A 72089-nucleotide genomic window follows, 5' to 3' on the forward strand; every position below is an offset into this window, starting at 1 on the left:
TGTTACAACAGGATGAAAAGGATTGTAGAATAAGGATATCGTATTGTTTCACATGCAGTGATGATCTATGTGTACCAAGATCCCACCAACATACTTATTGGAAGTCATTGCTTTATATTACCATTATATTTCTTGAAATTAAAGCTATGGATGACAAGTGGAAGTTTGTTATCCTACTGGGACAGATTTTCAACAAGATTTTATTCACAGTTGATGTGGATCAATTAATTTCCCTGACACAATTTCTTAGGGTGGAACCCATCCTGCCGTTTGATTCAAATTAATATGGTGAAATATGTGGACCAGACAAAAAGATTCACATCTCACCTCTCTCAGCTTCTCGGGCCAACAGGAAGAGCAAGTCCTCCTCACTTTAGTTTTATTAGCCGCATGAAATCACAAGGCATACAGTTGATTGGTTCACATTATACAGACACACCCACTCTACCCTCCTCCCCTGTGTGGCTTGCCCTTGGCATGAAACCCTCATTGGTCAGTCCATGTAAGGGATGGTTTCCTATTCCATGTTCGTCTTGGAAATCCATGTGTCATAAAAAGTTCATTGTCAGCTCAGCAAGTTTCCTCCAAGCGTAACACAGGGGGGGGGGGGAGGGGTGGTTTTCCTCTTACAACCAAGTCCATATTTGTTCTTTGGAATGAGGAATTTAGGAGGGGGGACACGGAGTGTGTGAGGGGGATGGAGCTGCTTTTTGATTTCAATAGCTCTCTCTGTATGTCCATCCAAGTTGAAATATACTTAAAAAAACATATCTGACAAATCTTATCAAGGAAAATAAGCAGTATTGATCATTCCCATACATACATATGCATAATGCGTATAAAACAAACAAACAAACAGTATAAGCAATATAGGAAAGAGAAACATTTCAGTGATTCTAATAATAAAAAGAATAGAATAAAATATTCATTTTATTTCCATGTCCATCTGTGTGATGGAAGTGAAAATAAAATGAATATTTTATTCTATTCTTTTTATTATTAGAATCACTAAAACGTTTCTCTTTCCTATATTCCTTATACTATGATGTCCTGTTTTTACTTACAGGAATATTGTCAAAAGTATTGTGACGCCTTCCTTTACATGCACATGAACTTTAATGGCATCCCAGTCTTAGTCTTTTGCGTTCAATAATGAGTTGACCCACCCCTTGCCGCTATAACAGCTTCAACTCTCTTCTGAGATGGCTATCCACAAGGTTTAGGAGTGTGTCTATGGGAATGTTTGACCATTCTTCCAAAAGCGCATTTGTGAGGTCAAGCACTGAAGTTGAACGAGAAGGCCTGGCTCATAGTCTCCACTCAAATTTATCTCAATGGTGTTCTGTTGGATTGAGGTCAGGACTCTGTGCAGGCCAGTCAAGTTCCTTTCTCTCCAAACTCTCTCATCCAGTTCTTTATGGACCTTGTTTTGTGCACTGGTCCAAATCATTGAGTGGATGAAGATTATGGTGTGGAGTTGTTGGCCCTTTAGTTCCAGTGAAGGGAACTCTTAAGGCATTAGCATACCAAGACATTTTGGACAATTTATGTTCCCAAATTTGTGGGAACATTTAATCTTAAACTGCATAGGGAGTTCTTTACTGTTAGGGCCATAAAGATATGGAACTCTCTCCCACAGGTAGTGAGAGTATGGATATCTTTAAAAGACTTTTAGATGTACATCTTAAAGGACACATCATACAGGGATATGGAAAAGTATTATAGACACTGATACACATGCACCCACACAGGTTGAACTAGATGGACTATTTGTTTAGCCTTACCTACTATGTAACTAAGAGGGTGGCCCCTTCCTGTTCCAACATGACTGCGCACCAGTGCACGAAGCAAGGTCCATAAAGACATGGATGAGCGAGTTTGGGGTGGAGAAACTTGAATGATGCAGAGTCCTAACCTCAACCTAATAGAACACCTTTGGGATGAATTTGAGTGGAGACTGTGAGCCAGGCCTTCTCATACAACATCAGGACCTGACCTCACAAATGCACTTCTGAAAGAATGGCCAAACATTTCCATAGCAGAGAAAAAGGCGCTTCTAAGTAGTAGTAGAAAAAGTGGGGGTAAGATGAACTTGGGACTTTAAATGGGACATGAGGGAAGGTTCACGCCCCCATCCCTAAGGCATATGTAAGAGGGAGGAAGGTTGGGACTTTGAATGAGGTGTGCAAGGTGGGACCAATCAATCTCACATAGTTCTAAACATTTTTATGTTTATTAAAACCAATAAATGATTTGGCATAAAAAACAGTGTTGCATACATTGTATATAAAAATTATATTTTAAGGTATGACAGCATATGTAACAGCATGGCATAGACAAATACAAGTTTAGATCATAATCCTCCATATACCAGGGTAAGCCATAACACAATGGAAAAGAGGGTAAAACCATCTAAAATTGATCAATGTATGTTGGATGCCTCAGGGTGGGCTTGACACGTTTCATGGACTTCTATCCACTCATCAGGAGCCAAGTGCATCCATGTTCTATAAGGAAACCCATATGGTCTGGTAAGTATACCCATATGGGGAAGAAGGGGAATGAATTGGGAGTGACTAGCCATGCCAAAGATATACTCACATATAACCACAAATGGAACCGTGTGAAACCACATGCCAGGGGTCAATCAATTGAGCCCGGGCGGGAACTGAATAGGGGAGCCAACCGTTAATCCAGGAAAAATGCACGCCATCCCCCATAGGAAACTGGGACTTCTATGGTATATAATGTAAAGAGTGGTATATGTCTATGACAATTTAAATCAGTAAAAAAAAGTAGTAGTAAAACACTTTAGTGACAAGGAATGGTTAATAACACTTACAATATGGAAGTGAAAAACAGGCATATCATAACGTCCACCGAGATGCCACCTGGGAGTAAAGACAGCTGCAGGTGGAAGTTCCAGCCAACCAACTGTGGTAAACACTGTCTTTCTGAACCAAGATGGAGGGTCATGTTGTCAGGATGAACATGGAATCCAGGCAACCAGAAGTGACGTCAGAGTGGGTGGTACATGTTTCGGAGCATGCTCAGTCAATCCTTCAGACCAATGTAGTAATGCATGCACACAGTAATGCTGCACACCTTGCATCCCATATCAGTGTCTACATTATGTCTAAATATTGGAATTTAATTTATCTATGTTCTACTTGTTGCAGTTCTGTCCCAGTCAGTGTTTATACCTTGTTAATCTTTACCTTTACTGCAACAAGTTTACTTTATTTCACTTCATTTTATTCCATTGCATACTGCATATATTCCATATCAATGCCAAAATTTCACAATTGCTGCCAGGGCGTGCAAACTTTTGAGCACAACTGTACATCTGTCTTAATTTTATCGTTTTTTTTTTTTTAGCTATTCTTCTATTAAGTTTTTTTTTACAATGTAACTCACAACTTTTTTTTAGAATGTAATGCATTTTTTACAATGTAGTGAAATAAAACCTGTGCTATAACAACAGTTAAAACAAATAATAAAATAAGAATATAAATTAAACAAACATTGCCTTGGTTAATTGATAGTCATTGGAAATTGGAAAGCTGTTGCCAAATCAGTTCAACATATTTAAAATCAATTCAGTGCTCAGGACACAAATAATTAATGCTGAAATCTGCGTAGCACAGGTTTAATATATTCAGGCTTGCTACTATCTCATTACTTCTACAGTGTATCATTTTTTTTCCTTTGCTTCAAATTGCATTAATATTCAGCTTTTAGTTGTCTCTCTTCATGCTACTTCTGCTGTAATTCCAGAGTAAGTAGTTCATCTTCACCCCTGCAAAGGCTTACCCTTTCATAAAATACTGCCTGCGATCATACTGTAGCCACGATCAGGGCCATCTTTAAGATTGGTAAAAAGGGGCACATGCCCTGTCATTTTTGAGGGGTCCAACATCCTAACAATCTCTCCCTGTCGCATAGTGCAGCTGCAGGGAAAGGAAAGCACTGACAAGTCTGTGCCTGACAACTAGGGTGACCACATTTCCAAACTACTATTCAGGGACACCCTCCCTTCCCAAAAATCAGCTTGTGCTGTAACGAATCACAGCACAATGATTGGACACAAGAGGCGGGATTTATAATTTCTCAAATCACAAGCAGGGGGCGGGATTGTGCTCCTCCAGGCAAGTACTGTCAGTGAGTAAAACGGTGATGTGGGGGCATCAGACTGGCCCATGGGGGGGGGGGGGTGTGGTTGTGTCAGTTTCATTTCGGGACACTGTATTGTCCTGAAATGAAGGTGCCCGGGACAGACCTGAAAAATGCGGGACTGTCCCGGGCAATTCGGGACAAGTGGTCACCCTACTGACAACAGAGCTGGCCCAGTGTAAAGACACAATGTTGGGGCCGAAGGAGTGATGAGGGAGGATCATTGGGCCAAATCCTCAGCCAGGCGGCGTAACTTAACTTTCAGCAGTTAAGTTACACTGACTTAAAGTTTCTACCTAAGTGCCTGATCCACAAAGCACTTACCTAGAAATTTCAGGCCGTGTAACTTAAGTGCCGCCGTCGCAAGGCGGTCCTCCTCTCCGGGAGGCGTTTAAAATTTAAATGAGGCACGCTCCCGCGCCGGCCGTACTGCGCATGCGTGTGACGTAATTTTCCCGACGTGCAGCGCGCGAACGTAATTGACGCCGGGCGGCTTTGTGGATTGCGACGGGACACTAAAGTTGCGACAGGTGAAAAAAATATACGCGCCGGGAAAACAAATAATTATAAAAAAAAATGACAGCGTCGCTCAGCATGCATTCCTGAGAGGGAGAACTCCATGCCAATTTTCAAAGAAAAAACCGGCATGGGTTCCCCCCCAGGAGCATACCAGGCCCTTAGGTCTGGTATGGGTTGTAAGGAGACCCCCCCACGCCGAAAAATCGACGTAGGGGGTCCCCCTACAATCCATACCAGACCCGTATCCAAAGCACGCTACCCGGCAGGTCAGGAATGGGAGTGGCAACGAGCGAGCGCCCCCCCCCTCCTGAGCCGTGCCAGGCCGCATGCCCTCAACATGGGGGGGTTGGGTGCTCTGGGGCAGGGGGGCGCACTGCGGGCCCCCCCACCCCAGAGCACCCTGTCCCCATGTTGATGAGGACAGGACCTCTTCCCGACAACCCTTGCCGTTGGTTGTCGGGGTCTGCGGGCGGGGGCTTATCGGAATCTGGGAGTCCCCTCAAATAAGGGGGCCCCCAGATACCGGCCCCCCACCCTAAGTGAATGGATATGGGGTACATCGTACCCCTACCCATTCACCTGTAGGCAAAAAGTAAAAGTTAGTAAACACACAACACAAGGGTTTTTAAAATAATTTATTATTCTGCTCCGGAGGCACCCCCCTGTCTTCTTTATTAGCTCTATTACCAGGGGGGGCTTCTTCTTCCACTCTCCGGGGGTCTTCTTCCACTCTCCGGGGGGGGTTTCTTCTTCCGCTCTCTGGGGGGGAGCTTCTCCGCTCTCCGGGGGTCTTCTTCTATCTTCTCCCCTCTTCCGCTGTTGACTCGGCGAACCCCGGTTCTTCTCCAGCTGTCCGGTGCCTTCTTCTTCAGCGCTGGCTGCCTGCTATCTTTGTGTGTTAGCTCAATTACGAGCAGGCAGCCATCGCGGTCTTCTGTGACATCAGGTTCTTCTCTTCTGTTCTTCTCCCCTCTTCCGATGTTGCCTCGTCGCCTCTTGTCACTGTAATGATGGAAGCGCGCCTTGCATCCCATTTATATAGGCATCACCGTCCCATCATGCTCCGGCAGGTACCCACGTGGTGGGTGCCTACCCACGTGCACCCACCACGTGGGTACCTGCCGGAGCATCACCGTCCCATCATGCTCCGGCAGGTACCCACGTGGTGGGTGCCTACCCACGTGCACCCACCACGTGGGTACCTGCCGGAGCATGATGGGACGGTGATGCCTATATAAATGGGATGCAAGGCGCGCTTCCATCATTACAGTGACAAGAGGCGACGAGGCAACATCGGAAGAGGGGAGAAGAACAGAAGAGAAGAACCTGACGTCACAGAAGACCGCGATGGCTGCCTGCTCGTAATTGAGCTAACACACAAAGATAGCAGGCAGCCAGCGCTGAAGAAGAAGGCACCGGACAGCTGGAGAAGAACCGGGGTTCGCCGAGTCAACAGCGGAAGAGGGGAGAAGGTAGAAGAAGACCCCCGGAGAGCGGAGAAGCTCCCCCCCCGGAGAGCGGAAGAAGAAACCCCCCCCGGAGAGTGGAAGAAGACCCCCGGAGAGTGGAAGAAGAAGCCCCCCTGGTAATAGAGCTAATAAAGAAGACAGGGGGGTGCCTCCGGAGCAGAATAATAAATTATTTTAAAAACCCTTGTGTTGTGTGTTTACTAACTTTTACTTTTTGCCTACAGGTGAATGGGTAGGGGTACGATGTACCCCATATCCATTCACTTAGGGTGGGGGGCCGGTATCTGGGGGCCCCCTTATTTGAGGGGACTCCCAGATTCCGATAAGCCCCCGCCCGCAGACCCCGACAACCAACGGCAAGGGTTGTCGGGAAGAGGTCCTGTCCTCATCAACATGGGGACAGGGTGCTCTGGGGTGGGGGGGCCCGCAGTGCGCCCCCCTGCCCCAGAGCACCCAACCCCCCCATGTTGAGGGCATGCGGCCTGGCACGGCTCAGGAGGGGGGGGCGCTCGCTCGTCCCCACTCCCATTCCTGACCGGCCGGGTAGCGTGCTTTGGATACGGGTCTGGTATGGATTGTAGGGGGACCCCCTACGTCGATTTTTCGGTGGAGGGGGGGTCTCCTTACAACCCATAACAGACCTAAGGGCCTGGTATGCTCCTGGGGGGGAACCCATGCCGGTTTTGATTTTACAAATTGCCGTGGAGTTCTCCCTCGGGAATGCATACCAAATGCCGTCGCTTGAATGGGCTTTTACAAGGTGTTACTAACTTTACACTTTGTAAAAGCAGCCCTAGTTTTACACTTGGCAAACTAAAACTTACGGCGAAAAAACAAAGCACAAAAGCTTTGTGGATCGCCCTAAGTGCTAATTTGCATACCAGAAGAGGCATTTTGACTCGAAATGCTCCCAGTGGCGGATGCGGTACTGCATCCTAAGATCCGGCAGTGTAAGTCCCTTACAGATGTCGGATCTTCTGCCTAACTTTGGAAAACTGCTTCTGAGGATCAGTTCCAAAGTTAGAACCAGAGATACGACGGCTTACGCCGGAGTATCTCTTTTGTGGATTTGGCCCATAGAGAGGAGGCAATGACAGTCCTAAGTCAGCATGGATGACGAAAGCTGGTGGGTGGTGAGAGTTGTAATCTGAATGAAAACATGTGCTTGGCTGTTTCAGTCGCTAATCTAATATCCCCCTTCTCTTCCTCTCTGCTTGGTAACAACATTAGTAGCACTGCCTGTACAGAACACTGGTCGACATCTTGACCATTCGATTATTTCAATAAAACATCTGGATTTGAATTTTATGAGTGTGCAGTCACCCACCTTTTTCCTAAAGCCTTTTTGATTGAGAGACGGACCAACACCTTTTGCATGAATTTGGGGCTAGATGACAGACCCGGAGGAGGCGTTAGTTTTCTTTTTTCAGGCTTTTCCTCCTTTCACCTGTTCATCAGCCAGTGACACACTTCCTGTCAGGGTGTCAGCTTCTGGATGAACTTGTAAAGCAGAAACCTCTTTACAGCAGTATTAGCAGTCTGGGAGGAGGGTAGTATTAAACTAAACAGACTTAGATGGACTTGTCTAACATATTAAAATTACCGTATTTATCTTCCTATAGCGCGCACCGGCGTATAGTATGCACCCAAGGGAAATTCCTGGAAAAAAATTAATTACTTACAGTTTGTCGGTGTCTTGCCCGGCATCCATCGGCGGCCTTGTCCGGTCCGGCGTCCGTGTGAGGCCTCGGTGGTGTCCTCCCCGCTTCTCCCGCGCTGTCTCTGAGCTCTCCCGCGCTGTCTCTGAGCGCCGCCGCCGACATATACCGAGCGCAGTACACTCGGGTACACTCGGCTATGCTCAGCCACGCTCGGCTCCTCTCGCATAAAGGCTAGGAGGCGGCACAGGGCGTGACCGCGAGCGGGGGCCAAGCGCGGCCGCGCATAGCCGAGTGTACCCGAGTGTACTGCACTCGGTATATGTCAGTGGCAGCGCTCAGAGACAGCGGATCAGCGTATAATGCGCACCCACGATTTCCCCCTGATTTTAGGGGGAAAAAAGTGCGCGTTATACGCCGATAAATACGGTAACTCCTGCTAACTCCTGCTAACACTTTACAGGCAAACATTTTTTTTTTTTCTTTTGGGATAAAGATAATATCTGCTAATTTTGTGTTTGGTGAGCATTGATTCTGAGCATGCGTGTTTGTGCTTTCGACTTTTGACTTTTGTGTGTCGGATTTGTGTACTGACCATACGAAAATCAGAAGTGGAGCCGTTGTATGCCTAAAATTTGCTAACCTGTCATCCAAACATTGTTGACCGAAAGTTGGACAACAAAAGAAGCATACTAATGGTAAGATTTTAGGACAACAGACAATCCCCTGCCAACAATTGGATCATGTGTACCAGCTTTTAAGCCTGGTACACATGATCGGATTTTCATTGTCGGCCATCAAACATGAAACTATGTGTTTTTTCGGCTCAATAGCCCCACCCTTTGGGCAGCTTCTGCTAATGTTGTGTTAGGGTGAGCATTGCTTCTGAGCATGCGTGTTTGTACTTTGGAGTTTTGTCCGACGGACTTATGTACACATGATCAGATAATCCGACAACACACATTTGTTGGTGGACAATTTTAAAGCATGCTATCCCACATCCGCGGAAAATCCGACAACAATTGTCCGATGGCGCATACAAACGGTCGGATTTTCCGCCAACAGCCTGTCACCATACAATTCCCGTCAGATAATCTGATCGTGTGTACGAGGTTTAAGACTCTACTACTGCCAGTATGGAGAATGTACTCTGGTCACTGCCATATAGTGATCTTTACAATGTGTTCTACAATGATATCCATAAAGTGATGGATTTGATCCCCTTGTTTTTTTCCACATTGGGTGCAAATCTCAATATGTATTTATACACTTTTAGGTAGATTCACAAAGAGTTAGGCCAGCTTATCTACAGATAAGCCGACCTAACTCTGAATCTAAGCCGGCCTATGTTTAAGTGTATTCTCAAACAGAGATACACTTAAACATACCTAAGATAGGCTGGCTTGCGCCATTCTATCTTAGGTTGCAATGTTTCTTTTGGCCGCTAGATGGCGCTGCCATTGCGGCCGGCCTAGATTATGTAAATGAGGGGATAAGCCGATTCCCGACGATTTACGAGCGTACGCCGGGCCTACACCGTCGAGTTACGTCGTTTCCGTACGCGATAGGCCGCCTAAAGTTATTCCACCTATGAGGTGGAATAACAATGTTAAGTATGGCCTCCGTTCCCGCCGCGAGGTTCGAATTTTTTACGTCGTTTGCGCAAGTCGTCCGCGAATCGGGATTTACGTCGTTTACGTACGCGTCAAAATCAATAGGCCCGTACGGCCTACTTAGCCGCAATGCGCACTGGGAAATGTAGTCGCCCGGCGCATGCGCAGTGTAAAAAACGTCAAAAAACGTGAGGTCAAGCCTCATTTCAATACTACACGCCCCCCTCCCAGTCATTTGAATTAGGTGCGCTTACGCCCGCTCGTTTTAGGCTACGCCGCCGAAAATTTGAAGGTAAGTGGTTTGAGAATCACTTCTAACCTAAATAATTTTCGGCGATGTAGCCTAAAAAGAGTAGGCTAGGCCGTCCTAATTTTAGGCGCCCGTACGTGAATCTACCCATTCATGTACAGATGCAGTAAAAAAGATCCGAGCTCCCGAGGAAGCGTGTTTCCCAAGAAATGCATCAACCTATACATAAAGATCTCTGGGGATTCTACAGTTTGAGTTACTGTCATAGGAGGTGTGCATAGCCAATTGCATTAGGGTGTGCACCCCAAGCTGTGCATGTGTATATATACTGACAGCTTCAGTAAGGCAGAGATTGGTGTCAGTAGATATTATTTTTATTATTTTTTAACAATCTTTTTAGGATGCCTGTTTGGGGGCTTTGGTGAAATTCCAGCGGTCCAAACAGGGGGAATCTAGGCCACATGGGCTGATTAGGGTGTGCCCAGGGATTCTGTGCACACACCTATGGTTCTTATACTCTCTTTTCTAAGTGGTGTCAATATTTACACAATTTTAAAGTTTTTATATATATATTTTTAATATGTATCAATAAAGATGTATGATTTTTAAGTTTTTTCCTTTTTGTAAAACCATTGTAGATATATATAAAGTCCCTCTCAATATATGAATACCTTTTCTTTCATTCCATTAGGGATGATATATCATATCACATCACTCCCCTCATTTTTTTTTTAATTATTTGAATAGAATTAGATGAAAAGTCTGCCAATTCTATTGCACAATTTCTGAGGATCTTCCTTTTAATGTGTAAATGGACCGGCTACCTGTCTATGCGTGTACATTCAGGAATATATAAATAATTAGCATACTTGCAGTGGGAGAATAGAACTTGCTGTGAGCAACATGATTTTTGTAATCAAGCACAAACTACCATGCACCTCCACGCTACCTTTAGGAAAATGCCTTGAGTTGGCAAGTATGAGATTCCAAGAGCAGGCTATCATAAAACATGAATGTTTACTGACATGTCAAATTCTAAACTAGCCAAGAAAAGGGGCCTACCAACAAAGTTAGACCCCTTTCACACTAAGGCAGTTTTCAGGCATTTTAGCGCTATAAATAGCCTCTAAAAAGCACCTGAAAACTGCCTCCCACTCTTTGCATTGAGTGCTTTCACACTGGGGCATTGCACTTGCGGGACATTAGAAAGTGCCCCAAAGTGCCCTGAAAGCAGGATCTTTGGGGCAGGTTTGCAGCGCTGTAAAATGTGCTCCAAAAACGCCCTTGCCTATTGAAATTAATGGGCAGTGTTTCCGAAGCGCCTTAAAAGCGATTTGAAAGTGCCGTAAAACGGGTGTTTTTAGGATTTATTTTAAGGTGACCTTAAAAAAAATATGACCCACTAGCGCCCGAAAAGCATTGCAAAGCGCCACTAAAATGCTGCTAAAGCACTGCAAAAACGAGCGTCGCTTTAGCGCTGTTTTAGTGGTGCTGCAGTGTGAAAAGGGTCTAACAGCATGTGTTGACTGGATTTTGTTCACATAAAGCGTGTTTTGCATACCCATAAAAGTCTGTAGTATTTCAAACCCGCTTGAAGCAGTTCAAATTCAGGTTTAGAAAGAGATCAGCTGCAAGTCAAATGCACCTGGTAATAAATGCTGTATGATCTCAGAAGTGTCTCTAACTGATGTCCTTGACAGAAGCCCAAAGTCTGTTGAGACAGGTTCTAATGGAAACGATAGAAGCAGGAACTTTAATTTTAGCTCTTTTAATGCAGTGGGAAGCAAATATTTAACCTCTTGCAGATTGGCTACTGTACTTACCGGGGTATATCTGACCTGGCTGCTCCCTTACTGTTGCGGGAGAACGTACCATTACGTCCGCCAAGAACTGTGCTTCTCGGCATGCAGTCTGGAGATCACCCTGTGATCAGACAAAGCAGATTACAGACAAAACATATGGAGCTAAAGGGAATGGCTCTGTACCATATGATCACTGTGGCCAATCACAGCTAGCAGCTATATGTCACATACTGACTGGTGATCAGGAAGCAATTTGCTCTCACACACCAATGGGTGTGTGAGATGAAAGAAAGCCTCCTGACCACCAGGCACGACTAGTGCAATACAGTACACTGCCAACAATAATAAAATACACCTCTCTAAATGCCATTCACCCATCTAAATCAGAGACAGGGTGGGGCCGTCATATTATAAACTATATATTAACCCCTTGGCACGACCACATGCATATATGCAGTCTCACAAAAGTGGGTCTTTATCCCTGAGGCCGCATATACGCTTACCTGTCTTTATCTTGGGAGTGCGACACACAGTGTGCCCCCAGCACAGAGACTGGGCTCTCACCACAAACCCTGGGTCTAGTACTAATGATCGAGAGCCGAGACTTCCTGTTCCTGGTCACCTAAATGCAGTGATAGCCTCTGATTGGCCTGTGATACGTTCCTAAATGTACATAATATAACTGGATGCTAATATTGATAGATAAAGTTGATCCAGGGAATTTCCGACTGGCTCTTGGGGATTATTATTTGGGAAATTATTTCCTCAGCTGGAGCAAATTAAATTATGCTTTATTGGGGATTTCTCTGGATCAGCTGTGGGTAGAGGATCGTGTATAAGGAGTTTTTTTATTTGTGTGTGTGTGTGTGTTTTATTTCTCTGTTGGATGGACATGTTTTTTTTTTCTTTTCAACCAGATTAACTATGTAACTATGAATGATCTAGGATCCTGATATAGCATACATTATGGCATGCATGGAAGCCACCTATGTGCCAATATAGATTGGACATATATGCTGGAGGGGTGAAGTGTCCATATGCATGTTAATATATGACAGGACAGAGGAACTGGGACTCTGAAGGGATCAGAATTTTTGTATTTTCTATATACTTTGGTGAACTTGCCATCTTTTGCTGCATCCAATAAATGCTATACTCTCTGGAAAGAACCAAAGTTACTGATTGAAGATTGGCACCATATTACATTGTTTATTTACAACAATAACCATTTCATAACTGGAGTCTTTATACCCCAATCTGACAATCTGAGATATTTTTGAACATACTGTATATCATATATACCCAACTACAGTCTAACACACTATTGGCTGCCTTCGATCACTGCCAGGCTTGAAGGTGGCTAGTCATTCCAGTTTACTTACAATTTTGCTTCTGGACCTCCCACTGTACATATACTACGGTAGAGCGCCGCTACCGCAGCGACTGGACACAGCGGGAGCCAATCAGCGGGTCTGGCAGCAGCGATGACTGCCGCAACCAGACGATAGTTCACAGGAGACACGAAGCAGCGGTGTGCCTTTGTAAACATGGCACACCACTGATCTGTTAGTGAGGAAAAGAGAGATCTTCTGTTTGAGCAAAGCTGAAACGCGATCTCTGTTTTCCCCCCCCACAGTTAGAAAGCTCCTCCCTAGGACACACTTAACCCCTTGATCGCCCCTGGTGTTATCCCCTTAACCCCTTCCCTGCCAGTGTCATTTATACAGGGATCGGTGCATTATTGGTGTCACTGGTCCCCAAAAAGTCAAAAAGTGTCACTTGGAGTCAGATTTGTCCGCCACAATGACGCAGTCCCGTTAAAAATCAGCGATTGCCGCCATTACTAGTAAAAAAAAAAAGAAGGCCATACTTAACATAGGATACGCCGCATATAGCAGGGGTAACTATACGCCGGAAAAAGCCGAAGGCAAACGATGTAAAAAAAAAGCGCCGGGCGGTCGTTTGTTTCTGAATCGGCGTAACTCCTCATTTGCATATTCCTTGTGTATACAAACGGAAGCGCCACCTAGCGGCCAGCGTGAGATTGCAGCCTAAGATCCGACGGTGTAAGTCACTTACACCTGTCGGATCTTAGGGAGGTCTATGCGAAACCTGATTCTATGAATCAGGCTCATAGATCCGACCGACGGAACTCAGAGATACGACGGCGTATCAGGAGATACACCGTCGTATCTCTATCTGAATCTGGCCCATAGTATTTGCACTAAATACTAAATGCACTAAATACAGGTGTCACATGTAACATGGTGCAAAAGGTGAACTTAGCCTTTAATTCTATATATCATTAATACATCAATATATATATACATATACATATATATATATATATATATATATATATATATATATATATATATATATATATATTATTTTTTTTAAATGCAAACAATGCAAGTAGCTGAATTTGACCTGGTAACAGTCTATTGTTTCTTACAGTCCCTTTATAACAGGGCTGGCACATGAGACAAAGAAGCAGCACAGTTAGCTGATGAGTTCATGTGCTGTCAAGAAACATGCTGATGGTAGTAAAGAGCGGAGAGCTAAGCTTCTCCTTTCACTGTGCATTCACAGACTGTGGTGGGTCCAGGATTCCCTGAGCTCAGATGCAGTGGGTTGAATGATGCTGACTATAAGATTGAGGACTTCTACCAGAAGAAAAGGTACTGTGTGGGAAGTCTCTAGACTGAAGGTGAATATTGCAGCAAAAGCTGTTATTTTATGTCATTTTTATATTGTTATATTTGGCTGGAGTTCTTCTTAATTTTTTTTCCACCAGGCAAACATTTTGGTAGGGATTAGTAATAGCTTATACTTTACAGAAGATTGCAATAACTACTAAACAGTGGTTAGAGGGTTACATGGTTAGAGGGTTAGGGTGAGGGTTAGGAGTTAGGGGTTAGGGGGTTAGGGTTAGGTTAGGGTAGGGGTTAGGGTTAGGGTTAGGGGTTAGGGTATAGGGTTAGGGTTTCCCATTGAAGAATATGGCTAGGACTCAGGAATTGGAACAGGGACCTCCCCACAAAGGTCAAAGGTCAGAAGGCGGGTTCCCAGAGGTCAAAGGTCACACAGCGTGGCTGACCCACCCCCACCAAAGTGTACCGCCTACCCCAACTAAGTCGGGGAATGAACAAGTCAGGGAATTTGGTCCTTAAAAGTTGGGAAACTTTCACAATGAGTTGGCTAGTTACTCCAACCAGAGCATGATAACAGCTGAGGAACTGAGGGCAAGGGATGGTCCTCACCTCAGAAGAAAATTAGTGGAGGGTGGAATTCAATTATTGGAAATGAATAACATTAAATTATTAAATTGGAATTTAATGACATTAAATATAGGACAAACCACTGATCTAAATACTCTAAACTGTTTTTTTAAATAATCTATTCAGTTACCAATTAAATGTTTATCATAAGCCTACAATGTTACCATAGTCATACAAATAAACAACTTGGACCTTTAAAAAACTCAAAGTGTGTTACTGGAATGTTATATATATATATCTACACACAGAAAATATATAAATATATATAATAGGAAAGTAAACCACTTTCTCGGTCATAATAAACTCAAATTTACTGACAGGAGGAAGGAACTCTGGTTCACACAAAAAAAATAACCTATGTCGCTATGGTGCTTTTTATTGCTTATAAAAAAAAATGTGACTTCCTCTTGCACAGTTATCCAGTACATTAACTGCACTTAAGTAGTAAGCTGGAAGGATCCCGGTAACCCACATCTGCAATTTTATGCTGCCCACAGAACAGCAACAGAAAGTGCAGATGTGGCCGATCAAGGAATTGACTATCTGCATGTTGGTTTTGTGCATGGAGTTTACTTTTTCGTCTTGTGAGTATACCTTTGTTCTTTATTGTTATTAATATTGTTATCTCCACTCAAAATGAATAGTTAACTCTTAGGTTGGCTTGGTTGAATTGCTTACCAACTTCTTATATAACATGGAGAATCTAGAGGAAAATGTCTTTATAGTACTGTATCGAAGTGCTTCCACTCTTCGATAAGAAAGATATCACTTTCTTAAAGATTACTTACTTTTTTCTTGGTATATTCTATAATATTGAGAATTTGTGTTATACTTTTATTACCAAAATTAAGAATTTTGCGTCAGGCAATATAGCTTATTTTTTCTGAGAATTGTTAACCACTTCCATACCAAGCTTATTCTGGCGCTCCTCTCCTTCATGCAAAAATCATTTTTTTTCTAGAAAATTACTCAGAACCCCCAAACACTATATAGGTTTTTTTTTTAGCAGACACCCTAGGGAATAAAATGGTGATCATTGCAACTTTATATCTTGCATGGTATGTGCGCAATCATTTTTCAAATGCCTTTTTTTGGGAAAAAAAATAACTTTTTGTGAATTAAAAAACAAAACAGTAAAGTTAGTCCAATTTTTTTGTATAATGTGAAATATTATGTTACGCCGAGTAAATAGATACCTAACATGTCAAGCTTTAAAATTGCGCACACTCAAGAAATGGTGCCAAACTTCAGTACTTAAAAATCTCCGTAGGCAACGCTTACATTTTGCATGTGTGTTCGCTTCTGAGTGCGAGCTAACGGGCACAGGGGCGTTTTAAATAATCTTTATTTATTTATTTAACTTATTTTTTTTTTTTTTTTCACTTTTTTTTTTTTTTTTCACTTTTATTGCTATTACAAGGAATGTAAACATCCCTTGTAATAGGAATATATTGTGACAGGTACTCTTTATGGAGAGATGTGGGGTCAATAAGACCCCACATCTCTCCTTTAGGCAGGAAAGCATGAGATCGTGAAAAAAAATTCACCGATCTCATGCCCCCAGCCGCGGCTTTGTTTACTTCCGGGTACCCGGGCGTGACGTCATAACATCGCACCCGGGACTCCGACGGCCATAGAGATGACTGGGGACCAGTCATCTCTATGCTTTCCAGCTGACGCCAGCGGATCGTTTCTCCGGGACCCCAATGGCACAGGAGAGCCCGGAGAAACACCGGATGGTGGCGGGAGGGGTGGACGCCCCCTCCCGTCACCTATAAGAACAATCACTCGGCGGAACTAACGCTATGATAATTTTTATGGTGCACAGAATCGCCGGCAGAAAACAGTGATATCTGAATGATGCCTGTAGCTGCATCATTCAGATATCCCCACTGAAAGTCCAGGACGTCATATGACGTCCATGGGCGGGAAGTGGTTAATATACCATATATTGAAAATAATTGTCTATGCCATGTTTTGGGGTTGATTTACTAATGGGAAAGAGACGGTGCAATTTGCAAAGTGCAGTTGCACTCTGCAAGAGCAGTTGCTCCAGAGCTTACTAAATGAGCAAAAGCTCTGGTGACTTCGATTATCCATTTATGTACAAGCAAAAATGCTGTTTTTCTTTTTTTTTTTTCTTGCACATGATTGTGTATTGTTTGTAAAGTGAAGCCTTACCTCATTTACTAGGCTCTGGAGCAATTGCACTTTTATAGTGCAACTGCACTTTGCAAAGTGCAAAGTCTATTTGCCTTAAGTAAATCAACCCCAATACATGACCCATTTTTGGTACGATATAAAGTTGCACTGAGTAAATAGACAACAAACATGTCAAACCTTCAAACTGCATGTGCTTGTGAAACTGCAATGAACTTCAGTACCCAACATTTTTCATAGGTAACCCTTTAAAGCTCCTACAGGTCATCCACAGCTTTTAATACTGGACCTCAACCTGGCAAAAATCAGCTTGTGTTGTAACGAATCACAGCACAGTGATTGGACACAAGAGGCGGGATTTATAATTTCTCCAGGCACAAGCAGGGGGCGGGATTGTGCTCCTCCAGGCATTCCCGGCCAGGACAAGTACTGTCAGTGAGTAAAGCGGTGATGTTGCGGACTTTTTTGGGGGCATCAGATTGGCCCAGGGGGGTGGCTGTGTCAGTTTTATTCTGGGACACTGTATTGTCCTGGAATGAATGTGCCCGGGACAGATCTACAAAATGCAGGGCTGTCCCGGGCAATCCGGGACACGTGGTCACCCTAGTGTAGCACAATCAACATTTTTGCACATAGGCGACCCGGACAAGTGTGTTTACGTTCATGTGAGCATGTACATAGGGGCTAGCTCAACATTCTGGCATTGTTTTAAGTGCTTGTATGTAACTTTGATTTCTCTTTTTTTACTTAACCACTTAAGGACCGAGTCTGTTTTTCAGACTTGGTGTTTACAAGTTTAAAACAGTTTTTTTTGCTAGAAAATTACTTTGAACCCCCAAACATATATATTTTTTCTAACACCCTAGAGAATAAAATGGCGGTCTCTGCAATACTTTTTTTCACACCGTATTTGCGCAGCAGTCTTACAAGCACACTTTTTTTAATTAAAAAATAGGACAACAGTAAAGTTAGCCCATTTTTTTTTAAATTGTGAAAGATAATGTTACGCTGAGTAAAATGATACAAAACATGTCACGCTTCAAAATTGCGCCCGCTCGTGGAATGGTGATAATGGTGTTTTACCCTTAAAAATCTCCATAGGCGACGTTTACAAAATTCTATAGGTTGCCTCTTTTGAGTTACAGAGGAGGTCTAGGGCTAGAATTATTGCTTTCACTCTAATGCCGCATACACACGTTTTTCGGGATGTAAAAAATAACGTGTGTGGGCTCCAGAGCATTTTTCACAACGTAAAAAATAGGCATTAAAAATGTAGGACATGCTCTAAATTTTCACATCGTTTTTAACGTTGTAAAAAATGGTCATGTGTAGGCTTTAACGACGTGAAAAAAACGTGCATGCTCAGAAGAAAGTTATGAGACGGGAGCACTCGTTCTGGTAAAACTAGCGTTCTTAATGGAGATAGCACATTCATCACGCTGTAACAGACTGAAAAACGCAAATCGTCTCTCACAAAAGTTTTACTAACACAAAATCAGCAAAAGCAGCCCCAAGGGTGGCGCCATCCGAATGGAACTTCCCCTTTATACGTGTTGTACATCGCCGCGCTTTGCTAGAGCATTTTTTTTCACGATCGTGTGTAGGCAAGGCCAGCTTAACAATAATGGGGTTGAAAAAAAGTTTTTTCTAGACCATTAAAAACGGTCGTGTGTACGTAGCATTACAATTGTGGCGATACCTCACTTGTGCGGTTTGAACACCGTTTTCATATGCCGGCGCTACTCACGTATGCGTTCGCTTCTGTGCGTGAGCACGTCGGGACGGGGCGCTTAATTTTTTTATTTTTTTGTTTTCTTATTTATTTTAATTGATTTTATTTATTTTTACACTGTTTAAAAAAAAAAAATGTTATCACTTTTATTCCTATTACTATTAATGTAAACATCCCTAGTAATAAAAAAAAACATGACAGGTCCTCTTAAATATAAGATCTGGGGTCAAAAAGACCTCAGATCTCATATTTAGACTAAAATGCTAAAAAATAAATAAAAATAAATTGTCATTTGAATAAATGACAAAAAAAATGTGCCTTTAAGACATATGCTGCTGACGGCTCCGGTAAGCGGCGGAGGACGCGGGAGGGCGGTGGAAGGGGGGGCCCTCTCGGCTGCTGCCGTTACCGAGATACTAATCTTTAAAGTGATGACGTATATATACGTGAGCCGGTCCTTAAGTGGTTAAGTCCCTTATGTGATGGCATTTTGTTAAGACAGGTTCTCTTTAATGAAATATCAGGGGTCTATTCAACCACTGATGTCTTACCTCCCTTCTATTAAAGCCAATGGAGTGCAGGTCATGCTGGTCAGGAAAAGTGACAGCCAAACCCAGAAGTAACATAATGCATTTTACTTCTATGTTAATTCTAGCTAGGAAAGATCAGCTAATGGATGTTCCCTGGCTTCTCTCCCCTCTATAAAACAAAAAGTAGTGCAGGGCAAAATTAAACTAAAATATTAAATATAAATAGTCCTTGAACAGTTAATCAAAAAAAAATGTTAGATAGAAAAACATCCAGGAATGGCAGATGTACATAGATTAAAAACACAAAAAACAGGTGAAACAGTAAACTGAACAATGCAGCTGTGATCCAGATCCCTCCACCACAGACACACTAGCCTCTCACCTCCTTACAACAGGTCACTGAGCCTTAAAACCAACTCCTGGTGCCTCGGTGTGTGGGCGGGTGGCTCGGCGGTGAATGAGAGTCAGAGAGTGGGTGGTCAGCTGGTTGTCTCTGTGGGTGAGCGGGCAGCTAGCCAATCAACAAGTCGGGGGAGCAGAGAGATGACATAAGGTTTGATTGTATTTAATCACACTGTGTTCATTGCATTCTATTTTACTAACATAAATCTCTAAATTGCATAACTGCATTTAATGCTAGTGCTTTGTTGCCTTCAGATAAGATATCCATATGACATTTCGGTTATGTATTTCCATGTGCTACTCTTGCCACAGTAAACACATTTAAACTGCTTTATCCATACTGTGTAAGTCACTTATTACTGGTGTCAACGGGTAAAAAATGACTGAACCCAGGGTGTCAGAGTTGCCTGCACAGCATCCATGTTTGTCTCTCCCCTCCCCCTCCCCGTCATCACTGAGATCACATTAGTAAGGGAGGGAACCTGAGGGAGAAGATATACAGTTGTACACTAGTCAGTACCAGTGTGCTAAGGTGTATTTGCTTTGGAAGTTAAATGCTGGCTGCTAGCAAGACTATGTTTAAAATTGAGTTGGATGCAGAAGAGCATCACATGTCTGTCATCAGTCCATGGGTGCAACTCTCTCCTGGTGGATCATTGGCATTGAACACTACGTTTGGGCCGGCACAATGCAGTTACTGTAAATACAGTACATTCATTTGTTCCCAAATTGTTTAGGGTGCTTGGCAGGGGTCAGAATGACTTAAAGCGGGAGTTCACCCGAAAAACATTTTTTAACATTAGATTGAGGCTTATTTTGGGCAGCAGAATCGGGTGTTTTTTTTAAAATCGAAGCTGTACTTACCGTTTTAGAGAGCGATCTTCTCCGCCGCTTCCGGGTATGGTCTTCGGGACTGGGCGTTCCTATTTGATTGACAGGCTTCCGACGGTCGCATACATCGCATCACGAGTAGCCGAAAGAAGCCGAACGTCGAAGCGGCTCTATACAGTGCCTGCGCACCGACGTTCGGCTACTTTCGGAAAATCGTGACGCGCTGTATGCGACCGTCGGAAGCCTGTCAATCAAATAGGAACGCAAAGTCCTGCAGCCCATACCCGGAAGCGGCGGAGAAGATCGATCTCTAAAACGATAAGTACTGCTTTGTTTTTAAAAAAAACACCAGATTCTGCTGCCCAAAATGAGCCTCAATCTAATGTTAACATTTGAGTTTTTGGGTGAACCTCCACTTTAATACCTTCCTGATGTAAATATTTATATTGTTAATTGTATTGTTTTATTTTTAAATGTAAAAAATTGTGCTACATACAATCATGGCCAAACCTCTGTGATTTCTGTATTGTCAGCGCCTGTTAATTAATATAGGTGAGATGAATTACAAATTACAGGAGCATCACAAACTTGGAATGCAATTATTTCTTACGAGTTTGAGAAGGTGACAATTTTGTTCAGTCCATTGTTTTAGTTTTGCGTGGATTGTGTCAGATCTGGCTTTTTGTTTCTACACTGTTTTGTGTCATACCAATACAAACAAAATAAATAAACATGAAAATGTCTAAACATTTGTAATTGCAACAATTTTCTGGGCAAAGCGGCAAATGCAGGGGTGCCAATATTTTTGGCCATAACTGTAGTTATATAGAATATAGGGTTAAAAGAAAAAAAAAGATACAGATCTATGCAGCTCCACCTAGGACCTAGGACCATACAATTCCATGACCTGCCTAAAAACTCATACTTGCACCATTCTTGCATTAAGGCTGGGTTCACTCTACAGCACGCTCCGGCTTACAGCAGAAGTCCGCTGCGTCTCCATTCACTGTTTCAGGACCGATTTCAGCCTGAATTTTGTGCTGAATTCAGACCTGAAACAGACAAAAAGATGCACAGGGCTCCTGTGCAACTCGCAACGGAGCTGATGCAAAGATGTGTGGACAGACTCCATAGAGAGTCGGTCACAATCTTCTGCTATGCAAATTGGATGCGGTGAAACTTGCATCCAATTTGCATAGGTGTGAATCCAGTCTTATATGATCACAGAACTGTTTCCTTTTATCAATGGCATGGTGTATTACTGTCTTTGAAATAAGTGTCTAATTGATCTTCTAGATGTACTTCTTGGTTCTGATGTCACACTGAAATGCTCATGCCTAAACGAAACAGGATCACAGTGTTCTGTTTCATACTCCATGAAAAACAGCAATGCTAAAGAATTCCGCTATGAAGATTCACTACTTCTATTAATTTCAAATTTCTGTGAAAAAAATCAAGGCAAATATTATTGCATTAAACAAGGCCTATATAACGGTAACTCTACAACATTTGAGTTAAAAGATGGTAAGTATAAAATTCCATATTAAATCAGATATTTTAATACCAACTTCATGCATCTTTTCACATAAGTGAGAACTATTCTTTGTTGCCCCACTGTCCCTGTAAAATTACAGATGGAAGATAAAGGGTTTTAGAGCAACTTAGAATAGTCCTTAATGTAAATTGTATGATAGATAAGACCTATTTTAAAATTAAGGCCCCTTTCACACGGGCGGACCATTCAGGTCCGCCTGTCAGTTTTTTAGGCGGGCCTAAACGGACGCTCTGTGCACCTCTATGGAGCCACGGGTGTCAGCGGTAACATGTCCGCTGACATCCGACGCGCTCCGATCCGCCAAAGTGTGGCGGATGGAAACCCTATTTTCCATCCATCTGGCGGATCAGATCGGATGATCATAGGGGAGAGCGGCGCTCTGACAGGTCAGTCCTTGCACAGTGTGCAGAGTCAGACCTGTAATCTGCCTGCTCAGCGTGGATCGATGGAGCGATCCCTGCTGAGCAAAGCGGAGCCCGTATACGGACACATTCGTGTGAAAGGACCCTAAAATAATTGTAAAGTCTTGTTTAAAAAAAAAAAAAAAAATAACAAACATGTTACACTTACCGTATTTATCGGCGTATACCGCGCACTTTTTTGCCCTGAAAATCAGGGCAAAATCGTGTGTGCGCGATATACGCCGATACCCGCTTTTCCGTGCCGAGTTTGAACACTGCGCCGGGATATACCGAGCGCAGTACACTCGTGTATAGTCGAGCAGGCTTGGCTCCTCTCACGCTCACGTCCTGGACGTACAGGACGTGAGCGCAAGAGTAGCCGAGCCTGCCCGACTATACACGAGTGTACTGCGCCTCCACTGTGTAGCTGGTTTTGCACAGAGCAGCCCGTATCCTCCTCTTCTCGGTTCCCTCTTTGCTGCTCCTGGCCACTCCCTCCTATCGAGTGTCCCCACTGTCAGCAGCTTCCCATTGGGGCACTGAAGCTGAGTCACAGCTCTGTGTATCCATTTGGACACGGAGCCCCGACCCAGCCCCACCCCCTCTCTCGCCTGATAAGCTGACTGACTTTGATTGACAGTCATGGGAGCCAATGGCGCCGCTGCTATGTCTCAGCCAATCAGAAGGAGTGTCCCGGGCGGCTTACCGTAGATATTCGTGGACATTGCTGAAGAGAGAAGGGGCTCAGGTAAGTATTAGGAGGTGCTGGGATGGTAGCTACACACAGAAGGCTTTTTTTATTTTATGGCATAGTATGCCTTAAGATAAAAAACTGGTGCCTTTACAACCACTTTAACCACTTCCATACAGGGCACTTACGCACCTTCCTGCCCAAGCCAATTTTCAGCTTTCAGCACTGTCGCATTTTTGAATGGCAATTGCGCGGTCATGCTACACTGTACCCAAACAAAATTGGCGTCCTTTTTTGCCCACAAATAGAGCTTTCTTTTGGTGGTATTTGATCACCTCTGCGTTTTTTTTTTTTTTTGCGCAACAACTAAAAAAAGACTGAAAATGTTGAAAAAAAATTAAGTTTTTATTTTTTTCTGTTAATTTTTTTGTAAATAAGTAAGTTTTCTCTTTCAATTACGGGCACTGACATGGCGGCACTGATGGGCACCGATGAGATGGCACTGATGGACATTGATGAGGTAGTACTGATGGGCACAGATGAGGTGGCATTGATTGGCGGCGCTGGTATGCGGCACTGATGGGCACACATAGGCGGCACTGATGGGCACTCATGGGTGGCACTGATGGGCACTCATGGGCGGCACTGATGGGCACTGATAGGTGGCACAGATGGGCACTCATGGGCGGCACTGAAGGATACTTATGAGTGGCACAGATGGGCACTGATAGGTGGGCACTGGGCATGGATGGGCACTGTGGGGTGGCACTGATGGACACTGTGGGGTGGCACTGATGGGCACTGTGGGGTGGCACTGATGGACACTGTGGGCGGCACTGATTTACCCATGTGTGCCAATCAGTGCCCATTTGTGGGCACTGATTGGCATCTTTTTTTTTTAATGCTTTTTTTTTTTTTGCCCAGACTTTTTTTTTTTTTTTTTACCCTTTTTTTTTTGCCCTTCCCTGGTCCAGGTTGGGCTTCCCTGGTGGTCCAGTGTGGCGATCCGAGGGGGTGCTGCGCTGATAAACAATCAGCGTGAACCCCCCCTGTCAGGAGAGCCGCCGATCGGCTCTCCTCTACTCGCGTCTGTCAAACGCGAGTGAGGAAGAGCCATCAACGGCTCTTCTGGTTTACATCGTGATCAGCTGTGGTTGGACACGGCTGATCACGTGGTAAAGAGTCTCCGTGAGAGACTCTTTACCGAGATCGGTGTTGCGGGGTGTCAGACTGACACCCTGCAACAACGATCGCCGCTATGCGCGCCCCCAGGGGCCGCGCAGCGGCTCAGAATCCTGAGGACGTCATATGTCAGGATTCTGCAACCACTTTGCCGCCGTCAATCTGTCATTGGCGGGTGGCAAGTGGTTAAAGGGTCAGTCCACCAGAAAGTAAAATTTTAGTTGAGTCTGACCTAACAGCAAACGATTAATATATTGCAGCTTACCAGTCCTTAATGAGGTGCGTATTTTTCTTTCATTTAAGGGTAGGTAAACTAATATTATTATTATTATTTTATTTTATTTTTTTAATGGCTCCTGTTAGCACAAGAGCTTTCTAAACAAATAGTAAAAAAGCTAATACACAATATTTTGTTTTTAGATACACTTTAAATATAGATTTTGATAAAGTGATTTAAACACTGCTTGTTGTATTGCTGAGACCTGAATGCCACAATATGTGATTCTAGTGACCCTCAAGCCTTATACATGTACTCCTCCAGATATAGTTTAAATCTCAAACCCCCTCCTGCAAATTGTATACTAATGTGCAATAAAGAAGGTAGAATTAAACGTAGACGCTTGGTAAATCTAGGGAGTCGTGTGTAGAGATCTATCTACCAAAACAGCTTCATATAAAGCTTGTATCAGGTTGTTAAAACTTTATAGGACTTCTTGGTCCTTTGGGTTATGTGTTTGCAAAAGAACATCAAATGCCTGTCATCAGCCCATGGGTACAACTCTTTCCTGGTGGATCAGTGAGAATGAACACCACATCTTGCATTTGGGCCAGCACAGTTAAGCTCAATAAACAAACCCGTTCTTGATTTTTTAGGGTTCTCCACACTAGTAAGAATACCCTAATAAGCTTTCTGTTTAGAATCTGTCTGCCAATATGCCTGTCAGATGTATATACAGTAAATATATCTACAGGGCTTTTTTTTAGAAAATAGGTGCAGGAACCCCCCCCCCCCCCCTTCCAAGTCACTCCTTGTCTCCACCCCTACCCACCTCTGAGCACAATCCCTTGGCTTCACCCCAGGGATGGACTGGCCATTGGGACTACAGGGAGTTTCCCGGTGGGCCGATGGCTCAGTGGGCCGGCTTCAGTGACAGCGGACTGCCGCCCCCTCCGCTCCTCTGTCTCTCCTTCCCCTGCAGCGCTCACCTGGGGGGAACAAAGAAGCAGGGGGAGGATCAGAGGAGCAGGGTGGACGACAGGGGAGCATGGGGGTGGGGACAGACAGCTGACTCAACAGCTATGGCCTGGGAGTTTCTCACTTCTGCCTAATCTTGTCCCATAAGGGGGGCACCGAACTGATTCTTTGCCCTGGGTGAAATAATGTCTAGCTTCCCCACTGGTACTGCCTAAAAGATTACCAATACCAGCTGTTCTACTCTAATAAAGTAGAACGGCTAGTGGCTAGTGAAGGGGGAGAGGGTGCTTGGGTGGCCGGAGGGAGGGGGGGGGCGGGAGTTGTCCGGCCGCCATGGGAGAGACCTGTCAAAATGGGCCAGTCTGGATAAAGTCCAGGGCCAAATTTCTGTCCCAGTCCAGCCCTGCTTCACCCCCAAGTACCACATCTTTTAGAGAATACAGAACCAAGTATCATTTTGTGAGGCTAAGTAATTTCCATGGAATTTGTTAATGATAGCAAAAAAAGCAATAAAATAGACCCCCCCCCCCCCCCCCAGCAACAAAAAATCTCACCAACAACAGAAGACCCCAGCAGCAAAATACTTCTCCAGCAACAACAGATCCATCCCAGCAGCCAGCATTAATCCACAACTCCAGCAGCCAGAAACAATTAACCCCTCCCTTAACAGTAGATCTCTTCCAGCTACAATTGACCTCCCCAGCAACAATGGATTCCCTCAACAACAATAGATCCCAAAAGTAATTAAATTCCCCCAAAAAATAGCCCCTCGCAACAAAATACCCCTCAGGAAGCAATAGATCGACCCCAGCAACAATATATTGACCCCAGAAACACTAGATTGCCCAGCCAGCAACAATAGACCCCCCACCAGCCAGCATCAATAGACCCTTCAGCAGAAAGAAACAACAGATCTCTCTGAGCAACATTAGACCTCCCTTGCAACAACAGATTCCCCCTCCTGCAACTATAGAACTTCCAACTCACCTCAACCCCTGCTTACTATTACATATATTCAGTGTTGAAGGTACCGACACCCCATTCCCGCTGAACAAAGCCATGATATAAATAAATTAATACTGTATATATATATATATATATATATATATATATATATATATATAAACACACACACATTATATTACCAAATGTGTCAGGACGCCTGCCTTTACACGCACATGAACTTTAATGGCATCCCATCCTTAGTCCGTTGGGTTCAATATTGAGTTGGCTCATTCTTTGCAGCTATAACAGCTTCAAGCATCTGGGAAGGCTGTCCACAAGGTTTAGGAGTGTGTCTATGGGAATGTTTGACCATTCTTCCAGAAGCGCATTTTGTGAGGTCAGCACTGATGTGGATGAGAGAGCCTGGCGCGTAGTCTCTGCTTTAATTCATCCCAAAGGTGTTCTATCGAGTTGAGGTGCAGGACTCTGTGCAGGCCAGTCAAGTTCCTCAACCCCAAACTCGCTTATCCATGTCTTTATGGACCTTGCTTTGTGCACTGGTCCTAATCATTTGGTGGAGGGGGTATTATGGTGTGGGGTTGTTTATTAGGGCTTGTCCAGTGAAGAAAACTCTTAAGGCTTCAGCATACTAAGACATTTTGGACAATTTCATGCGCCCAGCTTTGTGGAAACAGTTTAGGGATGGTCACTTGTTCCAACATGACTGCGCACCAATGCACAAAGCAAGGTCCATAAATATATGGATGAGCGAGTTTGGAAGAATGGTCAAACATTCCCATAGACACACTCCTAAACCTTGTAAACAGCCTTCCCAGAAGAGTTGAAGTTGTCATAGCTGCAAAGGGTGGGCCAACTCAATATTGAACCCTACGGACTAAGATTGGAATGCCATTAAAGTTCATATGAGTGAAAAGGCAGGTGTCCCAATACTTTTGGTCTTATGTTTTTCAAATGTAAAAAATAGGTATCGCATATCTCCATGACTTACATAAAATCTCGTATTTGCAGCATTCTTGCCTTTCTATGATCACAGAACTTTTTTTTCTATTAAGAGTAGGGTGCATTATTTCTTTTTTTTTTTAAATTAAGCTTTAAATTAGAGCCTCTGGCTCTAATCACATGTTTAAAACCCCCCATTGGAATCCATGCGCCAGCACCCTGCATGTAGATTAGGGGACCAGATGCATGTATGGGGGCAGCACCCATGCACCCCTAATGGACGGGCCACCATTGATTCCTATTGATCATTTTCTTGCAACCATCATGTAATGATTTAGCTTGTAGCTTTCATTTTCTTTCCCAAACTGCATTTGAATAATCAAACTGAATCATAGAAGGAAGTACTGCAATGAATAATAATTTGCTCTGGTCTTCTGTGGTTCCTCCTTTAAATAAAGCCCACCCGAAGATCTAATGAAAGAACACTGGTACATAGTTACATATGTCTATTTACACATCAAACCCACAAAAGTCAAGTTGTACTCCACCCTTTCATAAAAACTACTCTTTGGTCTTGGTGACTGGACTATTAGCACCATTATTTTTTCTTCCTCTTAGTTAATTTTTTTTTTTTGGGGGGGGGGTCTCTTCCAGTGGTGTGCATGTTATTGGGAAAAAATTGCCGCTCACTAAGCCACGGACCTTTACGAGCACACGCCCTATGCTGCACTCACGGGTTACGGCTCTGCACAAACTTGAAGAAAGAAGAAAAGTCCTGGACGGCCGAACACCGTTGAAGGCATCTTTATTAAAGCGGGAGTTCACCCATAAAACAATTTTTCCCCTTAGATGGATGCTCGTTTTGTCTAGGGGAATCGGCTAGTTGTTTTAAAATATGAGCTGTACTTACCGTTTTCGAGATGCATCTTCTCCGTCGCTTCCGGGTATGGGTCTTCGGGAGCGGGCGTTCCTTCTTGATTGACAGTCTTCCGAGAGGTTTCCGACGGTCGCATCCATCGCGTCACTAGTAGCCGAAAGAAGCCGAACGTCGGTGCGGCTCTATACTGCGCCTGCGCACCGACGTTCGGCTTCTTTCGGAAAATCGTGACGCGATGGATGCGACCGTCGGAAGCCTCTCGGAAGACTGTCAATCAAAATAGGAACGCCCAGTCCCGCAGCCCATACCCGGAAGCGGCGGAGAAGATGCATCTCGTGAACAGTAAGTACGGATCATATTTTAAAACAACTAGCCGATTCCCCTAGACAAAACGAGCATGAAGCTAAGGGGAAAAAGTGTTATGTACGGGTGAACCCCCGCTTTAATAATGTAAAATCCAATACAGTCACTTTGAGTGTAGAAAGAACATGATTAAGCACCAATAAACGGCGTGAAATGCGCTAGCTGTTTTTTTCCTGTTCTTTCTACACTCTGAGGCCCTGTACACACGATCAGTCTAAACCGATGAAAACGGACTGAAGTTCAGATTCATCGGTCCAAACCGACCGTGTGTGGGCCCCATCAGTCAGTTATCCTTCAGTCCAGAAATTTAGAACTTGCCTTAAAATTTAACTGATGGACTGGTAACCAATAGGTCAAAACCGACGGTTAGTATGCAAAAACATTGGTTTAAAACCCGCGCATGCTCAGAATCAAGTCGACGCATGCTTGGAAGCATTGAACTTTGTTTTTTTCAGCAAGTCGCTGTGTTTTACATCACCGCGTTGGACTCGATCGGTTTTTTAACTGATGGTGTGTAGGCACATCAGACCATCAGTCAGCTTCATCGGTTAACCAATGAAACTGAACTTCAGTCCGTTCTCATCGGTTTAGACTGATCGTGTGTACAGGGCCTAAGTGACTGTATTGGATATTACATTATTAATGAAGATGCCTTGAACGGTGTGCGGCCATCCAGGACTTTTCTTCTTTCTTCGGGTGCAGGTTATTGGTCAAGACTGGGAATAAATTATTTGTGTGGGGAGTCTGCATACATTGTTTGATCTATGAACAAATGTGGCATACTGTGTCAATGAGGAAGATGGGAAAGCTACTGTATATAATAATTTGTCTTCTAGGGAATACAAAGGATGAATTTACAATATACCGAGCCAATGGCGATAATGTTGTGTTACTCTGCAATGTGCCAAAAAAAGTCACACATATTAGCTGGCACTGGACATCACATGATGCAGTAACCAAAGACACTATACATGTGAATTTTAACAATCAAAGTACAAGCAGTGGAAAATTTCACAACCACATGAACTGTTCATATGGAGTCAAATTACCTGTGAGTTTAAATACTTCTGGCCAATACAAATGCATTCTTCCAGATAACAGAATTGGGATTACAATAAATCTGGTAACAGTTGAAGGTATGTTTTACTACTTTACACTTACTAATCTAAATTGTAGAATGCATGTATTGTTATCACATGTGCTTTTATTATATGTGGCTGATTTACTAAAGGAGTAGAAAGGGTTCAATATACGGGGTACATTTTCACTTACTTGAATAAGTGAATAAAGTGAGGCTGTGTTCATTACAGTAAAAGGTTTCAATAATGCACAACCAAAAAGGCTGAAAACCCAAACATATGCAAAGAACATTTAAAAGCAAAGTAAACACAGTTTTAAAGTGAACCTGTGGCCAATGTGTGGAAATTCAGATATTTGCATTTTCTTGACAAACAGTATTCTTAATAGGCAATCACAAAAATCGGGATATGGGAGAAAGAAAACCAGAAAATCAAGGGTGGACCAAGCAGCTTAATTTTGGAAAATACATTTTCCCAATTTAGGCTGCTTGGTCCATCCTTGACTTTCTTTTTGGGGGTTTTCTGTCTCCCTTATCCCAATTTTTGTGAGGGCAAAGGGCACACACGCACACGCCCGCAGGCCCGGCAGTGCTGTGATTCGGTTCAGAACCAATCAATCTTCAGGTCTAGGCCAATGATTTATGGCCTGGACTTCCTTATTGGTTCTGACAAATCACAGAAACACCTGTGTCTGTGTTTACAATACATACACAGAAAAAATCATGCAATCTTCTCCCCTCGAGTCCTTTTCGGTTCCAGTGTGAGAAGAGATAGCATCTATTGTGAGTGCAAGCACTACACTGACACCAGATCACATAGTTAGGCACATTTAACCCCTTGTTCACCCCCCAGTTAAACCTTTCACTCACTGTCACAGTGTCATTAGGTACAGTGGGCCAGATTCAGGTAGAAGTACGGCGGCGTAACGTATCGTAGATACGTTACACCACCGCAAGTTTTCATCGCAAGTGCCTGATTCACAAAGCACTTGCGATGAAAACTACGCTGGCGGCCTCCGGCGTAAGCCCGCGTAATTCAAAGGGGCGTGTGCCATTTAAATTAGGCACGCTCCCGCGCCGGACCTACTGCGCATGCTCCCTTTTGAATTACCCACCGTGCTTTGCGCGACGTGATGTCATTTTTTCGAACGGCAACGCGTGTAGCGTAATTCCGTATTCCCGGACGGCTTACGCAAATGACATTAATTTTTTAATTTCGACGCGGGAACGACGGCCATACTTTATGCAGCACATACGTGTGCTGTGTAAAGTTAAGGCACCCAAAATGACGACTAACTTTGCGACGGGAAACTAGACTAGCGGCGACGTAGCGAACGCGAAAATCCGTCGTGGATCGCCGTAACTCCTAATTTGCATACCCGACGCTGGTTTACGACGCAAACTCCCCCCAGCGGCGGCCGCGGTACTGCATCCTAAGATCCGACAGTGTAAAACAATTACACCTGTCGGATCTTAGGGATATCTATGCGTAACTGATTCTATGAATCAATCGCATAGATACTCTGAGGCCTAGTACACACGAGAGGATTTATCCGCGGATACGGTCCAACGGACCGTTTCCGCGGATAAATCCTCTCGAGGATTTCCACGGATTTGGATCCGATGGAGTGTACTCACCATCGGATCGAAATCCGCGCCAAAATCCCCTCGCGATGACGTGTCGCGCCGTCGCCGCGATGATGACGCAGCGACGTGCGCGACGCTGTCATATAATGAATTCCACGCATGCGTCGAATCATTACGACGCATGCGGGGGATCCATTCGGACGGATTGATCCGGTGAGTCTGTACAGACCAGCGGATCAATCCGTTGGGATGGATTCAAGCGGATAGATTTGAAAGCATGTCTTCAAATTTTTTATCTGCTTGAAATCCATCCCAGGGGATAAAAATCTGCGGAAACAGATCCGCTGGATTGTACACACCAGGGGATCTATCCGCTGGAGCCGGTCCGCGGATCAATTCCAGCGGATGGATCCTCTCGTGTGTACGGGGCCTGAGAGATACGACGGAGTATCTGAGATACTCCGTCGTATCTCCTTTGTGAATCTGGGCCAAAGTACAGATGTTTTTGCTGATCAGTGTATTAGTGTCACTGGTGACACTAAGTAGCGTTAGCGTCAGTCCCAGATAGCATTGGGGAAACCCGCCACATATTCTCAAATAAAGTTTCAACCCCCAGATTGCCTCCCAGTTAACCCTTTCACTGCTCTGCCACAGAATCACTAGTACAGTGTACAGATCTTTTTTCTTATCACTTTATTAGTGTCACAGGTGACACCAGATAGCATTAGCATCAGTTAGCTTCAATCCCAGACAGCGTCAAATTGACCGCCACATATTAATTATCACATTTATTCCGTTTGATTACAGGTAACTCTAACACAGACACGCTGTACACCTCCATTACTAGTATAGTCTGAACGGAACAATATCTTTGATCAGATCAGAACTATACTAGCGTCCTCAATAGTACAATAGTATAGTGTTCCCAAAAGCGCAGCGTTATCAGGATCAGCCCCGAGACCTGCCAGCACCTGCGTTTAGCTCCTCTACCCCCCCTTACCAACAAGATCAGTGTCAGTAGATCACTGTCACTTGAGATACACAGTACACACAACCAGAATCAGGCCTGATCTCTGCTAGCACTAGCTGGTACATTTTATTTGTAGGGGTTTAAACAGTCCCAGACAACCAGTTGCTTTTTACCCCGTGAGTCACACTAGGCACCTATAAATTTTGTGGCCAAAATGTCAAGCAAAAGGTACACTAGTGAAGAGGCCTACAGTATACTAAGCATGACAGATTAGAGCAATGGGGAAGCCTCACTGTCAGAATCAGGCTCTGTATACGAACCTGTAGAGAGCAGTAGCACCCTGACAGATAGCTCTGATGACTGTTGAGTAGAGGTCGCTGCTAAGGTCAGACGTACTTTACTCTAAGATGTTGTGTCTGTAGTAAACACGGATATAGGCCCCGCTATTTTTGTCCCTCCTGGCCACTGCATCCAGGACTGTTTACGTCGCTACCACACACCAGTGAAGTATTAGTATAGAGTACAGCATGGCACAGTCTAGGACACACATACACACAGGGTCTCGAAAGATGTTAGATAATCAGGAAACTGGCTATCGCATTTTGAGAGACCCTAGCCTTGAATTCTGATGGTGTACCTGTCATAGGGTATTCATTGGTATAGATTAATTTCACATCAGGGCAGGGCAGGGCAACACAATGGTGTAGTGGTTAGCACTTTCACCTAGCAGCAAAAGGGTCGCTGGTTCAAATCCCGACCACGACATTATCTGCCTGTTCTCACTGTGTCTGCGTGGGTTTCCTCCCAAACTCCAAAGATATGCTGGTAGGTTAATTGGATCCTGTCCAAATTGGCCCAGTATATATGTATATATGTGTGTTCCAAGAGTGTTGAGATCCTACAGGGTAAATGACCTCACCAGCCAGGAAGACACTGGCTGCAAAAAGCGACTAAGGGCGATTCAGTTTGCATGTGCAGCGCTCATTCATTCATTCATTCAGTTTGATTAATATATTTATGATCTTTGCGCCCTTTATTATTATTTTCTTCAGCATATATTGTTTACTCTTTTTTGGCACAGATTGCAAAAATAGGTGTTGTTTTATTGAGTTAATGTTTTATTGTTACTGTGTTTTATTGTTAACTGTTGTTTGCTTTGCAGGAATGCCATTCAGCTGCAGCACTAATCTGTTTCTTCTGACAGCAACAGGGTTTGCTTTCAGAATACATAAATCAATAATTGCAGCGCTGTAGGGGTAGGGATGAGGCTGCGGTTCGAGTCTAGCGTAATTTTGACTCGAGCATCGGATGTTCATGGGAAATTTGCTTGCGAACGAATCAAACATATGGGGCGTTCGTGGGAAATTAGTACGCCGTGGAATGCCCCATAATGAGAGATTGTCTGATGATTGGCCAAAGCATGCACCTGACCTGCATGCTTTGGCCAATCACAGCACGCTCTGCTGCCGATCATGGCTCAGAGGGACTAAGTCCACGCCCCACACTATATAAGGCTGCTTACATAGCGGCCTTGTATAGTGTGTGGACGGAGATAGATTGAGCTAGATTAGGGAGGCAGGTTAGTTAGTGACGTGCAGGCAGTGTATTTAACCACTTCCATACTGGGCACTTACGCCCCTTCCTGCCCAAGCCAATTTTCAGCTTTCAGCACTGTCGCACTTTGAATGACAATTGCGCGGTCATGCTACACTGTACCCAAACAATTTTTTTATCATTTTGTTCCCACAAATAGAGCTTTCTTTTGGTGGTATTTGATCACCTCTGCGGTTTTTATTTTTTGCGCTATAAACAAAAGAAGAGTGACAATTTAAAAAAAAAACACTATTTTTTACTTTTTTATTTAATAAATATCACAATTTAAAAAAAAAAAAACGTTTTTTTTTCCTCAGTTTAGGCCGATATGTATTCTTCTACATATTTTTGGTAAAAAAAAAATCGCAATGATCATATATTGATTGGTTTGCGCAAAAGTTATAGCGTTTACAAAATAGCTGATAGATTTATGGCATTTTTATTTTATTAATTTTTTTACTAGTATTGGCGGCGATTTGCGATTTTTTTACTGTCACCGTGACATTGCGGCGAACACATCGGACACTTTTGACACGTTTTTGGCGCCATTCACATTTATACAGCGATTAATGCGATAAATATGCACTAATTACTGTATAAATGTGACTGGCATTCAAGGGGTTAACACTAGGGGGTGAGGGAGGGGTTAATATGTATCCCTAAATTGTGTTCTAACTGTGGGGAAAGGGGGGTGACTGGGGGAGGTGACCGATCTATGTCCCTATGTACAAGAGACACAGATCGGTCTCCTCTGTCCCCTGACAGGACGTGGAGCTCTGTGTTTACACACAGAGCTCCACGTCTTGTCCCTGTAGCCGCCGATTCCGAGTGCCTGGCGGACATCGCGACCGCCAGGCACGCGCATCGGCATCTCGGGGACGCGCCGGGCGCGCGCGCGCGGCCGCCGGCGCGCTCGCGCGCCCCCCAGTGGCCACAAGAATACAGGACGCCAAATGACGTCCTGTTGAATTTTCAGAGTAACCGTGGAGCCGTCATTTGACGATGGCCCGGTACTCTAGTGGTTAATATATATATTCATATATATATATATATATATATATATATATATATATATATGTAGCACTACCCCCGAAGGAGCTGCTGGAAATTTTCGGGCGGCATGTTACCTCTATCTTCTAGCCGTCTAGCATGGTAGATGAGAGTTGAGAAAGTTCAATGTCCACACTTTAGACTTCTTTTTCTAAGATTTATTTGTAGAACTTGATAAGGAAAGAAGAAGTAGATGGAAAAGGGTGGAAGGGTTATAAGTAGATAGGTTTAGGTGCAAGGTTTCAATCCAGAAACATTTCTGCTTCCAGCAACACAGCTTTCGTCGCCACTCTAGCCTGAGTGGGTATTGCGCACCCAGATAGGACTCTCTCACCGGCCTAGCAACTGGAGTGGCGCACGGAACAAAGTACAGTCTCTGCCACAGACCTTCCTTTGAGTTGAGACACTTTTGGTCCAGAATCCCCTAGCTCAGGATTCAGCACCCAGATCTCTAGGTTAATTCTCGCAGAATTCAAGTCTGATAGGCGATCACCATCAAGCCTCTCAGTACACGGTGCATCCTTGGATGAAGCTTCCAGGCCTCTCCCGAGATACCAGCCTCCAGCTTGGTCCTCTCCAAGATAGGTCCTTCATCAAGCGGCTTCCTTCCTCCAGGACGGACAGCACAGGATCACCTTAAAACCGTAAGCCCAGTCTGCTTACTGGGCCTACTCAACAGATCAAGGATCGACGACCTGGGCTCCATGGTGTCTGTTCCTTAAGTACCCGTCTCCAGCATGCACAGCGGGACAATCAACCCCCACTGATTGGCTGCCGAGCAGAGACACCCAATATCACCCTGACTTAGCTGCTGCCACCCTTGGCCTGGGGTGGTAACAACACCACAGACAAACAATGGTGGTCACTCTCAGCACAGCCACGGCTGAAACAAAGGCCAAATTTAACCAAAATTATACATGTCTGAGTTAACTATCACCCAGAGTCCCTTCTATATTTAAAGAAAAAATGGAGGATCCCCCAGGGTGGGGCTTTTTAGGCAACAGTAGTACAAGTAGTCATAGTAGATACAAAAATATGTAATAGTTTAATAGTAACAAAAGGTATCCAACAATATATGGTAAACATGTATAATACAAAAGTTTAAAAACAACACATTAATGGGGTGTGGTTGGAAAAGAGTGAAGAGTCCACAATATAAATACTGAGCCCAACGCGTTTCGGGTTTCCTTCTTCAGGGACCGAAGTATGTGTGGAGTCAGAAAGTGTGACAAACAAATTTTCTAGAAAAAATAAATAAATAGCAATGTGTTGAAAATAATAACATACAAAGGAAAAATGTATAAATATTAAACTGGCACAGATAAGAAAACATCATACCACCCAAGACGTTTCAAAGGCTCAGCACACCCCTTAAGAAGACTTTGCGGTCGGGACGCATGGCAAACCTCGGATGGTGAAGAGAGGAATGAGGACTGGCATCTGTGTCAATCACAACGTAGCAAGACCTTTGGCCCGAAGTGTCACAGCGTAAAAAAGTTTATTAGGTTGTATTTTTGTTTTTACCTGTCCCAAAATATAAATAAATAAAAGGGCAGGATAATATAAACAAAACCAGAGGCAAAAAGTCGCAAAAAATCGCAAAAAGAAAGCTGAACCACAAATTTATATATGAGGTGAGAGACATACCTGTAATATCAAAGAGTAGCCAAAGAGGTCAGTAGAGGGCTCAAAAGCTAAAAATGAAAATAATATGGATCACAATTTAGACTTCGCCTTCCAAGCGCATATTGGCTCGACTGGCATCCCCTTCACTGTCACTCCTTAGCTGGGCGCACGTAAGCCGTCTGTCCTCTTTGCATGGGAGACGGCTTTTTTTGACCTGGTCCCCTTGCGCCTATAACAGGGGCAGGGATCACACAGTGGACAGTTCCATGCCCCTGTTTTTTCCTTATTGCCCCTGGACCTATTGGCCCATGTGTCCCTTTTTTTGTATAATTAATATATCCTTACAATATAAAATCTTTTTTGATTGCTGTCCCTTTAATTTTATGGCTGAGCATACCTGTATATAAAACTACTGTACATACAAACCCCTACTTGCACTGAGCAGTATCTGTGTTTACAATATCACTCTATATACAAACCTTTATTTGCTTTTAGCAGTTTCAACACACTTATCCCCCTTCTTTACTTTTTCCTCCCTAGCTGACCTTTTATGTACTTATCTCCCCCAGTACCAACATCGTCTAGCCCCTTTTATCATATGTCTCTTGCATACTCTGCTAATAAATAGCTTACTCATTTGCATATCTTTTACCCCCGTGTCAGGTGATCTCATTGGTCACTTGCCGTGTAGCTCCTAGCGGCGCTGTGGCGTGCCTACGTCACTCGCGCTGTCAGGCGGCCAGTGTGGGCGGAGGTGAGAGAGCAGGACGTATCTTCCGCCCTCTCTCTCTCTGTCCCGCCCACTCTACATCACACACATTTGCATCTCTTTGCGGCGGCGTGCCTACGTCATCGCGCCGTCAGGCGGCGAGTATGGGCGGAGGTGAGAGAGCAGGGCGTATCCTCCGCCCTCTCTCTCTGTCCCGCCCACTGTTTACCACACCTTAGTTGCGTCTCTATGCAGCTCTACGTCACCAGTGTGGGCTTCCATGTGAGGAGAGCGGGACATACCCGTCCCTCCCCCCTCCTCACTCGGATATGCTTCACGTCGACATCACTTAACACCGCCCCCTTCTTTCACACTGACCCATAGCACTCAGGCTATCTTTGACAGACTCCACCCACCTTACTCCCCCCTCCCTCCCTTCTCCTATTTAAAGCCCAGCAGCCCCACAATGTCAGACATTGCTGGACGGCTGCAGCATCTGTATACACCTCACACTGCTTGTGTCCTCTTCCCATGTAAGTACCTTTTCCTTTGATGTCTCCCAGTTCGACTTCCAACCTGTTGCTTTACATGTCATTTCTTCATACTCTGCACATTTCTAAATTGTGATCCATATTATTTTCATTTTTAGCTTTTGAGCCCTCTACTGACCTCTTTGGCTACTCTTTGATATTACAGGTATGTCTCTCACCTCATATATAAATTCGTGGTTCAGCTTTCTTTTTGCGATTTTTTGCGACTTTTTGCCTCTGGTTTTGTTTATATTATCCTGCCCTTTTATTTATTTATATTTTGGGACAGGTAAAAACAAAAATACAACCTAATAAACTTTTTTACGCTGTGACACTTCGGGCCAAAGGTCTTGCTACGTTGTGATTGACACAGATGCCAGTCCTCATTCCTCTCTTCACCATCCGAGGTTTGCCATGCGTCCCGACCGCAAAGTCTTCTTAAGGGGTGTGCTGAGCCTTTGAAACGTCTTGGGTGGTATGATGTTTTCTTATCTGTGCCAGTTTAATATTTATACATTTTTCCTTTGTATGTTATTATTTTCAACACATTGCTATTTATTTATTTTTTCTAGAAAAGTTGTTTGTCACACTTTCTGACTCCACACATACTTCGGTCCCTGAAGAAGGAAACCCGAAACGCGTTGGGCCCAGTATTTATATTGTGGACTCTTCACTCTTTTCCAACCACACCCCATTAATGTGTTGTTTTTAAACTTTTGTATTATACATGTTTACCATATATTGTTGGATACCTTTTGTTACTATTAAACTATTACATATTTTTGTATCTACTATGACTACTTGTACTACTGTTGCCTAAAAAGCCCCACCCTGGGGGATCCTCCATTTTTTCTGTTCATCAGGGGTGTCGGCAACTATTTGAGACCAGACTATCAAAGATGTTCTATTCATATTCTATATTTAAAGCAGCACCAGCCCAACAGGGTCAGGCCGCTACAAATATATATATATACCGTATTTATCGCGGTATAACGCGCTCCCGCGTATACCGCGCACCCCTAAAGTTGCCCCCAATCCTGTGGAAAAAACGTTTTTTTTGTACTTACAGTTTTGGCGGCCTCGTCGGGTCCGGCGTTCGTCTGCGGCTTCGTGTGTCCTCTTCGTCGGGTCCGGCGTCCTTCTGCGGCTTTGGGTGTCCTCTTCGTCGGGTCCGGCGTCCTTCTGCGGCGTCCTTGCGTCCTCCCCGCTCGTTTCCCGCGTCGAGTTTGAATACTGAGCCGACATATACAGAGCGCAGTACACTTGTGTATTGTCGGCAATGCTCGGCTACCCGCGCTGATGTCCTGTACGTCCAGGACGTGAGCGCGGAAGGAGCCGAGACTGCCTGACTATACCCGAGTGTACTGCGCTCGGTATATGTCGGCGCAGTATTCAAAACTCGGTGCGGGAAAGCGGGTATCGGCGTATACCGCGCACCCATGATTTTGCCCTGATTTTTAGGGCAAAAAAGTGCGCGGTATACGCCGATAAATACGGTATATAGCAAAAGAAAGAGGGATGGGATTATAGCGGTGCCAGTCACACAATTCCTCACGTAATTTATTTTAAAAGACGACGTAATTTATTTGTACAAATAATTTCTTTTAAAGAGCAAGGTAAACAAGATATAAAGATCAATATTTGTTCTGGTACATTGAATACAAATACAAACCGACTTATCCCAACATGTTTCACCAAAACATTGGCTTCTTCAGGGGAATAGTATAAATTCAGTGTAACAATGAAATTCTACAAAAGAAAACAAGCAATTAGTGAAAAGACAAAAAAATATATATATATATATAGTACGCGAACTGGAAATCCCAGACATCAGTGTACTGGAGGTCCCATCACAGTCCAGCCACAAAAGTGGCCCCATATATTGCACACATGGTCAGACACAGAATCACACCTACCAGCTGTCCCACAAATGCCCGGTCAATAAAGGCGCCTACAGAGGATAGCGAGCCAACACTGCCCTAATGTGACTGTAGGGGGCTAGAAAGACCATAAAGCTAGAGAAAGGAGAATAGGGTAACAATAGGTTAGATACAGGCAGAATGCTCAATGGATAGTATCTGCCCTTAGGGGCTAACATAGCCTCCATACATACCAGGTTGACAAACATATAGGCATAGAGGGGGGGTGATAAGTGATTTGCCAGGGTCAAATCAATTAGCATGCCATAATTGATGGAATCAGCTGGAACTGAATTGGACCAAAAATTGGTGTATATTAGTAAGACACAGTGTAAAAAGGTTTACAGTGTCAAGAATGTGTTGGGCAGGCTTACCTGTATTAAGGCAGTGAAAATGTCAGGCTTCAAAGAGTTAAAGTTTGCTGACACAAACTTCGTATCAGAGTATTGACTGAGGAAGTCAAACAGAAAAAGCCTATATAGATCAATGAAAATGAAGGACACATTGAGTAAATATGGCATAGCCATATAGCCAAATAGTAGTAATGGGAGGACAGACGATAGTCTTACCTTGAAATCAGACAAATAGATCATTTTAGCACTAGGGATGAGCCGAACACCCCCCGTTCGGCTCGCACCAAAACCTTTGAACGGACCGAACGTTCGCGCAAACATTTAGAACCCCATTGACGTCAATGGGACTCGAACGTTCGAATTCAAAAGTGCTCATTTTAAAGCCTAATATGCAAGTTATTGTCAGAAAACGGGTTTGAAAACCCGGGTCTTGCCCCAGGAAACATGTATCAATGGAAAAAAAAGTTTTATAAACTGTATTTTTTTCTGGAGCAGTGATTTTAATTATGCTTAAAGTGAAAAAAAAATATGAAAAATTCCTTTAAATATCGTACCTGCTGGGTGTCTATAGTATGCCTGTGAGGTGGCACGTGTTTAGAACTGTCCCTGCACAAAATGAGATTACTATAAGAAAAAAGTAATTTAAAACAGCTTGCGGCTTTAATGTAATGTCTGGTTCCTGCAATATGACTGAAAATCATTGAGAAAAATAGCATGGGTTTCCCCCCACTCCCCCCAGGTCATTACAAGCCCCTTTGGCCCTATATACTTTGAACAGCATTATACAGGCGGTGCAAACAAGACTGTAGGTTTGTTATGTAACCTCTGAGAGTAGAAAATAAGCAGACATTTAAAGGGGGCGTACCATCATCCAGGATATAGAAATATATATATTGGTTCTAAGGTCCCCAAACCAAAGAGCCAAAAAGGGGGAGTTGGGGCCATGGTTGGACTATCACGGTACTAGTAACATAGGTATAAAATGTAAAGGAGAACAGGTAAATAATAAAAAAAAATTTATTGAATACAATATCAATAAAGACACAATAGAGAAATACAGAGTTAAAAACTAAACGACCAACATAACACCAGTGTAGTAGTCCCCAGGGGGGGGGGGGGGGGGGGAAGAACAGTGGGTTGAGAGTCATATCGAACATCTTTACTAGTATCGCGGCTTCAGCCGCTTCATCAGAAGAAGGTCTACAATTAAAATGACAAGGCGTCAAACAGTTAAATGTTAGACAACAATTACAAAAGATAAATTAGGAAACAATGGACTCGGCTGCTCACCTAAAAAAAAAACACGAGAGGCGGGGAGGGTGGCTGCCACCACACAGGGTACCAGGTGGCCTTTACATTTTATACCTATGTTACTAGTACCGTGATAGTCCAACCATGGCCCCAACTCCCCCTTTTTGGCTCTTTGGTTTGGGGACCTTAGAACCAATATATATTACTGTAGGCTTGTTGTTAAGTAGAATGTTTGTAATTTTGAACTGGTACTTTTTTAAAGTGGAGCTCCAGCCATAAAATCTTTTTAAGCTTTTCTGAAAACATAGAGAAGGGTTATCACCCCTGTAAACATTTGTTTTGCTGTCTGTGTGCATCTGTTCAGAAGATTGCAATTCACTTTCTGTCCCAATGACAAATGATGTTTTGAAAATTTTTTTTTTTTTAGTGAAACAAGGATTGGTGATAAAGCATCAGTGGACAGGAGACACCTCTTACAGAAGAGAATTTCTCTTCCTAGGGGTAGATTTCCTCTCACTTCCTATTGTCTCCTTCCGTTTGCAAGTAGGAGTCGTTTGTAAGTTGGATGTTTGAAAGTAGGGGCCTGCAGTATATACTCTGCATAAATTTGTGCCCTAGGTGTTGGTGTTGCCACAACACTGTAAGCCCTCACAGTTAGTCTTGGTGGGCGCTGGAACGCTCTGCTGTGAACTATTATATCAATAATTGTTGATAATTGTAATTACATGCCATTGTTGAACAGTGGTAGAAAAATTGGGCCTTTGGTGCTGGCATTGGTGCCACAACTCTGTAAGCCCTCACAGTTACTCTTGGTGGGCACAGGAATGGGCCCTGCTGTGAAATATTAGACCAATAAATGTAATTGCATGCCCCTGTAGAACAGGGGCTGAAAAATTGGGCCTTTGTCGGTGGTGGTGGTGGTGCTGGTGCCACAACACTGCAACCCCTCACAGATACTCTAGTTGGAGCGCAGGAATGAGCCCGCTGCAAAGTATTGCATCAAAAATTGTAAATACACGCCACTGTTAAACAGGGGCAGAAAAATTGGGCCTTAGGCACTGGTGCTGGTGCCACAACACTGCAACCCCTCACAGATACTGTAGTTGGAGCGCAGGAATGAGCCCGCTGCAAAGTATTGCATCAAAAATTGTAATTACACGCCACTGTTAAACAGGGGCAGAAAAATTGGGCCTTTGCCACTGGTGGCGGTTCCAAGAACCAAAAATGTTCTTACAAGCTCTCAGCATGATCATTGAGGAGGAAAAGGATAGTCACTCAGCAAGCATAACAGTATAGTCACTCAGCATCAGCATAGGCAGTCTTGAAGGGATCTGACATTTCAAAAAAATATATTCAGTTACATCAGCATCAGGTGCTTGGTAGCTGGAGGTGATCCAAGCCTGATTAATTTTTATGAAGGTCAGTCGATCGACCGTGTCGGTGGATAGGCGCGCCCTGTGATCGGTTACAAAGCCTCCAGCAGCACTGAATGTGCATTCTGAAAGAACGCTGGATGCAGGACAAGCCAGTAGCTCAATTGCGTACTGTGCAAGCTCTGGCCAGTGATCCATCCTCAAAACCCAGTAAGCCAGAGGATTTTCGGTGGGAAAGGTGTCCCAGTCTGATCTTGCCCCTAGGTATTCCCGCACCATGTAAAACAGATGCTGGCGATGGTTGCTGGAACCGTTCATACCTTGGGGCTGCGCACTAAACAATTGTCTGAACGCATCGTTCAGACGGCCACCTTCTCCACCGCTCCTTCTGTGACTAACCAAAGCCTCAGAAACACGTTGTGCAGGACCTGGATTTTATAACCCCCCAGTCTCTGGGAACAGACCTTTCTGCAAGGCCACCCGAAGATGTTTCATCTTCTGCTCCCTCTGCGCCGGCAAGATAAGGTCCGCAAACCTTATTCTTGTAACGTGGATCAAGGAGAGTTGCCAGCCAGTAATGATCCCTCTCCTTGATAGCGCGAATACGAGGATCCTTCCGCAGGCTTTGCAGGTTCAGGGAGGCCATACAACGTAGGTTTGCTGAGGCATTCGGTGCTGAGTGCTAGGCTCCATCTCCATGCTGACCCAATCCTCCTCCTCCTCCTCCTCCTCTTCCTGTGTGATAGGCGGGCAAGCAGGACCACTGTCTGGATAAAGGGGGCCTTGAGAAATAAGGAAGTCCTCCTCTTCCTCCCTCACTTCTGCCTCAAGGGCCCTGTCCATTATTCCACGCAGCATGTGCTCCAACATGTGAATAAGAGGGACAGTCTCACTGATGCATGCACTGTCACTGCTCACCATCCTTGTGGCCTCCTCAAATGGTGACAGGACAGTGCATGCATCCCTGATCATGGCCCACTGGCGTGGGGAAAAAACAAGCTCCCCTGACCCAGTTCTGCTGCCATATTGGCACAAATACTCATTGATGGCCCTCTGCTGCGTGTGCAGCCGCTGCAACATGGCCAACGTAGAGTTCCACCTGGTGGGCATGTCATGTTCTTGGGCAAGTTGTATTCCCTTGGAGGTCTGCCAGCCGAGCACTGGCATTATATGACTGTCGGAAATGCACACAGACTTTCCTGGCCTGCTTCAGGACATCCTGTAAGTCCGGGTACCTGCCCAAGAACCGCTGCACCACCAAATTAAGGACATGAGCAAAACAGGGCACATGGGTCAGTTGTCCCTGTCGCAGGGCGGAGAGGAGGTTGGTGCCATTGTCGCAAACCACAATTCCTGGCTTAAGCTGGCATGGCATCAACCACCTCTGAGCCTGCCCCTGCAGAGCTGACAGAACCTCTGGCCCAGTGTGGCTCCTGTCCCCCAAGCACACCAGCTCAAGCACCGCATGGCATCTCTTTGCCTGCATACCTGCGTAGCCCCTTGAACGCCTACGGAGCACCGCTGGTTCCGAGAACACATCAGCACAGGAAGAGGCCACAGAGGAAGAAGAAGAGGAGGGGGTGGAGGAGAGAGGTGTGTCACAACCAGTAGTAGCATTTTGGTGGCGTGGTGGCGGAACAACCTCTAACACTACTGTACCTTGTCCTGCGTCCTTCCCAGCTGCCAGCAGAGTCACCCAATGCACCGTGAAAGATAGGTAACGTCCCTGTCCATGACTGCTGGACCATGAGTCAGCGGTAATATGCACCTTACCACTGACTGCCCTGTCCAGCGAGGCATGGACATTGCCTTGCACATGCCGGTAGAGAGCCGGAATCGCCTTCCATGAGAAAAAGTGGCGTTTGGGAACTTGCCACTGAGGTACCGCACATTCCACAAACTCATGGAAGGGGGCAGAATCTACCAACCGAAAAGACAGCAGTTGAAAAGCAATTTAGCAAAGCTAGCATTCAACCGCTGGGCATGTGGATGGCAGGGAGAGAACTTCTTTCGGCACTGCAGCAGCTGGGGCAGGGAAATTTGGCTGGTACAATCTGCCATTGGTGTACCGATAGTAGATTGCCCGCATGTACTAGGCTGTGACACACCTAATTTTACACCTTCAGTCCTATCAGTGCAGGCTTCAGAGAGGACTGAAGGTATAGTGGGGTTGGAGATCCCAGCTGATGAGGAGCAAGGGGAGGTCCGCTTTGTTCTTTGGTGTGGGTCTTTGAGGTACGCTTGCCAATGAACTGCATGGCAGGTCAACATATGTCTGGTCAAGCATGTGGTGCCCAAGTGGGAATAAAGCTGAGACACAGCAGCGCCCTGCATATGCGTAGCTCTGCGTTGTGATGCAGTCGGTGTGCTGCCCTTAAGCTGGCCCCTGGAGGGCATCCTGCCTCGTCGGAGATGTGCCTGTGCCTCCTCCTCTCTCCTATCATGCACCCACGTAGAGTCAGAGACCTCATCATCCCCTCCCTCCTCATCACTGTCGAAAACCTGGCAGTATGCTGCAGCTGGGGGAACATGACTGACAGATTGCTGTCCTTCTTGGGCACCCCCTCTCTCTGGGCTCACATTACTGCCTTCCTCTAGCTGTGTACCATCATCGGAGCCTTCAAAACGCTGTGCATCCTCAATCCGCATACCCAACACTGTGGTCAAACAGTTCGGGGGACTCCTCAGGAGGACATGGTGGGGCTAGGGAAGGAGTGACTGATGCCATTGAGCAGAGGGAAGAGGATGCCTTGGCCGCTGCTTTGCCAGACAAAGTACCCTGAGCCTGGGTGAGAGAGGATGAGGAGGATGAGGACGGCTTGGTCATCCACTCCACCAAGTCTGTTGCGGTTCAACACGGCCAGCTGCCGAAAACAAGGACTAGCGTGTCCAATGGCCATGTGCTGATGAAGTGTAAAGAAAAGTGTAGCGCTTATACAATATATATCTTGATTGTATATATCTTATTTTGTATTTAAGTACAAAAGTTCTGTCCATGTGGTAGTTCGTGATAGTGGCACTAATATGATAAAAGGTGTAGAAGATGCTGGTCTTCAGACTCTTTCCTGTGTGGCACATACACTGCAGCTGGCTGTCTCAGAGGGGCTTTTATGACAGCACAGCATTACGGAGGCTGTGGGAGTTGGGCGCAAAATAGTTGCCTGTAACGATCACTGCAAATCAGTGGAATCTCATGGAGAAGATGATCACCATCTTGGCTCCCTTTGAAGAGTTGACTCGGCATGTGAGTTGTTCAGATTATTTTTCCTCGGATGTAATTCCTACAGTCACTGTGCTACATCGATTTTTATCGAAAGAAGTGGATGAGGACTACAGTGTTAAAACGATGAAGAACACATTGCTTGGTGCTTTGCAGAAAGGCTTCTCTGACATGAAGCAAAATACACTTTACTGCATCGCTACCTTACTCAATCCAAGGTAATCAATTATTTATTGCTGGCTGCTATTTTGCATTGTTTTTATTTGAATATTGATTTTTTTTTTTTTTTTTTTTTTGATGAAGGTGATATTTACAGTGTTATCGCTTGCTTGCATTAAAAAAAGTGATAACACTGTAAATATCACCTTCATAAAAAACACAAAACAATATATCACAAACACACTTACCTGCTCTGCCTCTGTGTAATGGTTTTGCACAGAGCAACCCAGACAACTGTCTCCCGCCGTCACCTTTCCTTCTAGCAGTGCCCCCACAGCAAGCTTCCAGAGTTGTTGCTGTGCTTGCCTGAAGAGGTCTGTTTTTTCTTCTTCTAGTTATGAAGATCGGTTCTTCTCAAATGCAGATGCTGGCAGGCAGGCCAAAGATATGTTCCTGCTGGAAATGCAAAAAATATCTTCTGTACAGGTACTACAGGCACAGGCAGCTACACCTCAGGTGCTTGAGAAACCAGCTGCCAAAAAACCTTGCACTGACCAACAGCCAGGTACCAGTGTGGACAGTGTTTTTCAAGAAATTGCTTATTCGTCTACATTTGAGAACAGTGCTCCCACAGCTTCTACCATACAACTAGAAGCATATCTTGGAGAGGTCACTGTACCTCATTCGGACAAACCTCTTGGGTATTGGGCAGTCAATAAACTGCGATTTCCCACTCTTGCCCAAATGGCACAAAAATATTTTTCCGCTCCTTGCAGTAGTGTGTAAAGTGGGAGATTGTTCAGTGCCGCGTCACACATTCTGACTGACACCAGAAACCGACTTCCAACTGAACATGCAGAGATTCTGCTGTTTCCTTAAAAAAAACTTGCCACTTGCGCTTCAATTTGAAAAGTAATCTACCGCCTGTTACTGTCCAACTGTAAGGCATCATTCACAGTTGTACGCTGCAGCTCAAAGCAACTGCTCCACCTGGCAATTGAGCGTTTTTTTAGCGTTACCTCTACCTGTTAACTCCCCTCCATGTTGGCCTTCCTGAAGTGAAAAAGTGAATCACCTATAGTGTGCAAATTGCACACTATAGGTGATTCACAGTGCAATGCATGGCCATGCATGGGGGACACTTAGCTTGATATGGAGGCATAGAGTTAACACTACAGTCAAACGAAAGGCTCATATATAGGGAGCTCAAACGTCTGTAGGAGCAGCTACTTTGAGCTTTATTGTGCATGTGGCCTTACTGCTGCTAAGTCCTTGGCTCCTTGCCATCCTGGAATGAACCTAATTTTGTTCTGTGAAAAATGTTTCTTTCACGAGTTTCATAAGAAGCTGAACTAGAAGCTCGCACTTTTTTTATTTTTTAAGGTTTACAAAATAATGTAAGTTTTGAGGTACTGTTGTAGTTGCTCCTCCTCATGCCTAACATTATTTAACTGTATTGCACTTGGGTTGGTTGTTGTGAACTTGTGATGTTTGTTTTACACTTGACGGCACCAATGATGACATAATATTTTATGTTCTGTGACATTTGAGCTTTTCAATTTCAAGGCATAATGCCTGCACATGACTGCACAGTTGTACAATACAGCTCAAAGCAGCTGCTCCTCAAGTCGTTTGAGCTTTTTTCCTGCCTGTTATTAATGCCTCCCCTCCATGTCAGCCCATTGCACACTATAGTTTCAGGAGTTTAGTGGCAGGAAAGTTTACAGGCAGAAAAAAAAATCCAAAGATTTACATTTCCAATTTCTTTGGATTTTTTTTCTGCCTGCTGCCTGTAAACTGCCCTGCCATGAAACTTATGAAACCACATATATGGGGTTATTTATGGAAGGCAAATCCACTTTGCACTAGAAGTGCACTTGGAAATGCAGTCGCTGTAAATCTGAGTGGAAGCTCTGCTGATTTTATTATCCAATCACATGCAAGCTAAAATGCTGTTTTTCATTTTCCTTGCATGCCCCCCTCGGATCTACAGCGACTGCACTTCCAAGTACACTTGCAGTGCACTTGTAGTGCAAAGTGCATTTGCCTTTAGTAAATAACCCCCATAGTGTTCCTTGGCCATGAATGAACACATAGGCTAACATGGAGAGGAAGAGGTAACAGGTAGAGAAAAAAAAAAGCTCAAAAGAGCTAAAACACCTTGAGAAGCAGCTGCTTTGAGCTGTGCATGAGGCCTTACTGCAGCCTGAATACCAACCGAACACACATCCTTGCCATCCTGGAATGAACATAATTTATTATGTCTGTGAAATGTGTTTCTTTTACACATGTGTAAGAAGTTGAACTAGAAACAAACACATGTTGTGTTTTGTTTTTTAAATTTTATAATGTCTTGTGAGTTGACTGTGCTGTACTGTTCTTGCTTCTCCTCATGCCTACACATTGTGAACTTGCAATGTACATGTCATTGACATTTGACATTATTTTATATAACATGTTATGTGCAATTTGCGCTTTAGAAGCTTTGTGACCAGCAAATAAAAATGTTTTATTTCTTTCATAATGTCTTTTGAGTTTCAATTCTTCATATTATCGGGAAATTGTATATTCTTTCATAATTTTTTTAAAAAAATGTCACATGACAAAAATCAGGTATCGTTAATTGGTATCGGCGAGTACATGAGGTAAAGTGAACTTACCGCTCCTAAAGCACCCCTGCCTATTGGCGGTTTTATCCCTTTTTCGGTAACTAGCGGGTGTTAAAAGCGCCACACTTTCGACCGAATAGAGCTGCAGTGTGAAAGCGGCCTAAGTAATGATGATTGTGGTGCCCTCAGTGATAGTAAATGTAATAGATTCCTTACCTGTATTCAAGAATTGGCACAGATGGATATTTGGGGCCAGCACTGTATTATGAGTTAAATTTGTTGTACTTTCCCTTTGTAAAAATCAATAAAAATGTATGATTAAAAAAAAATCGTCAGCATAACACTGCCTTTCTTCATCAGCTTGCTGGATGGGAAGAAAAAAAACATATCCGGCTGGCCCGGCATAGCTGTCATTGGTGGAGTTTCCTGAGGGGCTCAGCTCACGAAAAAATCCGGTGTTCTGTCAGATAGTGTCAGCCACACAGCACATGCGTCGTACGTAACTGCACAACAGCTGATTTCACGCTGAAGGGACTGAAGAGGAGAGAGCGGAATTTGTTTATTCTTTTCTCCTTGGAGACAGACGGGCACGCATGCGCTGTCACATGCTGGCGCCACTCGCGGGATTGAGGGGGAGGATGTTTACTCTTGGGAGACTTGGCAGTGAGAAACAAACAGGTGTCAGCCGGAGGCCACTGTGTGGGCCACTTAGCAAGGCATGGCGGGCCGGATTCGGCCCGCGGGCCTTGTGTTTGCCACCTGTGCTTTAAAGTGTTTGTGACCCTAAAACAAAAAAGGGATCCTGTTCCTATAAAGCATGTTATACAGCACAATATTTGTGCTGTGTAATTTATACCTTCCTGCCTGGTTCTTCCCTCCCCCTGTAAACTGACCCCCCCTGTATTATGGCTGCTGAGCCCTGACACTGTGGTCAGTTTATGTGCCTCTGCCATCCGCTGTCTCTCCTCTGTCCTCCTCTCCTAATGTACATACAACCCCCTCTGTTAGAAAATGTTCTATATACTCCAGTGTATGTTCTTTGTAAAAAATATGCAGATTTGTACCTTATTTCATAGCGTCGCTCTGCACTCATGTGACTGCCTACTGCTTTCCTCCATGCCTCCTCTCCTTCCGGCTAATGCCAGCGGGGGATTCTCAGCCCCTCCCGCTTTAGCTGTCAGATTGGGAGAGGAAGCAGCGAGCAGTTACGTAAGGAAAGGTAAGCGCTGCTATGAAATAAGGTACAAATCTGCATATTTTTTTCAAAAACAAACAAACACTGGAGCATAGAATGTTTCCTAACAGAGGGGATTTATGTACATTACAAAGTGGCTTTACAACCACTTTAAGCCCCTGTACACACGATCGGTTTGTCTGATGAAAACGGACCGTTTTCATCGGACAAACCGATTGTGTGTGGTTTGTTTTCCATCGGTGAAAAAAAATAGAACATGTTTTAAAATTTTCCTATGGATAAAAAAACGATAGAAAAAAATTATCGTCTGTGTGGAAGTCCATCGGTCAAAAATCCACACATGCTCAGAATCAAGTCGACGCATGCTCGGAAGCATTGAAGCTCATTTTTCTCAGCACGTCGTAGTGTTTTACGTCACCGCGTTGGACACGGTCAGATTTTTGACCGATGGTGTGTAGGCAAGACTGATAAAAGTCAGCTTCATCGGATATCCGACGAAAAAATCCATCGGATTAGATTCCATTAGATATCTGATCGTATGTACAGGACTTTAATTTTGAATGCAAGAGAAGGGACTCAGAAAAGAATTTGTAAACATATATTTGTCCCAGCTGAAATGCTCCGAACTGATTTAGAACGTTCCCTCCCTAAGTTTGACTTTGCAAACCTTCACTGTAGCTTTTCAATCAATAATAAATGTTTGTTGTCTTTTTATCTTACAGTTAATGCCTACTCATCATCTGCAGTATTTCAGAATATCAATTTATCAATTACATGCAGAGTGTCCCACGTCATAAGTAACAGTCGTGTTTTATTGGTGTGGGCTAAAGCGAACAGACATACCTCTGTTGCTGTAAAGGAACACAGTGTAACCTCTCAGTCAAGGCAAATTACTCTAAATGTTAGAGATATCGATGAATATTCAACAAACTGGACTTGTTTGGTATTTAGTGGCAATCAGTTGGTTGCTCTGGCTCCACTCACACTGAAATATAAGGCAGATGCAGAAATTCAGCCAACAAACATTACTGACCCAACTACAAACATCCAAGGTACATGCTTCAACGTTCAACAATTTTTAGAAATTCCCTTTAAATATTATTTTAAGTTAACAACATTAACATAAGAGGACAATTACATTCTATTACAATATATTGCAAGTACTGAACCTTACGAACGCTGCTACTGCTACCTCTAAAGAACCTTCTTTTGGGTTCAACAAGACAACTGAATAGTTGAAAGGTATTGTCTGTCTGCTTGAGCATCAATTCAGTTAGATTCTAATTCCTTGTACACACGATCGGAATTTCCAATGAAAAAAGTCAGACAGGCTTTTTTCATTGGATATTCCGAGAAATAGAACATGTTTTATTTTTTTCCGATGGTCTGTGTGGAACTCTGATGGAGAAAAAACTATGCATGCTCAGAATCAAGTCGATGCATGCTCAGAAGCATTGAACTTCATTTTTCTCGGCTCGGCTCGTCTTAGTCTTTTACTTCACCGTGTTTTGGACGGTCTGAATTTGGTCTGACAGTGTCTATGCAAGACAGCTTGAACGGAATTCAGACGGAAAATTCCATCAGATTTTATCCCATCAGAAATTCTGATTGTGTGTACAGGGCATAACTCTCTTCTTTGATGGTTGATTTCAAGTAACTGGGAATCAAAATGCAAAGGTTCTGAATGAAGACCACTAAGGCCCCATACACACGACCGGATCTATCTGCTGGGATTGATCCGCGGATCAGTTCCAGCAGATAGATCCGGTCGTGTGTACGGCCTAGCGGACATTTCCAAGCGGATAAAAATCCAGCTGACGGATTCCCAGCGGATAAAAATTTCTTAGCATGCTAAGAAATCTATCCGCTGGAATCCAGTCCAGCGAATGATCTGGTCGTCTGTACAGACTCACCGGATCAGTCCGTCCGCTCCCATCCCTCGCATGTGTCGTAATGATTCGACGAATGCGTGGAAGTATTTACCTTCCAGGGTTGCGCATATCGCCGCGTCGACGGCGCAGCCACGTCACCGCGGATGTATTCCACGGGGATTTCGATCTGATGGTGTGTACAGCCATCAGATCCAAATCCGCCAGAGGATTTATCCGCTGGAAACGGTCCGGCGGACCGTTTCCAGCGGATATCCTCTCGTCTGTACGAGGCCTTAGGCCCCATACACACGATAGAATCCATCCGCTGAAAAATCCCAGCAAATGGGTTTCAGCGGATAGATCCTATGGTGTGTACACTCCAGCGGATCTGTTTCCGCGGATATTTCTCCCCTGGGATGGATTCCAGCAGATCGAATATTTGCTGACATGCCAAGCAAATCCATCTGCTGGAATCCATCCCAACGGATGGATCCGCTGGTCTGTATAGACTCACCGGATCCATCCGTCCGAAGGGATCCCCCGCATGCGTCGTAATGATTCGACGCATGCGTGGAATTCCTTATATGACAGCGTCGCGCACGTCGCCGCGTCATAATCGCGGCGACGGCGCGACACGTCATCGCCAGAGGATTTCGGCGCGGATTTCAATGCGATGGTGAGTACACTCCATCGCATTAAAATCTGCTGAAATCCTCGAGAGGATTTATCCGTGGAAACGGTCCGCTGGACCGTATCCGCGGATAAATCCTCCCGTGTGTATGGGGCCTTAGAGTTATTATAGGTAATTATCTGTGTGCTCTGAGTTAGGTTATGTGACAATAAGAAGTGTGGAGGGAAGCTGGATCTAGACTCAGTTTTCTAATATTACACGCACATACACAATATTTTTCTTAGAGAAATGGGGCCGCATTGTTGCATATGAATACTCATATTAGGAAAGTACTAATAAGTATATGTAAACCCAATTAATAAAACGTCATAAGTGTTAACATGTATATTAAATAAAAAAAAATGTTTCTACGGTTTTAAAACTGTAGCTATTATTTATAAAAAAAAATTCTGATGATCATACCACAAAGATCCTTGTTCAGGCACTTTCTGTTACTGCCTGACAATGCTCTGTCTCCATCTCCCAGTTGTTCTCTTGTCACCCTGTTATGCAGGCTTATGAGAGACCATGTAGGCATGATCCAATGTTTTTTATCATCAGAAAATCCACCCTAAGAAATGTCCTACAGCCATTGGTGGAGTGCATGAATAGAGACAGAAAGTGGCTGTGTAGAGACCAGGAGATCAGCAGCACCAACAGAAAAAAATTGAAAAAATAAAATATCATTTTAAAAAGTGACAGTTGTTTATGATGTACAGTGTTTTAGAAAACCAAATGTCAGGGTTTGCATATATTTGAATATGTTTATAAGCTGCATTTCAATAAGCATCTATGTGTATGTCATAGTTATTATAGCCAATGTCCATTTAACAAAAAAAACAACCTTTTAGCTTTTTTAAATCAAACCTGACAATAGAAATTTTGGATATGGTAGTTACGGGTTAAATCCGCTACCAGTTTATTTGTCGCTGACTGTGTATCATTGGGCAAATTTCCATTCACTTTCTGTCCCAGAGGCAAATAAAGAAGTTAGAAGAAAATATAAACATTTGATAGAGCATCTATCTTTCCCCCACTCTAAAAAAAGGTTTTGCCTTTAAGTGCATGCATGCTGAGTAATGTGTAAATGTAACACAGGTATTTATGAGAAAATACAATATATTAGTAAGTTAATTTCAGCAGCAATCAATATATCACGTGTAGTAACTCAAATATTTTGCTATCATCATTCAAGACTGGATGCTTTCCCAAACTACAGACCTGTTGTTGGAATTAGCATGCACTGACAACAACTTATATATGTGGGTAGGACAATCCGGGTGCTCTGCCAACTCACCGACTGCTGCCTTTCCTGGATACCAATAGGTCAGTAAAAAGGCTGATTGCCTCAACATGGAGAGAGTGTCAACAACCATGAGGCCCTGTACACACGATCAGTCCAAACTGATGAAAACGGACTGAGGTTCAGTTTCATCAGTCCAAACCTACCGTGTGTATGGCCCATCAGACTTTTGTCCTTCAGCCCAAAGTTTTAAAACTTGCTTTAAAATCGGACTGATGAACTGATGACCGATCGGTCAAAAGCAATGGTTAGTACGCAAAAGCATTGGTTCAAAACCCGCGCATGCTCAGAATCATGTCGCGGCATGCTTGGAAGCATTGAACTTCGTTTTTTTCAGCACATCGTTGTGTTTTACATCACCGCATTGGACTTGATCGGATTTTGAACTGATGGTGTGTAGGCACATCAGACCATCAGACCATCAGTCCATCAGACCATCAGTCCGTTTTCATCAGTTTGGACTGATCGTGTGTACAAGGCCTTAGAGATGGGAACAGCTGAGCAGAGGTTTTTAGAGAGAGATTTATCCTTATTTCCTGTTTGGTGAAATCATGGGGCAATCAAAGTGGAGAAGACTTACTAACATGGCCAAGGACAGCATTGCAAACCTAAAAAAACAAAACAAAAAAAAACAAGCTTTAGCTCCACTTCAACTTGATTCCTACTGGTCACAGCCTGCCAATTGAACAATGAAAGATCAGCAATACCTTGATAAGGTCATCTCTGTGCTCTCCCCTTCTGAAAGTATGTTTATGATGTTGCCTTACAGTGCTGTTCAAAAGAATAGAATCCTGAAGGGCAGACACGTCAGCCAATTTCTCTTCTAAGTGCAGCTGAATGGGGGATTATAGGAGAATTATTTAAAGCTAAATTCAGGTTGTTACATGGACTACAGATGATACTCGAAAAATTTGAATATTGTGTAAATGTTCATGTATTTCACTAATGCAACTTAAAAGGTGAAACTAATATATTAGATAGACGCATTACATGTTAAGCAAGATAGATCAAGCCGTGATTTGTCATAATTGATATGATTATGGCTTACAGCTCATGAAAACCCCAAATCCACAATCTCAGAAGATTTGAATATTGTGATAAGGTGCAATATTCTAGCCTCAAAGTATCCCACTCTAATCAGCTAATTATTCCATAACACCTGCAAAGGGTTCCTGAGCCTTTAAATGGTCTCTCAGTCTGGTTCAGTAGGAATCACAATCATGGGAAAGACTGCTGACCTGGCAGTTGTGCAGAAAACCATCATTGACACTCTCCATAAGGAGGGAAAGACTCAATAGGTAATTGCAAAAGAAGTTGATGTTCCCAAAGTGCTGTATCAAAGCACATTAATAGAAAGTTATGTGGAAGGGAAAAGTGTGGAAGGAAAAGGTGCACAAGCAACAGGGATGACCGCAGCCTGGAGAGGATTGTCAGGAAAAGGCCATTTAAAAGTGTTGGGGACTTTCACAAGGAGTGGACTGAGGCTGGAGTCAGTGCATCAAGAGCCACCACACACAGATGGATCCTGGACATGGGCTTCAAATGTCATATTCCTCTTGTCAAGCCACTCCTGAACAACAAACAATGTCAGAAACGTCTTACCTGGGCTAAAGAAAAACAGATCTGGTCTGTTGCTCAGTGGTCCAAAGTCCTCTTTTCTAGTATAGAGGAAGAATGGAGAGGCAAACACTGCAAGATGCTTGAAGTCCAGTGTGAAGTTTCCACAGTCTGTGTTGATTTGGGGAGTCATGTCATCTGCTGGTGTTGGTCCACTGTGCTTCATTAAGTCCAGGGTCAACGCAGCCGTCTGCCAGGAGATTTTGGAGCACTTCATGCTTCCTTCTGCAGACAAGCTCTATGGGGATGCTGACTTCATTTTCCAGTAGGACTTGGCACCTTCCCACACTGCCAAAAGCACCAAAACCTAGTTCAATGTCCATGGGATTACTGTGCTTGATTGGCCAGCAAACTCGCCTGACCTGAACCCCATAAAGAATCTATGGGGCACTGCCAAGAGAAAAATGAGAGACATGAGACCGAACAATGCAGAAGAGCTGAAGGCCACTATTGAAGCATCCTGGTCTTCCATAACACCTCAGCAGTGCCGCAGGCTGATAGCTTCCATGCCACGCTGTATTGAGGCAATAATTGCTGCAAAAGTGGCCCAAACCAAGTACTGAGTACATATGCATGCATATATTTTTCAGAGGTCCTATATTGTTCCATGTACAATCCTTGTTTTATTGATTGCATGTAATATTCAAATTTTCTGAGATTGTGGATTTGGGGTTTTCGTGAGCTGTAAGCCATAATCATCACAATTATGACAAATCACAGCTTGAACTATCTTGCTTTGCATGTAATGAGTCTATCTCATATATTAGTTTAATCTTTTAAGTTGCATTAGTGAAATAAATGAACTTTTGCACAATATTCAAATTTTTCGAGTATCACCTGTATAATGCACTTAGTAAGAAAACTATTTTGATGTTTAATTCTTTATTGCCCTAAGTTTCATGTAATGGAACAACTCTGCAATACATACCAGCTATAACATGTTTTTCTTCATGTTTGTATTTTCTATGCTCTTGCAGATGTTAATGCATCAGAGTCGGATGGGAAACATCATAAAATCATCAAAACTTGCATCTATATAAGTGTTATGGCTGTGGTGGTTATAATAATTGCAGGTTTACTTCGGATGCTGAGAAGCTCAGGTATGCTATTTCTAAATGGACAGTAAAATGTTTTGATATTAGTTATTTAGTTATATTAGGAACGCTAATGGAAACATCACAAAATGGAAGTTACATCGGAGGATAACACATACATTCAATGAAAAGAGGTCCCTGAGCAATGATACTTTGTAGTAGGGATGAGATTCGGGTTCAGGACAATGCTGGGTACAAGTAGAATGCATGCTGTTTGAGGTTCAGGGATCTATTGAACAACCCGCCTGTCCAGAGTTATTGTAATGATAATACACTACACGGGCCTTTGAAGTTTGGTTAGCTGGCATAGAAGCAGGGCCGATCCCCCCCCATACGCACTCTACGCAATATGCGTAGGGCCCCGCAAATAACTTGGGGGCCCCCCAATTTTGCTCCATCGCTGCCGCTGCTGCCGCTAGAGGTCTGCAGCCAGGCAGAGACAATGGGCCAGATTCAGGTACAAATGCGGCGGTGTAACGTATCATCTTTACGTTACACCGCCGCAAGTTTTTCTCGTAAGTGCTTGATTCACAAAGCACTTGAGTATAAACTTGCGGCGGAATAACGTAAAGACGTCCGGTGCAAGCCCGCCTAATTTTCTGCGCATGCTCCGTTAGGAAATTTCCCGACGTGCTTTGCGGGAAATTACGGCGCCCCGACGTGTTTGTGAATGGCGACGTGCGTAACGTACTTTTACGTACAATTCGACGCGGGAACGACGGCCATACTTTAACATGGCTTGTGTAAAGTTAAGCCATGAAAAAGATACGACGCGGCAAATTTGAAAATACGCCGGAGTATCAGTAGATACTCTGGCGTATTTCTTCTGTGAATCTGGCCCAATGTCTCCATCGGCCGCCATTTTCTTGAAGACCACCGCCGTCACCGCCGCTAGAGGTCCGCAGCCGGGCAGAGACAATGTCTCCGCCGGCCGCCATTTGCTTGAAGCCCAATGGCACTACTGTCCACTCTGTTCAGTAATGGTGGCAGAGAGAGTCTCTGCTGCTGGGGATCATACCTGATGTAAGGTGGGACTCCGCTGGGGACACCTGGTGTAAGGGAGGACTTCGCTGGGAACGTGTAAGGGGGGACTCCGCTGGGAACGCCTGATGTAAGGTGGGAATCCGCTGGGAACACCTGATGTAAGGGGGGACTCCGCTGGGAACGCTTGATGTAAGCAGGGACTCCGCTGTGAACGCCTGATGTAAGGAGGGACTCCGCTGGAAACGCCTGATGTAAGTGGGAATCCGCTGGGCGGAAGGAGGTGTAAGGAGGGGCTCCACTGGGGACACCTGATGTAAAGAGGGACTCCGCTAAGGACACATGATGTAAGGAGGGGCTCCGCTGGGAATGCCTGGTGTAAGGAGGGGCTCCGCTGAGGACACCTGATGTAGGGAGGGGCTCTGCTGGGAATATCTGGTGTAAGGGGGACTCCGCTGGGATTGCCTGGTGTAAGGGGGGACTCCACTGGGAATGCCTGGTGTAAGGGGGACTCCGTTGGGATTGCCTGGTGTAAGGAGGGACTCAGATGGGAATACCTGATGTAAGGAGGGGCTCCGCTGGGGAAACCTGATGTAGGGAGGGGCTCCGCTGGGAATGCCTGATGTAAGGAGGGACTCCGGACTTCCACTGATTCTGCATTACGGTGAGTTGAATGATTTCATTCTATATTACAAGGTAATAATAAAAATAATGTGCTTCAATCATCCTGACACCATAACAACCATGGTGCCGGGATGATTGAAGCGCCAACCCCAGGTGTTTGGAGTATCTTTATCTGCTGAGTTGTTAAACTTTCTGGAATACACAGATTTATTTTGTGGTGTAGGATCTGGGCCTGCTGTCCCTCCATCCCTCTTTCTTTCTTTCTTTCTTTCTTTCTTTCTTACTCTCTTTCTTTCTTTCTTTCTTTCTTTCTTTCTTTCTTTCTTTCTTTCTTTCTTTCTTTCTTTCTTTCTTTCTTTCTTTCTTTCTTTCTCTCTTTCTCTCTCTCACACACACACACACACACTCTCTCTCTCTCTCTCTCTCTCTCTTTCTTTCTTTCTTTCTTTCTTTCTTTCTTTCTTTCTTTCTTTCTTTCTTTCTTTCTTTCTCTCTCTTTCTCTCTCTCTCTCTCTCTCTCTCTCTCTCTCTCTCTCTCACACACACACACACACACACACTCTCTCTCTCTCTCTCTTTCTTTCTTTCTCACCTTCTTTCTTTCTTTCTTTATTTCTCACCTTCTTTCTTTCTTTCTTTCTTTCTTTCTTTCTTTCTTTCTTTCTTTCTTTCTTTCTTTCTTTCTTTCTTTCTTTCTCCCTACATCCCTCATTCATCTCAGGCTCAAACCACACTGCCTCAGAGCCACGCCCATTATTCCATATAAACCACTCCCATTTTTTGCTGCCGTAGAGGGCCCCTTAGCAGAATTTTGCTTAGGGCCCCAGGGAGGTCAGGATCGGCACTGCATAGAAGGGCCAATAATAGGAACTATTTTATATTCACAAGAATGCAGAGAAACCATAGGGGTTGATTTACTAAAACTGGAGAGTGACAAATTTGTTGCAGCTCTGCATGGTAGCCAGCCAGCTTCTAACTTTACCTTGTTCAATTAAGCTTTGACAAAAAAAAAACTGGAAGCTGATTGGTTTCTATGCAGAGCTGCACCAGATTTAGCATTTTCCAGTTTTAGTAAATTAACCCCATAGTGTTAGTGTATTGGAAGCTGTTGCAAGGACAGGATAGGGTGATATAATAATCTGTACTTTATTTCTGATTGCTAGCTCTGTAAGCAATCAACCTTTTTCCTGCATTTTTGTAGTGGATACAGTATGTGGTCAGTGGTCACTTTTAAAATGTTGTCCCAAGGCCTACCTATCTGGGCATGTCTGGGCACCCACTTATTAAATCGGGGGTTTCAGATTTTAGTATAAGATTTTACTCATTTTACCTCAACCTCCTTGTTGGAGCATCAGAGGTAAGGGAGGGGCCCTGGCACCTCAACATTAGGACAATGGTGCTGTTCTTCCCTTGCAAGGTACCCCAAAGATGAAAGGTATGTAATGCAGAGGATACAAAAGTGTAAAAGCAGCAGGACAGTTTTAATTGGGGATAGTATGCCTAACTTTTGTTTTATCTATGGAGATTGGTAAGTGGTGTGGTGAATGTGAGTGATCTAAGGTGAGATGGTTTAGATGCACACTGTTTTTTATAATGGCAAAAAATACAGCGACATGCTACATAAAAGACAGATCCAAAAACAGATGGTCAGTAACAAGTGAGTGCAGCAACATAAAAATGTAAAAAGCAGTTTAAACTAAATTGAAGGCCCTATGCACAAAAAAATATACCCTTAAAATAAGAACCACAAAATACTGCCCCCTGAAACAAGAAATAATTTTTGCTGCAAGGAGAGAAATGCCTTGCAGAAAAAAAAAGTTAGCTATGGATGGGACAGAAACTAAAAGTGACCTCAAATCAGCCACAAGTTTCCCTGGGTGATTGTTAAATCCACTGGGACCTCTAATCTCAAACAGGATTTGCCTTGAACTCAGGGTAGTGCCAAACTGAAACTATTGTGCTATACACAACAACCTCCAATCCTCCAGACTGCTATACCCTGCTGTATGTTAAATACTATAACATTTGAAAACAGACTTCATCTTGCATAGTTAACTAAAATGAATAATACATCTGGAGCCCACAGCAGAAAACCTCAAGACACAACTTCTATAAATGGTCACTTGACTGTTGTAAGGCTGATGTGCCGACTGACCCCACCTCCAACCTTAACCCACCACCTTTTTTCCTTTAGATTGTCTAATAAACATGCCACTCCTTTTGGATTAAATGGCCATACGGCCCCTTTTTTAACACCATAACAAATTTACTACAAAAAATAACTTCCATCTGAGGTTCATGAAGCAAGGTATACTATCGCATCGGCTGTACCACCACCACCACCACATCCTGGCCCCTAGCTGCGATCCGACCAGCTCATGGACAAACTATTACCACCTTCTTGCCCAATGCAACCGATAGCCCATATTTCCAGATAGGGAAGGTACCCATACCGAGATAGGCCGAACCCATTCCACACCATATATACTTTCCACCATTCCAACCTTCACAAACCAGAGACCCCTGCTTCCAGCAGCACCTAAAATAATAAAACAGAACATTACACACACCACACAGCTCAACTACAGGGAGGGAGAGAAACCTAGCCGGGTTTCCCATGACGCGTCAGAGGGGCCGTGGTCACACGTCACAGTTGGCCCCGCCCTCGGTTATAAAAGAGCTGTCAAGCAGCTTGTGCGTCATTCGGCCGAGTGCCTCCGGTGGAGGCGGGATGCGCATCGTTCCTCGTTGGAGATCATCGCTGGAGAATGGATCATCGCTGGAGATTGAGAGTGGATTACATCGCTGGAATGTTTTTTTTAATTTTTTTATTTTTAATGAAGGACTCGTCCCAAGCCGTCTCCTGACGTTTTTAACAATATCACACTTTTTTGGTGAAATGGTAGGGGTACAATGTATCCCTTACCAATTCACATAGAGAGGGCGGGATCTGGGGGTCCTCTTTGTTAAAGGGCTCTTCCAGATTCCGATAAGCCCCCTACCTGCAGACCCCACAACAACTGGGCAAGGGTTGTGGGGATGAGACCGTTGTCCCCATCAACATGAGGACATCCTCCCCATGTTAAGGGCATGTGGCCTGGTACGGTTCAGGAGGGGGGGGCGTTCTCTCGTCCCCCCTCTTTTCCTGTGGCCTGCCAGGTTGCATGCTCAGATAAGGGTCTGGTATGGATTTTTGGGGGGAACCCCACACCATTTTTTTTATTTGGTGCAGGGTACCCCTTAAAATCCATACCAGACCTGAAGGGTCTGGTATTGATTTTTGAGGGGAACCCCACACCATTTATTTTTTATTTTTTAATGATTTTCAATGATCTGTATTGCCGTGAGTAGTTTTAAATTACTTTTTTTCCTCTAGAAATATAATTTTGTGCAGAGACTGTTATAAACACGGGAAACATGCGCTACTTTACAGGCATACTATAGACAACCCCCAGGTACGAAATTTAAAGGAATATTTCACTTTTATTGTTTCACTTTAAGCATTATTAAAATCACTGCTCCTGAAAAAAATGCAGCTTTTAAAACTTTGTTTTGCATTGATACATGTCCCCTTTGGCAGGACCTGGGTCTCTTTAATACTTTTTATGACAATAACTTATTAACCTTTAAAATTAGAACTTTCGATTTTTCATGTTCGTGTCCCATAGACTTGATCAGTGTTCGTGTGTGCGAACAAATTTTGTTTGCATGTTCTGCTGCGAACCAAACCGGGGGGGAAGGGGGTGTTCGGCTCATCCCTATTCAGAAGCCCCAATAAAAGCAAAACAGAAGTTGGGACAGAAACTAAAAGTGACCATTGATATCAAATCAACCACAAAAAAACACCCAATAATAAGTACTAAAATGGCAGTTTGGTTGCTTGCCCAAAGAGCTAGCGATCAGATTTAAAGTATAGTTTCTTAACTAACCCCAATCTTTGCCTAAGCAGTTTATCAGCTTCCAACTCACTGGCACTATGGCTACTATGTGCCCCACTTTTTATAGTGAGGGTGGCTTAATCAATATCCCACTATTGGCCGTTCTAAGCCTGCTGGCCATAGTTCAAAGACCATGCACTATGGTTTACAAAAATTCTCTGGGGTGATTCTGTATACAAACCCACTGGGACCTCTAATCTTGTACCCACAGAATTTGTCTTGAACTCAGGGTAGTGGCAGATTGGAATCTTATCTCTAGTATGTGGTGCTATATATTACATCCTCCAGACCACTGTACCTTGCTGTCTGCTCTATGTACTAAATACTGCAAACTTCTGCACTCTGCATGTTGTTTTATACATGACATACTCCTGACTGTTGAACTCTGTTGCATACTTCAACCACAGTGTTTTGTACACCATACTGCACACTACAAAATCTTAACTTGTGGTGGACATATCTGCTGTGCAGCCCATGCAAGGTGATCAGGGGCCTCTGAGGTTGTGCATACTGTTTTAGGTAGGGTCTGTTCCAGAATCTCAGTCACAAGATGATGGCCAGCATGCTTTAGGTGAATGAAAGAGAAAGTTTTTAGGTCTGTGGGCAGTAACTGACCATATATATATAGTAACTATATTGCACTTATCATAAATATCCAGAAAGAGTAGGCTGCCAACACAACAAAAGGATATAATGTGATAAAATGTGTAAAAAGAGTGCAGCACGAAATGTGGAGCCCGCAACAAAGTGGGTTCCAAATACTGTGCAAAAAGGGGAATGACACCCTAAAAATAGTATACTGTATACCTAATCAATGTGACAACACACTGTGAGGCGATGTTATGAGTGTCTGAACAACAACTCCCATGTAAGTGAGATCAAAATTAGATATGTGAATGAATAAATATCATTATACTATTCATAGATAATCAAAAAACTGTGAACATATACCAATGTAATAGAGAATAATCCTATGGTGTTCAAGGGTTTAACCTTGAGCAATAAATACACTTAGAAGTGATAATAAGTGTCCATAAACACAAAATTATGTGGAAAAGATCTCTGTGAGGTCAACGTGGAAGGTTCCCCTCAAAGATGCAATTTTCATGAACTCATAAACACCATACGGCGGTAGGTCACCAATGCGTAATAGGCCGATTGCCCAATCTGGTCTCTGTCAAGGTCCAACTTCCTGTTTCCGCTAGGCGTTGATCTCTTCAATGAACAGCTGGATACGGATACCACCAGATACGCGACTCTAATCCGAATTTCAATGGACGGATTCAACTGTGATTCAGGCAGATGAACTCCAAATGGAGAGAGAAAGGAAAAAATGGAGAGGACAGCTCCTCATAGTGTAAAAATGCTTAAAATTTTATAATAAAAATTCAAAAATTCCAACACTGAAATCCAAAGCAATCACATCCAAATCCACATCAACCAGAAATCCGTAAAAATTAAGATGTTATAAGTTCATACAGGTTGCGCAGTATGGAGAGGGATAGGACCAGTGTACCCGACCGGTTTCGTCTGCAAAAACGTCTACAGGGGCATACACTGGACCCCCATCCCCACTGCGCTTAAATAAAATCACAAATTGCACTTACGTGAGACCCCGCTCATTAGCATGCCTGCTTCCTACTTCCGCAATTACGTCTGAAACGTGCGCTCCAAGACTCGGAAGTAGTTTCAATGTATATATCCCCTGATGTGAATATTGCATTCCTCATTGGGATCGCCGTCAGCTCCAATCATGCATGCATCTGAGAGTGCCCCACAAATCCCCATGTCACCCCATCCCGTGAATGGTGAGGGAAAGGATGTTGGAGCGCCCTTCGAAAACGTGCATTCCACACACTCTGCGTGCACTCCTCGCGCATAGGAAAGCGCGGGCAATCACCAAGGAGCGGTGAGGAGACGGGCACCACCGTGCGTGTGGACGTGCGCTCCACGGAAGTGTGGACGTGCGCTCCACAGACTTGCAACCAATCATTTTAGAGCATTTAGAGGGCGGGCACCCCCATACGTTACAAACGACTTAGGGGCGGACACCACCGCACATCACAGGTCATACTCCCATATTGAGGAGCGACAGACTTGCCTCTATATCCAAACGAAGAGCGAACATCTCCTATTGGAAGGAAGGCAATGTCATATCAATTCACATCAGAGACCTCCCATGGTGGAATGCGCGGACCAGCGAAAACCAACCACGCACCCGCAAGTGGTCATTGGTCTTAAAGGGATACAAATATTCCCTATAAGAAAAAATGGATAGATATATGGAGAGAGAGGACAATCATTATGATAGGTCTCCCTATTATTACAATCAGAATCAACCTGGGCCTGTTTACCCAAGGGATTTTCACAGAAAACAAGGAAATCCTTGCAGAGGGGTAGAACAAAGCGCGGCTCCAGAGGGGGGTGACGCGCCAGGAAGAAAGCGAAGAAGAGTATAACAGAAGCGGGTATTTTTAACCTTAGCAGCGTTGAGTTTACAGATGCAGAGAAAGTAGTTCTATATAAAGGGCTGAAATTTGTCCCACCCAAAACTCTCAATAAATTCACCACTTTTATTAAAGTGCATAAATATGTACGTAAATTGAACATCCAACGTTACTTTATCACTAACCCTATGAGGCAGAGTCTTTCAGAGATTTCGTCTCACATTAGACATACAGGGCTTTCCAACCCCTCATTTTTTAACCCCCCGTGTCCAATGGCTCCAAGCATAAAGGTTTTTAGAGATCTGGTCTTAAAAGACCTGGACGAGCTTCCTTTGAATTGAACTTATTTCGATCCCAATATCAACATCAGCCTGAAATCCCTATGTGAACGAAAAGACCTCATGATTCGTCCGACAGGCAAAGGCAGGGGGATTGTTATCTTGGACAAGTCTGCATATCACTTAGAGATATTCTGGGTGATACTGAGACTTATGTTAAGCTACCAAATAATCCTACTCAAAACTTCAAGAAATCCCTGACGGATCTCATTGAAACAGGGGCTCAGTTGGGAATTCTGGATTAAAAAGAACATAGTTATCTTATACCTAAGGTTCCCCGCATTCCTGTGATGTATTATTTACCAAAAGTACATAAAGATAGTCTATGCCCTCCTGGGCAGCCCATAATAAACGGCATTAATTCAGTCACCTCCCGTTTAGGTAAATACATAGACTTTTACCCACAGCCCATTATCAAGGCTATACCATCATACCAATACACGCCATACTATCTCTCGTCTACAGGAAGTTAGTTATAGCGAGGAAATTCTGCTAGTAATGGCGGACGTTGCTTCGCTATACACTTGCATATCCCATGACTTGGGATTTTTTGCCATTGAGTCCTTTCTGGCCAGGGTAAATGATCTTTCCAACACACAGAAGAGATTCATTATGGACCTTCTACAGTTTGCAACAAGACATAACTATTTTTGGTACGATAAAGAGTTCTATCTCCAACTAAAAGGGGTAGCCATGGGGGCTAAATTTGCCCCCAGGTTGGCCAATATTTTTATGGCCAAGTGGGAGGAGGATGTCGTTTATGCTTTAAACCGACCAGAGATTGTTCTCTGGGCCAGGTACATAGACGACATCCTCCTCCTATGGAAAGGGGATCGACAATCCCTGGATGATTTTATGGCCATTTTAAACCAAAATCAAGTTGGAATTAACCTTTCTTATGAGGCCAGTTCGTCCAATATACATTTTCTTGATCTAGAGATTCTGGCACAAGATAATCAGCTGTTGACTAAGACCTACTTTAAGAGCACCGACTGGAATGGTTAAATTCCGGTAGACAGCTGTCACCATTCTTCATGGTTAAAATCTGTCCCCCGAAGTCAACTATTACGGATAAGATGTAATTGTTCTAACCTCTCTGACTTTCATGTCCAGGCAAAAATTCTAAAGGCCAGATTTGTGGATAAGGGTTATCAAGGCCATTCAATAGATCAGGAGATTGATAGGATCGCCACAGTGGATAGGAATACGCTGACAGTAGAACGTTCGAAACGTATTCAGGAGTCAAAACACAAAAACTTGTTTATTACTACTTTCTCAACTCAACACAAGAAAAATTAAGGAAATCATACGTAAACACTGGAAAATTCTAAAAATGTGAACAGGTTTTGGGACCCTCTCTCCCTGTGAATGCAGGGGTGATTTACAGAGGAGCTAAGTCCCTAAGGGGCCAAATTGCACCCAATATACCTGATCCTCCTGTTCAGCCAACCTTTTTCCTCTCTCAAAGGGATTTCATCCCTGTCGGAGATGTAAAGTCTGTGTACATAATGAATGTGAAAGAAAGAAAACTACAAGTTTTAGGTCCACCACTACCTTTTTGGAATATCCCATGAATCATTTCTTCACTTGTGCCACTAAGCAAATTGTTTATCTTATCACCTGCCCTTGTGGAAAACAGTACGTTGGTCGTACCATATGGACCTTTTCCACAAGGATAAGTGAACATATTACCAGTATTAAGAAAGGTCGCACCAATCACATGGTGCCTAGGCACTACCTTGAGCGACATAACAATAAAGTAGAGGGTACCAAGCATTCCACCATGGGAGGTCTCTGATGTGAATTAATATGACATTGCCTTCCTTCCAATAGGAGATGTTCGCTCTTCGTTTGGATATAGAGGCAAGTCTGTCGCTCCTCAATATGGGAGTATGACCTGTGATGTGCGGTGGTGTCCGCCCCTAAGTCGTTTGTGACATATGGGGGTGCCCGCCCTCTAACTGATCTAAAATGATTGGCTGCAAGTCTGTGGAGCGCACGTCCACACTTCCGTGGAGCGCACGTCCACACGCACGCTGGTGCCCGCCTTCTTTACCGCTCCTTGGTGATTGGCCGCGCTTTCCTATGTGCGAGGAGTGCTCGCAGAGTGTGTGGAACGCATGTTTTTCGAGGTGCGCTCTAACATCCTTTCCCTCACCATTCACAGGATGGGGATTTGTGGGGTGCTCTCAGATGCATGCATGATTGGAGCTGACGGCGATCCCAATGAGAAATGCAATATTCACATCAGGGGATATATACATTGAAACTACTTCCGGTCTTGGAGCGCACGTTCCAGACGTAATTGCGAAAGTAGGAAGTAAGATGAAACGCACGCCGATTCACAGGCGTGCTAATGAGCGGGGTCTCACGTAAGTGCAATTTGTTATTCTATTTAAGCGCAGTGGGGATTGGGGTCCAGTGTATGCCCCTGTAGAAGTCTTTGCAGATGAAACCGGTCGGGTACACTGGTCCTATCCATCTCCATACTGCGCAACCTGTATGAACTTATGACATCTTAATTTTTACGGATTTCTGGTTGATGTGAATGTGATTGCTTTGGATTTCAGTGTTGGAATTTTTGAATTTTTATTATAAAATGTTAAGCATTTTTACACTATGAGGAGCTGTCCTCTCCATTTTTTCCTTTCTCTCTCCATTTGGAGTTCATCTGCTTGAATCACAGTTGAATCCGTCCATTGAAATTCAGATTGGAGTCGCGTATCTGGTGGTATCCGTATCCAGCTGTTCATTGAAGAGATCAACGCCTAGCGGAAGCAGGAAGTTGGACCTTGACAGAGACCAGATTGGGCAATCGGCCTATTACGCATTGGTGACCTACCGCCGTATGGTGTGTTGTGGGTCTACTCCATCCGGTAAGGGTATTTCACCCTTTCTTCTTGAGTTCATGAAAATTGCATCTTTGAGGGGAACCTTCCACGTTGACCTCACAGAGATCTTTTCCACATAATTTTGTGTTTATGGACACTTATTATCACTTCTAAGTGTATTTATTGCTCAAGGTTAAACCCTTGAACACCATAGGATTATTCTCTATTACATATGTATATGTTCAAAGTTTTTTGATTACCTATGAATAGTATAATGATATTTATTCATTCACATGTCTAATTTTGAACTCACTTACATGGGAGTTGTTGTTCAGACACTCTTAACATCGCCTCACAGTGTGTTGTCACATTGATTAGGTATACAGTATAATATTTTTAGGGTGTCATTCCCCTTTTTGCACAGTATTTGGAACCCACTTTGTTGCGGGCTGCACATTTGGCACTGCACTTTATTTACACATTTTATCACAGTAACTGACCATACCTCGTACTTTGGGTGCCAAGGGTGCAGCAATCAGGATGCCCAGCTCCTATTTCAGAAAAAGTACCAATAACAGGAGCGAAAGGGTCCTTCTCTCACAGAACACCAATGATTGAGGTATGTTTTTATATTGGTATTCTGTCTAAATACTTCATTATAGGGGATTTGATGCTGAACACAAGTGTGTTCCAGAAGCTTTTATTGGGGAGAAGTCTAAATTTGCTGAATGAATGCAATAAGCAATGAGCTATAATGCATGTATTAATTTCAAAAAATATATTTACTTTCATGCATATGAACATCAGCCTTCAGTTCTCATTAGATTTTGTTTCAGAAAATAATGATTGTTATTATTTAGTGAAAAGAGGGCACCAATATTATTTCTACACAGGGGCTTACTTTTTCATCACCTGTGTGAGCCCCTTAACATTATGCTGCGTATCCCATAATGAAGACCCATGATGTTTTTTATGCTGAATACAGTAGATCACTACCCTCTGTATTTTGCCAATGCTAGAAATTGAAGCCTGGTTAGGAACAGTAAAACTAAAGATTTAGTGGTTCCAGATTGCATAAATAAAATTACCATTACCAGGAAGCTATAGAGAACAGTGGTGTTAGTGGTTACCTAACTGACTGCTGGTCTCATACTGCTGGCTCTACTGAGCAATGTCCTGACCAGTGATGGAACTATGTAGTCACGAATATACTCCGTCCCCATTTTCACTTCCTGATGTGGGCGAGAGTTGGGTGTGGGGGCAGAGGAAACTATTGTTTTGATTTACTAGGTTTTAGTTTTAATATAACAATAGGATGTTTCTATGAAATTCACAGTTCTCTATCAGGTTTAGGTAATGTATTATGCTATACAGGGTCTCTTTTTTTATATGATTTCTGGCTGTTTCAGTACGGTGCTTATAGTGTCTTTGCGGATATGTTTCTGTTTGTACTAGTACAGTACTTGTTTTGTCTATGCGCATATGCCAGGGTTTTGCTTGCACTGCTGAGTGTTACCCCTTAAATTCTGTGACGTTAGTAAAAACCTAGGGCTATTGAAGACCAGATGTCTAAAATATTGGATTCCCCATACACTTAAAGCGGTTGTAAAACCTGTTCACCTGAAAAGTAAAAGCCATAATGAGCTAGTATGCACCGCATATTAGCTCATTATGAAATACTTACCACAAAACGAGGTGTAGGTTCCACGCCGAGTGAGATATCATCTTGACTAGGCGTGTCTTCCGGGTATCGCCGCTCCAGCGCTATGATTGGATGGAGCGGCGATGACGTCACTCCCGCGCATGCGCGCGGGAGATTTAAATTCGGCAAGGTCCGACGGCTGCCGGTCCTTTAGCCGAGGATCCCCGCTGCGCATGCGCACCTGATTAATTCAATCAATCAATTCTTTCACATAGGCAGGATCTTTTATTGAGATATATCTCTCAAAATAAAATAATGTCCTGGCTAGAAGGCGATACTTAAAGCAGAGTTCCACCCAGAAATGGAACTGGATAAGCGGAAGCTTATCCAGTTCCTCCCCCCTCCGGTGTCACATTTGGCACCTTTCAGGGGGGAGGGGGGAGCAGATACCTGTCTAATCCAGGTATTTTCAAAAAAAACTTTTTTTTCGTTTATGTTATTTTTTTTATTTTTTTTTCGTAAATTCGGGAAATTCGAGAATTCGGATTTTCGAAAGAGCAAAAAACGGAAAAAACAAAATTTCCAAAAAAAAAACCCGAATGAAACGAAAGTGAAAAAAAAAATCGGAAATTCTAAAAATTCTGAAATTTACCATTTTCGAACTTTAGATTTTTGAATGTTACAATGTAAAAATTTCGAATTTTAACATTTTCTAATTTTTTATTTTTCGAATTTTTCATTTTCGAAAATTCGAAAGTGAAAAATTCGTAAATTCGAAAAATAAAAAATTTGAATATTCGAAATTTTGAAAATGAAAAATTCGAAAATTCGAAATTTCAAAAATTCGAAAATGAAAAACTCGAAAATCCGAAAAATCAAAAATTGAAAATTTCGAAATTCGAAAGTTAAAAATTTGAAAATTCGAAAATGAAAAATATGTAAATTTGAAATTTCGAAAACTCGTAAATTCAAAAAATAAAAAATTTGAAAATCGAATATTAGAATTTTCAAATTTTTTCTTTTTCGAATTTATTGAAATTTGAAAATTTAAAAAATAAAAATGTGAAAATTCGAAAAATAAAAAAATCGAAAATTGAAAAATGTGAAAATTCGAAAATGAAAAATTCGAACATTCGAAATTTTTTAAATCGAAAATGAAAAATTCGAAAAAAAAAATTAGCAAATTCGAATATTCGAAAAAAAAAAAAATTGAAAATTCTAAAATTAAAAAAAAAGAAAAATGTTCGTATTTCCAAATTTCCGAAATTCGGATATACGAAAATTCGGAAATTAAAAATTCGAAATTTCGGAAGTCCGAAAATTCGGAAATTGAAAAATTCGGAAATATGAACATTTCGGAAATACGAAAATTGGAATTTTTGGAAATACGAAAATTTGGAAATAAAAAGTTTGTTAATACGAAAATTTGGAATTAATGAATTTCCAAATTTTCGTTAAAAAACAAATTAGAAACTAAACGAATTGCACATGTCTAGTATTTGCTCCCACTTCTGGCGAAAGATCTATGCCATGTCCAGCCCCTTCTCCATCCCGACTGTTTTGTGGGAGACACACATGTCCCAGAAGATAGAAGGGACCAGTCAGAATGCGTAGTGAGACTCACGCATGCACAGTAGGGAAACAGGCTGTGAAGCCGCAATGCTTCACTTCCTTATTCCCTTACTTAAGATGCCGGCACCTCAACCCGGAGCCGAGGGATGGGTTGGCTTAGGGTGAGGACATGGCGGGTGCCCTGGACAGGTAAGTGTCCTTATTTTAAAAGTCAGCAGCTGCAGTATTTGTAGCTGCTGACTTAAAAAAAAAAAAGAGTTTCCTTTACTGAACAGGATGCATCCAACATGGAAACTGTAAACCATTCAATGCAGTTCCCGTACAGACAAGATAAGCTTCATTAGGAACATTTGGGGGAGGGGGTAATATAACTGGTACACACAGAATGTAATGCATAGTAACAAATCAGCTTCTATGTTTTATTGTCACATCTTGATTGAACAAGCAGAAGTTAGATTGGTTACTACGAATCTGTTGCATACCAGATTCAGTATGCAACAGTTTTAGCAAATATCCCCTTAGTGCCCACGATAACTGATGTAAAAAAAAGTATACTGTCCTCTACTCCACAAATCAAAGTATAGCTGTAATTCAATCCAAGCTCCACAAAGAAGTAGTCCCTTGGGGTGCGCTCTCATAGTTCCTACTCTGATTGTGATACTCTCCAAAAAAAATAATAACACCGCCTTAGCTTCTTCTTGCCACCAGCTACCAACTCAACTTGACCCTTCTGTCATTTTACAAACTGAAGAAGGGATTTTCCCTGAAAGGACCTTTCCATAAAGTCACAGCTTTGTGTGTCCATTCAGACACGGAGCCCCAACCCGGCCCCGTTTACTCTCTCTCCTGATTGGCTGACTGTGTTCTCCACTAAGGAAATAACAGAAGAGCCCTAACACCGTTACATGCATGTTCATACAGTAGGAATGAGCCAAACACCGTTAAAGTCTATGGGACGCGAACCATAGGGATGTCCCATAGGGATGGGCTATCTGTTCGAGTTGAACATGAGTTTGACTCGAACATTGTCTGTTCTCCCCTTCGGTGAACAGCGAACAATTTGGGGTGTTCACGGCAAATTCGAAAAGCCGCGGAACACCCGTTAAAAGTCTATGGGTGAAATAAAAAGTGCTAATTTTAAAGGTTAATATGCAAGTTACTGTCATAAAAAAGGGTTTGGGGACCTGGGTCCTGCCACAGGGGACATGTATCAATGCAAAAAAAAGTTTTATAAACTGCCGTTTTTTTCGGGAGCAGTGATTTTAATAATGCTTAAAGTGAAAAAATAAAAGTGAAATATTCCTTTAAATTTAGTACCTGGGGGGTGTCTATAGTATGCCTGTAAAGTAG

General features: G+C 43.5%; 2 protein-coding genes across 2 annotated transcripts; both read left to right on the forward strand.

The window, feature by feature from the left end:
• Positions 1-15192: 15192 nt before the first annotated feature.
• Positions 15193-45742, forward strand: LOC120930457. Its single transcript, XM_040341640.1, has 5 exons — positions 15193-15349; positions 21717-21944; positions 29426-29725; positions 37852-37898; positions 45608-45742. The coding sequence occupies exons 1-5, from the start codon at positions 15250-15252 to the stop codon at positions 45740-45742; spliced, it is 810 nt and encodes a 269-aa protein (XP_040197574.1). The 5' UTR covers positions 15193-15249.
• Positions 45743-45821: 79 nt separating this feature from the next.
• Positions 45822-56492, forward strand: LOC120930458. Its single transcript, XM_040341641.1, has 4 exons — positions 45822-46066; positions 46403-46572; positions 50423-50863; positions 56250-56492. Exons 1-4 carry the CDS (start codon positions 45822-45824, stop codon positions 56396-56398), a joined length of 1005 nt encoding a protein of 334 aa, XP_040197575.1. The 3' UTR covers positions 56399-56492.
• Positions 56493-72089: the final 15597 nt, after the last annotated feature.

This window comes from Rana temporaria, chromosome 3 (genome assembly GCF_905171775.1).
Source record: "Rana temporaria chromosome 3, aRanTem1.1, whole genome shotgun sequence".
In the NCBI taxonomy this organism is placed as follows: Eukaryota; Metazoa; Chordata; class Amphibia; order Anura; family Ranidae; genus Rana; species Rana temporaria.

Coding starts and splice junctions, on each gene's coding strand:
- LOC120930457 (XM_040341640.1), top strand. CDS start 15,250: ATGCTGCCCACAGAACAGCAACAGAAAGTGCAGATGTGGCCGATCAAG. Junction 21,945..29,425: donor AACATTTGAGTTAAAAGATG/GTAAGTATAAAA, acceptor TTTGTCTTCTAG/GGAATACAAAGGATGAATTT. Junction 29,726..37,851: donor AAATCTGGTAACAGTTGAAG/GTATGTTTTACT, acceptor TTTCATTTTTAG/CTTTTGAGCCCTCTACTGAC.
- LOC120930458 (XM_040341641.1), top strand. CDS start 45,822: ATGGAGAAGATGATCACCATCTTGGCTCCCTTTGAAGAGTTGACTCGG. Junction 46,067..46,402: donor GCTACCTTACTCAATCCAAG/GTAATCAATTAT, acceptor TTCTTCTTCTAG/TTATGAAGATCGGTTCTTCT. Junction 46,573..50,422: donor TTGCACTGACCAACAGCCAG/GTACCAGTGTGG, acceptor TATTTGTCCCAG/CTGAAATGCTCCGAACTGAT.